Genomic DNA, 72,089 nt, shown 5'->3' with positions numbered 1-72,089 from the left:
TTTTAATAACCTGAAAATGGGGCTTGGTTCCTGTATTGATTCAGGTCTGGCATCTGATTCGCCACTGAAGTTTTGTCATTGACCTCAGTGGGAACAGATCATCTGCTGGAATGGATTTGTCTAAATCCTGAAAAACACAATGGAATTCAACCTCGATAAGCAATACTAGGTTATAACAGATGTATGAAAGGCTTTGTTTGACTTCTTGATCTGACCACAACAGAAAGAAATAGTAACACTTACTAAGGGTTTTTTTATTTCTCTCTTCTTTTCTTTCTTTTTTTTTTTTTTAACTTTTCACCCATTTTACCGGATCTACCAGCAGGAGCTACAAGGACTGCGAACAACACTTGCATTTTTAAATATTCCTTTCCCTTGTATGTATGTCAAATGAAGTAAGCGTACCTGCACTAAGTTAATCTCAGCAATATTTTCTAGGCAACTACTGTGTCTGTCCAGAATAATTCTCTTCCCGATTTTCCTTCCTGTCCCACTTCCCGGTCCTTACACTGGTTCTCTGCAAAGATACGTTTTCCCCTATGGAAGCTGCAGCTGCTTGAAAACAAGGCAAAATCAGATTTTAGAAATGCACGTGGGAGCAGTTCTGAGCTTGGGAGGTTGGCAGGGTGTTGGGCCACACATCAAGCTCCACCAAACTCCCTGTGTCAAATCCCGTCTGGGCCACTCGGCAACCCCTGTCCTGCCTCGGCCTTTGATTTGGTCAGTGGGGTTTGGGTTGAGACAAGCAGGGATTTGGTTTGTGCTTCCACTGAACAGCCTTCGAGTTCAGGGGCCAGAATTATAAGCTGAGTATCCATAGTGACACTAAGATGAAATCTATACACATGTGTTCTTAAAATTAAAAGCTAGAATAATCAGGTTTTGTTTAAATAAAAGTTCTGGGTAGACAAATGGCCTTTCTGTACATGGAGGAGTCTTTATTGTTTTTCTCTGGTGGTTTTTAATAAAAGCTGCAAAGTGAACAGTCTTGGTTTCCAAAAGCTGACACTTTTCATTAGAAAATATATAAAGTCATGGAGAATTTGTGGGTGTGTATTTTGATTGAAAAGTCTCTTTTTAATGACAACAGTTTGCTTTATTGGAAAATGCTCCCAGAAAATGCTTACCATTAACCTGAAATCTCTCTGAAAGACTGATTTGATTTTATTTAGGAGGTGTTTAGTTCTGAGGATTCAGCAATAAGTGCTTGTCCTAGCATAAACATTTTTGGGAGATTCATGCATATTCAGTGGCAGTAAAAGGGCACTAAACACAGGTTTGTGTAAGGACTGCAAGATATTAGATGTATCAGCATAAGAAGCATCCTTGCCTCTTACTTCTATTCTCTCCTACTCTTTATGTAACCCCTCCAGGAGGTCTTTTATACAGCTGTGTTCTCCCTAAGCATAGTTTAACCATCATGGGATATACTTGAATGGGTATAACTGTTAAATATAGACAGACTAATTCAGTTTTAGTCAAAGTCCCAGAAACGCATCAGAGAAATCATGTCATCTCTTGTGCTCCCTGAATGTCACTACTTCAGAGGAAGTCACCTTCAAGAAGACGTCATCTCAGTGTCTCTTATTGTCCCATGGTGTCACGGCTTGGATCTCCACGCTGTTAAAAACCAACCTGTTAATTTCCATGCACAATCTAATAAATGCAAAGGAGTCAGTGTGGAACAGTCTCATTCACAGCTGGTTATTTTGTGTTTCTGTAATTAGCGTAGCACATGCAATTAGAGCTGTCGATAGTCTTCGGCTGAACCTACCTAACAACTCGCTTGCTCTGACAGAGCAAGATCCTGCTCCATCTTCCCCCAGCTCATCTCTCCCTCTGCCTCCTGCCCTACCACAAGTTCTTCCCTTTCCTTCTAACACACACCTCATGCTCAGTAGCTCCAGTGCTGAGCCAGTTCAACTCACTAACTTGGAAAAAAGCTACCTGTTTTCTTTGCTAGGTTATTTTTCTGCCAATGATGTAGTGCATCGAATTGGCTCGACACTGTGTACTGTGAATGCCAGAAGTGGCACAAGGGGAAGGGTAGTATGTAGTCAGCATTGGGGTGAGCTGCAGCAAGGACAGAGGTTGGACTCCCTGTTTTGGGTCAGAAAGCCACTAGAGTGGGTAAAACTGTAGGTGTGATTTCCCCTCTCTTGACAAGTAACCCCACTGTCCTCAGTAGGAGCGTTCCCAGGAGCAAACAGGGCAGCATGAGCTCTGGAGCTGATGCTGTCTGCTTTGCTTGGACTGTGTCTCAGGGCTGACAGACTGCTCTCTAAGAAGGCGTGGTGTCTGACTGAAGCTTTTTCTGGTGTTGGGCATTGGCAAGGTCTTTCTGTTGATGTGGACTCTCCTGTGTGAACTCAAGCTAAAGCCTTTCTATCAGTGAGGCCCATAATTTGGGCTTCTCTATTTGCCTGTCTATTTTCATGCAAAGTGTTGAAACATAATTACTTTTGAGCCTGTTATTGATCAAACTTGGTTGAAATCAGCCAAGGGTCTTAGAAGTTATTACAGAAAGGATAAAGAAGGACCCACATGGACGCACAAGCAACATGACAGCAATGAGCTTCATTTCCTTAGGAAGCCAGGCAAAAAATTACTCTTCCGCAGGGTCTAATTTTGTATGGACAGAGATACCAGAACACTCATGCATAAAAATTATTAATAACACCGAGGCTTTGCTGATGGGCGGAAGAAATTCCAGCATGCTGTTCCAGACCGTTCCCCCTCAAAGTTATCCCTTCTCCTCAGCATGCATGAGGACAGCATTATTAGTATGTGCATGAGCTGTCAGGTCAAACCATCTGGTGTAAGGCAACCAGTTTGTCTTCCGCAGCTGCCGCAGTCTGTTTCTAAAACTGTCTTAACAACCCCATGAAGAATCAGCCCAGTGTACAGCTGATCTTCCCATGCCAGAAACATACTGTAATGCAAGCCAGGGGTCCTAGCACTGTGCAGGACTGCAGGGCTTTCCTCTCCATAGGTACCTTTGACCTATGCTTTCTGCAAAACATGGCCCTTGCGTCAAACACAGTTTGCTGTAGAAATTCTACTGAAATCAAAATACGTTGGATGTTCAAAAAATTCATGACCTTGTAGCATTTTGAGTTATTTTTTACTTAATCTGTGTAGGTGTGAATCTAGTGATGACAACACTGGCTGCTGATGGCTCCTGACCACCCCATCGCACGCTGGCAGCCGTGGATAACGCTCACACCTTTGTTCAGGCTGTACACAATAGGATGCATTGTGGCTGTTGGTGTCGGAGCCTCTTCCCAGCTACTGCAGAGTTCTCTGGCTCTCTTACAAGCAAATTTGATTTTTCAGAGCACCCAGGTCCAGGCATGTTCCCAGTTTTTCAGGGCAGGCTCTCATTTCATGGACAAGCAGTAGGACTGCACCACAGGCTTGCAGAAGCTGCCTGCAGGGCTGGTCCAGTTACATCCATGAACCCCTCCATTCGCCTGGGCCTTGCCCACGTCTAATGCTCTGTCCATCACATAAAAAGTGGGTTTTTTACATTTTTCACTTCTTGGCAGACTCAAGCCCTTCACTGTCTCCTTTTCAGTAACATACTGAGCTGTCGCTGGTGTCCTCAAGTCAGCAAATGACACATCTCCTACAGTAAACAGAAGAACAAGGGAATATCTACCTTCAGGACGATAACTAGGTGCAGGGAGAATTTGCAGTATTATTGCTGCATCAGTGCACTCCCTCTTGTCTAGGAGAATTACTCTCTGTGGCTGAGAGGTAATTTAACTCTCGGGCTCATTCACCTCTTGGCCTCTGTGTTGCTGCTCTGAATATAATGGCCATGGGCGCGGGAGGGAACGGGGTATGATAGGAGCGCATCGCATTAGGAGCAAGGATGGAGACCCCAAAGCACTTCATACTGCCAGGGTGACATCCAGAGTGACTTTTTGTCCACTACTGGCCTGCCTGAATTAGAATTGGCAGGGAAGGGGTGAAAGGACATGGATCCTGTTCCCAGTCCTCTGAGCCATCCAGTCCCTTGAAGAGTATTTTGAAATGCAAAGTGCAGTTCTTTCATCTTTGCTGTAGCAGCATTATTTAAAACACAAATGTAGCTAAATTATTCAAATACACAAGTTAAAGATATGTTTGAAGTCCTAGCCTTCCACAGCCCGACTCCCGAATTACTGAAAAACATCAGCCTAGTTAAATACTGCTGGTGTACTTAAATGGTGTACCCATGGTCTGAGTGCTGTGCTGCTCTGACCATTGCTGCCAGTTTCTCCATTATTCTAGCCAAGGAGTTGATATAAAGGGTTGCTTTAAGGCTTGTTTAAAATTCAGCTTTGAATTTTTCATAATAACCAGTGTTTGTAGCTTTATCTGAATTTTTTTTACCTGTCTTGGAGTTTTCAAGGAACAGTGGATTCAGATTCACACTGTTATTGATGTCAGTGGGTAAGAGCTGGATGTTTCCTTAGAGCATCTCATCTAGTCACACTGCACCCTTCAAAGATGGGTAAGTGAGCCCTGCAGAGAGCTCCTGCCCATGCTCCAGCCCTCCCCGCGGTCCTTCTGCTGCGGAGGAAGGTCACAAAGCTGCACATCCAAACTGTGACATGCCCGAATATACCCACAAAGAGCCCAAAGAGCAGCATGATATTTGTGGACAAGTCACAGATACGATGGAATTGGACTAGACTTGGACAGTGATCATTTAAAGTGCTAAAAAAAAAACCCCAAAACCCTCAGTTTGGGCACCCAGGTTTAGCAATTCTGACCGCAATCCCTCTGGTCCTCTGTTTCCATCTGTAAAATGGGAATAATGATATAATCTGTTTTTTTCAGATGTGGCAAAGACAAATCCATAGATATTTTTTAAAGCACTGAGGTATGGGGATGAAGGCTATATAAAAGCACCCACAAAGAAACAAATGTCTTCAGTTCAGATTTTGAACAATGTATGGTAAATAACGCTTGGGGATTAAGATGTAAAAGATAGCAAATTTGTAATAAGTATTTATTTTGCTCAATGAATAAGGCAAGAATCCTGTGGAGAAAACCCTGCAGGACTAAGTAATCAAAAAGCCCTTTATATATAGGCCTAAGTGTTCATTTACAGTTGCATAGGCAGCTTTTATCCAAAATTTAAGTGTTTGACTTTGTTACCTCAGCATTCCTGCAACTGTAGTTTTCTGAATGGAATATATATGTACCCTCCCTTTAACTGCTGCTTTCTCATAGTTTATTTAAGAAAACATTTGAATTGCTTTAGATGTCTTGTGAAGTTAATTAAATAAAATTAGGGATAATTAAGTGTCACAAAACATGATATAAACTTGTTGATGTCAAGGGGGATGTTTAAAAATGATGACAATGACAGGTAGATTTGACATATGCCAGTATTTTTTCCATAAGTTTATGTACTAGATAACCACATTTGTTTTCTTTTCCAAGCTTCCCTGTCCATATAATCCAGGTTTATCTTATTTTGTAGCTTGATTACATTAAATCCATTGTTATTTTTTAAAGTAAATATTATCTTCTAATCATGTATCTCAAAATGCCTCAGTCAAACACCCTTTTATATTAACATTTTTAACAATATAAATGATTGGGTTGGGTTAATTAAAATACATCATTAAGACTGTATTTTTCCTATATTAAAAAATTGATTGCATTTTACATCTTCCTTGTTTTTTGTTAGAGCAGCTCCAGCTCCACTACAAGTTGCTGTATACCAGCCTGTTGTCTACGTCTCCACACATTGACCTTTGTTGTAAGATCTGCTATAGACATCACAAACTCTCACATCAATTTACTACAATTGGATGTGGCATCTTCCAGCTAATTTGATTTAGGAAGAAATGCACCTGGCTCTGTTTTTCCCTATAGAATGTTGAGGGAGTTCAGAGTCCTCCCAGATGCCATCTATCTGAGTAGCCCATGTGTTTTTCAAGGTCTAAGCAGTTTGTCTTCATCTTCCAAAACGTAAGCCATTACAATAGGAGAGTAGCTAAATTACATAATGTAAAAATAAATTTGATTTTAGGTGCAAAATGTGTACATATGTGAATGTATGTATGTATGCATGTGTATATATGTATAATGTATGTATGTGTTTTATATTATATATTCAAAAATATAATATATAATATGTGTATATATACATATTCATATATACACATAATACATGCATATAAAATGAAAACATGTTCCTATGCCGCAACATTATTTAATATTCTGACTTTTTAACAAATTTACTTTTTTTTGTTTTTTTTTAATGTTACGCTGTTATGGGGACTCTTTGCAAGAAGAAAAAACATTTCAGGTCTTGTGAAACTTTCCAGGCACTGATTTAGATCACGTGGATCAAGCAGGTTATGAAGATCAATCCTGTTCCAGCAGCAGGAACATAGAGAGAATGAACCACAGACTTCTGTTTTCTGTTTCATCCCATAGGTCCAAAAGTAAAACCATGATTTAAAGCATATAAATGAGCTTTCTTTACCGTATAAGAATCTTGAGCAATCAAACAAAGTAAATCTCTGGATATAGAGTTGCAAATGGCCATGGAGATTGAAATGAGTCTGGACAGTTCAATGGAGGAGGTTGGTGTGGTCCTACCGGAGCAGGAACTGCTGAACTGAGCAGAGCTAGCAGACGATGGTCCTGCAGTATTCAGCAACATTCTAGATGTTTTCACCGGTTGGTTTTTTGGCATGGTTTTTTGGTGGGTGGGTGAGGGGAAAGTGTTGTTTATTGAAATATTATTTTCATGACTAGCTACTTGAGTTGGTAAAATATATATAATAGTGTAAACTCAACGTGTTCCACTTTATTGCAAATGGAAAGCGTAATTAAATTAATTTGAAATTATTTGAAAACTTCTCATTTTGGATCTTCAGAACTACAACGGTTGTGTTTACCTGACAACTGGCTGCCGGTATTTGGAGGAACAACCCAGCGCTGGACACCAGATTCAGTGTCCTCCAGGAATCCATAAGCTTTCCCTGATGCCAGCTGGGGCCTGATCCTTGCATGCAGATTAAAAGTCATTCTTGATGGAGTCAGTGGGTGCTGGGTTTGTGCTTCAAAGCAGGGTAGGGCAAGGGAGCAAATTATGGCTTTTGGAGGGATTTGAAGTGTGGGGGTAAAATCAGCCCCAGGTAAAATCGTGAGTAACACAAAAAGACAGCTGTTAAAAGCATGAATGTCTGCTCTTAACAACTACAGTAGATATATTCAGTGTGAAACATGGCTTCGGAAACAGAAAATGAATTATTAAAGTGATTGTGCTGGCAATAATTTGCAAATCTTAAAGCAAAAAATTAAGCAGCTGTATGCTACAATTTATTTTGGTACTTCAATTGCAAAAACTATAAATGTCTCTGTAGAAGTAAAAAGAAATGATTTGTTAAAGGTGAAGTTGGAGAACTGGACTATTGTGAAATACTTTGACTTCTCTATCTGCTCTTTCTTTTCCTGTCTACAGATTCATGAGTACAGACCACATCTCCAGATGAACTCTGTATTTCACAATGTTTCCAGTTTTGATAAAATAACTAAATTACGTGAAATGGATAAAGGAGTACTGTTTACAGACTTTGAATCCACTTTTGTTATGCCTTTACAACAAAATCCTTAAACAATTTCTGGAAGTGTTTAGAGCAGTTGCATTTTCAAATCATTCAGGCCCCCAGGAAGTAAAAAAAAAATTGGGTTTTGTTTAGAAAACCAGATTGCAATGAAGTATAGATTTAGAATACAGCCATCATTTACTTTATAAATATATTTATTTCTTTTCTCACGGAATAATCTTTGGCAATGGTTCTTCTTTTCAAACCATTTGTCTGTAATTTCCATTTACTGCAGTGACACCTAATGGTAGGAGAAGAAGAATTGATCTCCAGCTGCCTTGTTTGCTGTTGAACAAAGCAGGGGGGTTGCATTTTAAGCTGGTGGGGAATGTGTGGATTCTTTCCTCTCTCCTCAAAGAGCAAACAGACTCTGCTGTGATCTGGAAAGCATTCAGCTGCAGGAACAAAAGCACCTAAACCAAAACTATGGCCCTTAAAAAGCCAAAGATATAGCCTTGCAATTTTTTATAAGCTTGTAAGTGCTGAACTTCCATTACGAGTAAGGAGAGACAGCTAGGGCTGATTATTAAAATGACTAATAACAAAATGATACATAATAGTGCTTTGCGGCATATGGTCATGACTATACATCTGGAAGTTTCAGGCTCAAGGGGGCTAATGTTTGTGATGGATATTTTAAATTCATCTGTGCTAAAAGCTGCCAGAAAGTGAGTTATTCAGGTCAGAATAAAAGTTGGCAAGATATATGCCAAAGATGTTCAGAATTTACTTCTGTATAACAAGCTTATAAAATACCTTTTTATGCAGCTAAGACCAGCTGGACGAAAGTTAATCAGCCAAATGCAATTATAGGAGGTGTAAGTCTTATTAATATATTAGGAATTCTCAGGGTACTACTGGACCATTCCAGATGTGCTGCTGCATAATGAGTACAGCGTAACCTTGATCAAGAAGCCAATCTGCCCGGTCTCCTCATCTCTTCTAATAATCTATATAATATTTACTTGCGCTGGCTCAGAAGGGACTAATAGAAGTAATAGGTTCTCATTCAAATGTAGACTTCATTTTCTAATAAAAGCAGCTTGGTATAAGCCTGAAAGGACAAAATTTCACTTCATCCTTAGTAGAAAATGACATTTCTTCAAACATGCAGCTAACCAAAGGCAGGCCTTATTTAATATTCTGGCTAGGACAGGGGTGTTTTGATGCTGTAAAAGCCAGACGAAATGATCAGGTTTTGTGTTGGACTAGTGACAGATATTTTTTACCAAGCTACTGGGCAGCCAGCTTTGGGGAGGGGAGTCTTCCACACTGCTCCAAAGTGAGATGGCAACCAGGCAGGCTGGGAGGGAAGAGCAGATTGCAAATCCTTGGAGAAAATTTGGGACTCGTGAAGACAATGGGAGGTTTGTCTGTTGGGGTTTTGTTTTCTCATACTGCAGCAGGATTCTGCCCTGTTGGTTCTGAGGGAGCTTGAGGAAAAGCTACCAGCTGTGCCTTGCTAAGCCACTTCTTCCTCTGGACAGATAAAAGAAACAGAACAGGAGGCTTGAATCAGACCTGCCTACTCAAGCTACCCACAAAAAATGTCCCTACTCTGTTTTCACCTTCTGTTTATTAACACGACACTCATACATCAACTTTCTTACCTGCAAATGTATTAACTGGGTAGCCATGAGGACCAACCTTTACCCTCAGACATTTGCACAACTCGCTGGCCATCAGTAATTATTTCCCATTACAAGGGCTGCCAGCAGCCTCCACGCTACGCTGTTGTTCTGGTGGTATTCTGGCATCTAAAAAGACCACAACAAATCTACGTGTCTTCCCCATTTGTACTGACATTCCCCAAAGGAGGCATGGTTCGTCTTAGGGACCTATTGTTCTCTTTGTACATACAGTCAACTCCCATTAATCTCATTAATGAGACCTACATTCCCAAACTGGAAGGAAAAAATTCAGCTGGTAGGAAACAAAGATTTCCTGGGGAGGCAAGAAGGGAGCTGAGGAGACTGTAGGCCCTGTGTCCCTCTGCTCCCCTCCCCGCTGTACCCCAGAAATGCCCAGGGGAGCACCCATGGGAGCAGCTGTGCAGCAGAGCGGGGCCACCCACCCATCCCCTTCAGCTCAGCCCGTGACTGATTGCACACGTAGGAGGGAAGGGAAGGAAGGGGGAGGAACGGGAAAGAAAAACGGGTGCGGTATCTCTGTTGGCCCTTCCAGATCAATGTCTGGCAACATTCAGTAGGTGTTTCTTGTGGTCCTCGGAAAACACGCAGGGAGGAAGAAGGGATGTGGTGCATTCACTTGTGTGTGCAGCATTTTCATCTCAGGAGAGGAAACATAAGCAGCCATTTAACCTTTTATATTTTTTAACAAATTTCACTGAATCAAGTCTGGAAACACTGTTGCAGGCTTAAAATAACCCTCATTTAGCTAAACTGCTTGGGAACAAAACTTAATGAACGGTCTCTGCTGGAAGAAATAGGTTCTTGCAGGAAATGGTGCAGCCCAGACTGAGTAATTACTGTGTCTCCCTGAAGCATGCTTTTCCCACCTTCTTGGTGCCATCTGCACAAGGCACCTGCCCCCAGCTCCTGTCTGGAGGTAAGGTACCCCTTACCTCTCCCGTCCCCAACAGCAAGCAGAGCCACAAGCCCAAAAAAGTGACACATACTTCCCTGTCCTAAGGATCAGGCAACTATCTCTGGGGCATCAGGGTGCTAGAAGATAGCCCTGAGTTAGCACTCCATGCCTGCTGTTAATTTTATCTGCGTGATTAATGGTAAGAAATGCCATCGTGTATGTCTAAAACCCAGAAAGTTATCTGAGACCTGTGGTGTCAGAAGCATCCACTACTAAGCCTGCAAGGCTTACAAATGAGAGAGAAGCCAGCTGGAATCAGGATGAGATCCAGGTGTAAGCGCAGTAAGCTCTCACTCCGGGCAGGGGTCTGAGGGGTCTTGCAAAGCCCCAGCCCCAGGTGAGGAGCCTGGAGCCGTGGCTGTGGCTGACCCACACCACCCACGTGCAAGTGTAGGGCAGCCCGTGCTTCTGGGCAGAGGGGGGTCCTGCGCAAAGCAGGCTCCTCAGCCAGGTGAGGACATGAGAGATGGGGCTGGGGGATGGCCATGTTTCTTGTACCCCACGCACCGCAGTGCTCCCCCCGCCCCAGCTCTGGCTGGATGCTGATGCTCAGGGTTGGGAACAGGGTGGGTGCAAAGGCAAGCGGAGAGCAGGGATGGATGTGGGGAGAGGGGGGTGTGGGAGTACGCTCAGCCTTGGTGCTCTGAGTCACCCAAGAAGGCTGGTGCCAAGGAGCTGCTCTGCTGCAACTGAAAAATCGAATTTTGCTCACTGGGAATACTTGAGTCAGCCCTGGTTCTGCTACTGTGTGCAAAAAAAAAAAAAAAAAAAAGAGAATTGCCCAGATTATGTGGCATTATTGCCTTTACTATCTACGTCAAATGAGTCCGACGTTTTTCAGACTTTGTGGCCTGATGATAGGATATTCAAATGTCTGTGTCCTGCATTGGAGATTGAATTGAACCACCTAACAGCCATCAAGCATGTTGTGAGATGTGGCCGTAGCCCCCCGATGCATGGCAGGCCCGCCTGGGCAGAGAGGCAGAGGAACCAGAGGAAGCCCACCCGGGCAGGCGGCACTGAGGCGGTCAGCAGTACACGTCAGCTATTGGACTTAAACATGCATTGAAAGGTAAGGGTGTTCTTGAGGGATTCATTGAACAGAGGTTGCCTTAATCATATGCTTTGTTCAATCCTTCGGCAGAATATCTTCCTAGGCAGTAAAGGGCCATCTGAAACCTGTAGCTACAGGCATAACACAGTGTTCAAAGCCACAGCTACTGTACTCCTGTGCCAGGTGTTTGGCTGGCTGATGCTGGCCCGCCAGCCTTGAATGGCCGCTTACGGGTGAAATGCATGGAGCGATGCTGCTCCTGCCAAACTCCCTCAGCCTCCACCCATCAACAGGATCATTTCCCTGTTGCGCATCAATCGTGTATCCAAACTATACAATATACTTATTGCTGCCCAGAACAGTTCATCTGTGCTTTTTGCAGAAGCATTGTAAATTCAGCCAGTAGCAAATGTTTAATTTTACCAGTCCTCCAGGTTATACAGAATTCCCCCAGTATGAGGCTTTGGAGCCTTTGTGGATATTTTCTTAGGCAAGCATTTAAAAAACATGGATGCCCAAAGTCTGAAATAAAAGATCAGCATACAGTGATACAACCTAACATTAAAGAAAGTCCTTTTGGCCATTGGAAGAATGCGTTTCTCCTGACTATGCCTAGACTGAACTGCCTTTGCATGCTGTTGGGACATAACTGGAGCCTGCACCCCTGCTCCCCTGCTCCTGAATCCAGGTCTGTAGCTGTCAGCTGTACATGTATTGCCTTTCCTGTTAGCCGCTGCCCCGTGGAAATGCTTTGAAGCCTTTCTAGTCACTTTTTTCTTCAGCAGGCTTACCATGTTTCGTGAACACATGGCAATTAAACCAAAATGCATTAGAACAAAAATTGTTTGAAATTTCCTGCTAATACCCCATCTCAGTGAATGTGCAGAGCACAGAGGTTGCCAACGAGGTGACGGCTTGTGCAGACCCTGTGGGGTTCGATCGACACCCTTAGTGCTGGGGATATACCGTGTGGCTGGGGGGTAAGGCACTGAGAGGTGCTTTAGAATCCTGGGTGCTGGAAGACTTAATATTCTGTGCTGGGTGAAGGGTACAGTTACCTCACTACTATTTCAGTGTTTATGTGAAGGAAATCAAGGGGGAAGGCCACTACCTTAGCGCTGTGTTAAATGTGTTCATCCAATAGTGTGTGCTGCCATTATGGAGAAGAAGGGAGATCCAGAACTGCAAAGTTGGGCTTTATGTCTGGAAAATCAGATGCTCTTCCCTGTGCAAAATTTAACTGGAAATCTAATTAGTAAAGATTTTTGTCTTTTTTTTTTGGTGAGATGTCCTTATCTCAATTTCCAGTAAGGTAACAGATACTAAGACATAAGCCTTCCCATGATGTTAGGTCTGTTTTGCTTCCAGCCACTGAGAAAACCCAGAAGACTACATATTAAAAAAAAAAAAAAAATGCAACCAAACAATTTAAAACTTTCCATAAGAGTTTACCCTGAGTTTGATTCTAGAAATGTGCACAAGTTGGGTTTAGTTCAAGTTTCGTTGTTGCAAAATCACATCCAACCGAAATGCTTCTGAGGGACAGGCACAAATTTTGATGTTACTTTGATTTCAGTGTGATTTCGTACCCTTTTAGTTTCAGAAAGCGGGGAATCAGCTGCACAGCACAGTGAAGCACTGTAATGTTAAACATAAAGTCATTTACAAATTAGGATGACTCACAAGCTGCAAAGTGGTTAAAGCTGGGCTAATTGTTGGGCCAAGACCTGCTGGGAGGAGAAAGAGAAGGAAATTTAGGAAATCATTCATGGCTCCTTCATTTCCAAGCTGCTCTGGCACTGGGAAAGCTAAAGTGGTTCCAGAGCTGTTTTAACGACCCAGCCCCGCTGCAGGGCCCAGCTCCGGAGGAGAGGGGAGCCGAATCCCGGGCATCAGCTGGTCTCTCTCTGGTGCCCTGTGCCTCGGGCACCAGCTGGCTGAGGGTCCGTTTCTAACCTCGGAGGGAAATCAGCCTGACATGGTGAAAACCCAAGCTGCCCCGAAAGACCTGGTTTCTATCCCTTTTATATATACTCCATATTTAATCCTGGAGGAAAAGAAATGTTTGTCCATGTCTCATTCCTCAGAAATCCTTTGGTCTCCTCAAGCGATGTTGTCTGTTACGGGGGGAGCAGCTGTGTGATTGGCAATGCACAGTCTGATGTGGGAGGGTTGGTAATACTTTTTGGAAAGCAGTGCTTCCACATTGGCAAATGATCTCCAAATAGAATCCCACATCTTTTTTCTCCATATTTTGAAAAAACTCTCTCTAGGTTTAAAAAAATAACCCTAACTTTTGAAATTGCAAGCAACATTTCTTCTTTCCAGAGCTCTGACTTTATCACAGAAAATCCTCTCTCTTGCCCAAGTGTGATATGTATTATTCTTGGAGTCCTGGTTTTATTTAAACACAGGATTAAAAAAAAAAATCCCATTAATTAAATTACTTATTCATCACATATCATAAAGGACAATGCCTTCAGATGAAAAGATTTTCTTTCTTTTGACAATAACAGTAGTAAAAAGCTGCTACCTTGTATCTTTGGAAAGTGTACTTTTGGTCACACTTTTCTAACTAGACTTTTTGGAAATAGACATTATGTTGCAGATCTGTGCTGGAATGGATTTGGTTCCTTTCAGTAAAAACGCCTGCTACAATTACAACCAATTCCCCAAAAAGCTCTTAAAAAACACCTCTATTGAGCTCTTCCACTGGCTACTGCTTTTTTTTTCCCTAGGAGCCAACTCTTTCTGGGTTCCTGGCTCTTTCTTGTAGGTTTGTGTTTGGGAGCCCCCACAGAAAGCCCTGCCCTGGCACAGGCTATCTCTCTTTCTAAGGTCGCTCGGTATCGGGAACTGGCAAATTGCTTTATATCATTTCTTAGGTCACTGTTCTTCATGGCCCAATAAGTCAAAGCCAGGTTGTGATCAGCTTTACCTGTAATTTGACCACAAGCTGTTATACATCTTTTTCTTTCCTCCTTTCCTCCACTTTTTTTTTTTTTTTGGATTTACTATTAGTTAAGAAAATGAAGGAAACTTCATTCAAGAAGCTAGAAGTCTTCCCCCCCCCCCAAAAAAAAAGGCAAGAACAATGCTTCTACTTTGGAAAATGGAAAGAAGACCTTTATGGTCCTATTTCTGTTATCAAGCAAAAAATGCAAAGCAGCTGGAGAGTGACCTGAATCTGGACACTGGGAAAAAGGGCAGAGGGGGAAGGGCAGGGAGGGGCAGCAGAAAGGGGAGGCAGGAATGTCCCTTACCAGCAGCAGGGCATGGATCAAACCTGTAACGCTTGATGGTGATTGAAATTGTGCACAACTTGAAAACCATAAACAGCCTGTTAATACTTATAAATTATCTTATAATTAACTGAACACAGTCATGACTACTCTTCTTAGTTAAATATACTTACTAGAATATTCTTTTGCATTATAGAAATGGTTTCATTTGGTGCGGTTCTAAACAATAATGTATATTCCCATCAGTATTTCAAATGAAGCACAAATTATGCTGCAAATACACTATTTGTCACATATTTAAGGCTACGAAGTCAGTATTACTTCTGAATACTTGTTTCAAGGAAAACAGGGACTTTTTCATCCACTGCAAAGCAAGAAACACTGTCTACGGCATAAGGCTCACATGTACAATGTGTGTAAGAAAGACATAAATAACAATAACACACCAAAAGTTGGATGGAGAGCCTGTCACGGGGTGTCTGAAATAAGTGAGTCCTGATGGTGCCTCATGTGGTCTCTGCATCAGGTGCAGACCTCTGAGAGCTGCCTCGCACATTCTTCGCAGCCCTGAACCAGCCGTACAATGCCAGAGCCCGAGGTTGTTAAGTTCAGTAAGAGCAGGAATGAGCTATTGATGCTGCTTGAAACAAGGGAAAACAATAGGTCTTTAAGACAGCTCCCATTGCTGAATGTAAATTGTTTTTTAATAAAATGTAGACAAAACCAGATGATGTCAGAAGAATTCCTCCCCTGTGCCACCCTGGAGATTGTTCAGGAAACCGCAAGAAACACATGCATTTTGGGGAGCCTTTCTGGGTTTCTCATGCCCATTGCAGCTGTACACTGGAGTCTGTAGGCCCTTTCTTGCATACCCAAATCCTTATTTGCAGACAGCTACCACCACAAAAATGCAATGTATTAGGTCTGTGGGGTGGGACTCATAGGCAGCGAGTACGTGGCTATTTTCTTTCTACCTTTAACTGCGCCTTGCGGGACGTTCCACATTTCATTTGCTGTGTTTAATTTTTCCCTCCCTCTCATGAGCATTTGTTTTCCCCAGATCTTGTTGGTTGTGAGTCCTTTCTTAGATTAACAGAAATCACACAACAAATACAGACCCAGCTGTGCATTAATGTGTATATATGCACACAAAATAATCGCATGTGTGTGCTCATATATATTTATACATATGACTCCATATATACATGTAGAGGGTGTTGATGGCTGTATGTGTACACATATAGTCATTTTTTGGAGCGAGATGCCTTGTGTTGGTAAATTGTGTTAATGAGAAACAAATCTTCAAGCTTATAAATAATGGCCTTTTAAGACAACCTATATGTTAGCAGTTCATGTTTGATCATTTTCTTGAACATTATCCCCCAGCAGTTACAGTCATCTGATTTCATGTGTTGTACCTGTATTAAAAATAACACAGTTCCCTGTAATTCCTTCTGTATTTTCTTCAAACACAAGGGACAAAGCACATTCCCTAATATATTTTATGGGCACACTCTCTTTGTAATATTTTCTTTGCAAAGGTCCTGCTCATATTTGTATCTTATTACTTTTCTTATACTGGATTTATTGATAGTTTCTAACAAAAATATGATTTCAGTATATTTACGGAACAAAACTCAATATAACAGCCCCCAATTCAATTTTTTTCATCAAAATGGAGAACAATAAAGAATCTAAAGTCTTCAGTTCAGACACATAGCATCAAAACCCCCTATATTGTTAAAAGAAATAACTCAATAACAGGGAAGTGATAGATATTACTTAAAGAACAGCATTAGCTTTGTTTACCTTATCTGTGTTTCTAATAATCCAGAGTACAACTTGGAGAGTTACACATGTTTTGCTCCTGAAACATGTATAAATTCAGCCATATTCTGTAAATAGGGAAAAATAATGCCTATACATTAAGAAGTATTTATTGCATATTGTTACTGCTAGTAATAATGTTATATCCATTTAGATGCATTTCACATGAAAGGGGTTTTTTGTTGCTGTTCTGCCACACTTCTTTCATAAATGCGTTTCGTTTATGGGTTTGAATTTTTTTGCTAAAAGTTCATATTCTGCATTTCTAATGGATTACTTTCAGAGGAAGACTGTGGAGCTAGTTCAGGGGGGTGTGTTTTGTTTGTTTTTCTATTGACCACTAGCTAAAGATTTGATTAATAACTTTGGCTAACAATAGATTTTTAGTTAAATAGATGGATGAATTCATTATTTACCTGTTCTTATTCTCATGTGCCTTGCCCAGTGATGATTATAGCTGTTTTAGAAATGATCCTTATTTATGGTATGTTGCATCATCCAGAGATGTAGTAATGATTTTAGATTTTCCACCTAAATTACAGGGCACTTTCCACTGAAAATGGTAAACAATATTACAAACTTAAAAAAAAGGAGTAATCTGATTTCAGGGAAGAGGGAACCCAGTGAAAGATGTGTGCTTTTATAAGGATGGACAATGGAAAGCAAAATAATAACTCCTAAGTTTGATTGTTCAAATATATTCTGCAATACAGAGAGCTGCATGCAGGCTGGAGCAGGCATGGGGCAGGAAGGTTAAGTAGAAGAGAAGGCACAATACTTCAGATTGGCAGTAGACTGCAGCAAGAATAATCTAATCAAAACTAAATTCAATTATCTAGTCCCAGGGCAGGCTCCTGGGACTGCTGCACTGAATGCTAGCAGAGCTCCTCCTAGACATTTTTCCCCAGTCAAACTCACATGATGAATGCAGATGAAATTTGAAATATGAAAATCTGAAATAATTTATGGAAGTTGTCAGAAATTTGGCCTGCTTGTGGTGTAATTTCCTCTGAGACGAGGCAGGCTGGCTCATTGCTTCTAGTCTCAGAGCAGTTGCTGGTCTTCCAGTGGATGGATCAACCCCTTTAAAATGCTCTTCCAGACAAATTACAGCTCATTACAGACAGCCTTGCACCATGCCATTATGTCAGAGGAAATCTTTTTTCATTTGCACAAATTTGCTTGGAATTCTCATATTTATTTGAGCATCCATTATCGAATCTGAACATTGAATTATCCACAATTATTTTCTGGGTAGGCGGATGTTTGTGTATATGGAATAGATAGTGACTGTGTAGATGTACAAATATTACAGCATCGCTGAAAATCCTGCTTATTTCAAACAACTGCATTTATGTAGAGAGTTGATATATATATATATACACACACACACACACACAAAGGTTGTTTCCTGAAGATGGTCTTTTAGGAGATGCATCTACAGAAACCAGCTCACTTCCCAGTGACTCAGAGTCTGCTCTTTGTACCTATCACAATTAGGACTTCTGTCTGTGCACATGTAATTCGTGTATGGTCTGGCCCCATGTGAGACATCTCCAGTTGTTACGTACTTTAAATTACATTCTGTAACAAACATGCTGTCTCCATCACTGCTGTGCTCACATCTAGCACACCTCCCACCTCTCCCTTGTGCTGAGAATGGGAATAAGCACTGGCTTGTAAGAAAATGGAAGGGGCAGAGATGGGACACATCCTGAAGTCCTCACTCCTTTGCTCTCAGGCAGATTTTGCTTTAGTTAGGACTATGAGCTAGATGATGTACTCAATACTTGAATTTTCTAGTTGCTTAGCCCTGTTACTAGGCTACTGATATCACAACTTTATGGTTGTTTAACAAACATCAGAAATATTCATTGGAAGAAAGATTTTACAAGTGGTAAGTCTTGTGTGAAATTGTCCCCTTGGTTTGTCTCATCAGGGAGATCAGACTCTTAGATGCAATCATTCCTGAGGATAGGAGTTGCTATAGGGAACCAGGCCAATGCGCCATTGAGACCATTTTTGTTTTTTTGATCATCATCAATGTTAAAAATCTAAAAACCCTGGCATTGGCCCTTCTGAGAAGATCTGTCCAAAGAGGAAGAGCCTTTGAAGGATTTAATTTAAAATATGAGGAGTTTTGTCTTTGTTTTAAGAAACATTCCATTGCAAATACTCTCAGGTCTCTCTATAAAAGTTTGATCATATTCAGGTTTTTAACTGCCTTTTATATCTCTTGATATAGATATCCTTTAACTTATTTCTGATCTATTCCAGCACCGTAGCTCTCATCCTGTCATTATTTGTGTCCTGTGAACTTCTCACAGAAAGCTTGTTCCAACCTTTACAGACGAAGACCTGCAGGAGAAGAGAGGGCAGGACTGGTTTGTTCATGATGTTCACGTAAATTCTCTTTCATTATTCAGTCAGGTTATCAAGCACGGAGGAAAGGCTCATAGTGCAATTCGATCTCCCATAGTCAAACTTTTACAGACAAGTGCATTTAGGACTCTGGCATTTTTATTTTCTTGAAAGAGAATTAGGTTTGAAAACTCTTTCACAATACTGCAGCAAAGCGAGCAGAGCTCAGTTGAACAAACATGCCCACACACCCTCGCTCAGAGCCCACTCTGTTGAGCTGGCCAGTGTCTTCCTTTGAGGGTCCCTCCTTCGGTTTTGTCGGAAGCCTGCTCAGTGCTCATGGAGAAGGGGCTCCAGCATGGGCACAACTGTCTTTAGGTCCTTCCATGCCAGGTACTTGCAGCTACAGCCTTCGGGAGAGGCATGGGGGACCGCCTGACTGCTAGGGTGGACTGTGAATGGCTTCGGTGGAGCAATCCCTTTTTGCTTTTTGTTATCTATAGCATATGGAGAAGGGCATGTGTTAACCTGTTCACTCTCCTTCCCCTCAATATTGTCAATTGTTGTGGTGATGCATTATTGAAGATGTGCGTTTGTCATTTTTACCCATCCCAACCTTTGTTTTTTTCATTACTTCTCCAGAAAATAATTAGAGGAACTTTCCTTTTTATCAGGCTGAGAGGATTTTTTTCTAGTCACGGGATTTTTTTCTGGTCACAGGAGTTTTTTAAGAACTCCTCAAAGGATATCTTTCGTGACATTTGTCAAATGTGTGCTGATCAGAAAACTTTCCTATCCTGGAATATTTGATACTTTTTGTGATGTATCAAACTTCCTGCTACATACCTCTGTCTTGCTGCTTCATCAAGTCATCTGCCTGTATGAGAAGACTTCTCCCCATCTGGCTTTTCAGTCTGTATTCAGTCTCTCAGTGGAGGTCAGATATGGCTGGACTGTTTGTAGGGTGGACAGAAATACAGACTGTTCAATGATCTCAGGATAGTTACTTCTGTCTGCCTTGGGACAGAGCCCGAGGAGAAAGGGCTCCATCCCAGCTAGCAGAACCACCAGGCGCTGTAATAAACACATGAGAACAAGGCATGGTGGCATTTACAAGGATTTTATAGTCAGTGGATAGCTCTTAGTAACCTGCAGAAACTTGCAGAGATTGGGAGGGCCACCTTGGTTCCAGCAAACAGCCCCAAAAGTTCCTGGTCAGTTCAGGTAGTGGAGGAAATGCATTCATTGCAGGAGACCCTTCGAATGTCTATCTATGGCTGGGCCCAAGAGGTGTGAGTGCTTGTAAAGGGGAATTGGCAGTGTATTGGGATGATGGTGGAGCAAGAATGAACCCTGATTGATTATGAGGCTTGTGAACATTAGCCAAATGTGGTCATTTGTGCAATTAATGCAATGATGCTGAGAACAGCAATATCTAGTACTTTATTGTAATTCTGTGAACAGAATTTTGAACTAAGAAGGAGTCATTTTGCTACTATGGAAGTTATTTATGTTAAAGATACATAATGATATTAGGACTTCAAAAACTAGAGCCACAAAATCATTAAACTGAGAAAGCTTTGAGCCATTTTATATGTCTTGTATTTGCATTTTACTCATAATAAATATAAATTGCGAATATTCCCTTTAAAAAATGTCAGAAGGAAAAATAATTACCTAGGAATCACGAATCTTGTTTATTTGGATTTCTGCTTCTTTTTGTGCTACACATTTTGAAATATTAGTGAAGTCACTTCCCCGCCCCCCTCCATACCACTCGGTAGTGTTGTCAGGATGGGAAAAAAAGACCAGTCACAGAAACATGTAACTTAGTTAAGTCACCACATTCTTTCTTTCATCTGGATAACTGTTGCATGGCTGGAATAGGTTGTAGCCTCCCAGCTTCTCTTTGCTGCAGGAAACTTTGTAATAGCACTTAAATAAATAAAGAGACCGGGTAGGAGATTATTGCTTTCATTGTGCTATTGTATATGTGTATTATAGAGTCACCCCATAGATTGACACAATTAGCTGAATGCAGGACAAGACAAATGTTGTATATGACAGTGGGGTAGTATTGAAAGATGACCCCATATCTGGCGAGCTGAGAGTTATGGATCCATTGATAGCTGTTACCAGCGTTTTGAAGCGTGGCTGTTAAATTTTGCCTGCTGGCTTCTGGCTGCTGGCCTGCCTGCCTGCCTGCCTGGGCAACCGCGCAGTTGAATGGAGCTGCAGGCAGCTTCGGCACTTTGTTCTTCTGTTATAATAACTGACCACTGACAGGAGGAGCCTCTGCAAAAAAGCCAAGGGGACACAGCACCGCTAATCTTTGTTGCTCGTTTCACTGCCTGTGCTTCTGTTGTTGGAGCAATCTAAAGGGCTGAGACGCTTTCAAATGCCTGTGTATGGCAGCACCAGATGAGAAAAGAGGCTCTTTTCACAAAGAAAATATTCTAAATAAAAGCAGGAGTTCTAATCATATATTAAGCATTTCCTCCACAGAGAAAATAAGGCTAGAATAAGATACCTAACAGTGACAGCTCAGCATCTCTGAATACAAGCCATTTTCTATTTAGATGCACACATGTGCAATCAACACATGTATGCTACAGATAGCTAACTTTAAGTGTCCAGCCTGGAAGATGTTGGCAGAAGTTCCTGTCTGCCTTGTTTTGAATATCTGTAATAGATGTAAAGATTTTATATTCTTTAGTCTTTGGTGACTGCTTCACCTGTAAACAGCAAGGCCAGTATTTCCCTGTTAAAAAACAACCCCCCCAAAAACTTAAGCATTTATGTAAATGTTCCACATATTTACCAGGAGGAATATTCAGGAAACCTCTAAGGGATTTTTTGTCTGACTTCCTGAGTAAAGAAGGCTTATGAAACCTCGCTCTTTGGGTTGTATGTCACTGTGTGTACACGCGTTCGCCCAAGCGTGTCCCATAACATGGGAACCCAGAGGACAGTCTGAAACAAAACGACAGTGAAACAATGAGTGATATGTTCCTTGCAGTCTCATGAAATGGGTAAGAGTTGGATTTTTTCCCTACTAAAGAAAAAAATCATTTTTAGTTCAGCCTGTATGAAACACAGAATCCACCCAAGCAAGACCTTTCAAATACATTAATCGGAAAAAGAAATCTAGCTGCAAGCCCAAGAGAGTTGGTCACATTCTGAAAAGCTCATTGGCATAAGCCTCCACTAAAAAGAGAGAATCATCTGTTTGACTTCATATAGCAAAAGGTAGGCACATGGTTGACTTTCTCAGGGGAAGCCGTTTCTCCCGCAACTCCGAAAATGCTGGCTATTAAACATGTCTCTCACAGGATTTATCTGTGCGAGCATCGGGCCTGTTGGATTCTGACGGAGGAAATTCTACATTTGGAGGAAACTAGAAGCTTTTGTCTGACTTTTCTGAACTAACACCAGTTTACAGACGAGTGGTACTGGTTAAATAGGCGAGTATGGGCTAAATGCAGTTTGTCACTTGACCCTGCACTTCATCAGAGGAATATTCTGGCTGCACACACACAAATAACTCTGTCATATAAAGGAGTCTCTGTTGACATAAGCTGAAAAAGACCTCATATCATTGTGGAGTTTTGTTATTACTGATGAGGAAGAAAACATCTTTTGAATTAAAAGATCAAATGAGCCTACTGTTCTTCTGTTTGCATCAAATCCTTGTGGAAGGAGGAAACTTACAAACAGTTCCCACCAAATGACTGTATCAGGAAGAAGCTGGACTTTTGAATTTATATTTTCCACCTCAAAAAGAAATGGGAGCTGGCAGGCTCCAGGCCTTTCCAGTGCCTCTGACCGCTCTGCTCCCACGGATGTTGTACCTGCAGGAACGCCAGTGGCTGGTTACTGCCCCCAGCTTTCTGGGCTCTCTTAACCTCTTCTGTTCCACTTTGCACATTTGGGAGAGGAAAGAAAGCACTCAGGACAGAGACAACACGTGTGAGGCGATGTAGTTAACCAAATCATGGATTCCATGCAGGACTGGGAGTTAAAATTGTCAGGAGAGTAATCACATTACTCATAAATTCGCCTGGCTGACCCATTCCCTGGTGTTAGAGTGCCTGTGCAGGTTTTTTTTGTGGAGACCCCAGGAAAGGAGAGGTGTTACAGAGCAGGGTGGCATACTTGGATACTCCTTCTGCATGGAGCCAGCAAATGCTGGTCTTCCTGGCCAGGAAGAAGGAGGTGGTTTAGTGTTAGCAGCGATAGAGGGGAGACAGGGATTTGCTGGTAAGAAATCAGACTAGCGATCATCAGTCTGGGATTCTGATCTTTAACACAAGAGCGCCCCGGTTTCCAGGTCAAAGTACACATTGATTGTTATCTCATGGCACATCTTTTTTCCATATAAAAAGTAGATAAATTATATTTGCCTTGACATTGTTGCCAAACTGTGAAACTCTGTGTGCATTAAGATCTCTAGGAAGAAGCCAGTAACTAAATACAAAATAACAGTGTTTTTTCATGTCTTGCTCATTCATTAATACTTGTAAAATGCCTTGAGATCCTTGGATGTAGAGTAGGATAGAATATGCTGTAATGTTATTGTTAATAATAAAATCAAGATAATTCAGAGATAAAAGGAGATTGATAGATATAATAGAGTTCTTGTCTAGGAAGAGACAACCAGCAGTTTCTCTTTCCATTGTCCCAAATGTTTTTGCTTGCTTTTCACAGACAAATTACACTGTACTAATAATTTAATTTAATTCACTGATTTCTTTTGTCTTTTTTTTTCCCAAAGCACTATTGCTTTTGCAAGACAACAGTAATCATGACTCACCCTTCATACACATTTCTTAATAAAGTTGTTCTATTATTCTTTCTTAACTTCCCAGCATTCAGGAAATGTTGCATGGTATGAAGTTAGCGGAGTTATTCTATTCGAATGGGGCTTTTTTTACCTTTGCTGCTAACCACTGGTGTGAGTACTCCCACCCCAAGGCAGGGCGTGAGGAGGATGCAGTTCACATCTGTAAGGGTTGCTACTTTGGTCTCTTTAAAATCCACTCGCTCTGCGGGTGTAAATAGTTCCTTGGAAGTCAGTGGGTTTTCATAAGGTGAACAAGATTTTAGCTTTGCTGACTACAGTAAGAGTTTTATCTGATTCGGGATCGAGGTGTTGGTCCCAAAGGTGAATGATCCAAGCCAAAGTGATAAGAGATGAAGTGAAAAAATGAATAGTCATCCTTTTTCCCCCTACGACCTGTTCTCATTGCTTTATTGAATTCTACCTCTGCACAAATAAGTCAAACCACCTCTTTTCATGGTGCACTTTCAAATAGTGTAAAAGGGGAAAAAATTGTTTCTAGCATTTTGCTACACCAAAAAATCCAAGATATCGTAGAGGATTTTTTATCCAACCCAGGAACCCTAACTGCAGGGTCTCAAAATGTTCTTGTCCTTGCAATCAGACCATGTTTGATCATTAAGGGGAAAGACACAGACAAGGTTTAGAAGATCACTCCTTAAGAGGATACATTTTTTATATAGGACTCTTTCCTACCGCTGATTTTACAAAATACTTGGGCACACGGAATGGCTGTTCCCACATACATGTAATTGAGGTACCATCTTGCACATTTTAATCATTGAATTCCTTACTTCTGTGGGACTTGAATAAGTCTCTTCATTGTAGACTATTATGCTCAGTGGGCTATGTTTGCATATCAGCCTTTATAAAGTAAGAGATTTTCCATCTAACCATTATGTGGCATTAGTTTTAGTTTACCTCAAAGAAGCCATTTTAGTCCTGGGGGGGAAAAAAGGGCTTAACCTGTGGAAGGTTTACACAAATCTAACTGTGCCACCATAGCAGGACACCTGTCGCTCCTTGCAAGTCAGGATTGGGGACCCAGTTCTATGCCCTGCCTGCTGGAACGGCTTTCCACCAGCAATGCCATCCTACTGCGGCCACAATGGATGACTGCCACAACCTTCACTTTCCCTAGGGGCTGGGCTTGGCTTATATTTCTCCCAGCCAAAGAAAGAGTGGATGGCTCAGCTGAGGAGCCTTGGGGACCTCACAACCCCATGGAATATGACATCCGATTTGTAGGCCCCCTTCCAAAAAAACATTTGGGACGTTGAAGATAACGGACATTTTAACACCCTTTATTTAACTTTGCTTTTTATTACTATTGCAACATTTACAGCTGTTGGCTCACTTTTCTTCTGCCACGCGTATGCCCATGTCCCCGTGTGTGTTTTGGGGCGGGGGGTGGGTGTTGCAGGTGTTGTTGCAGGTGTTACAGGTGTAACATCAGAGAGGGATCACGTTGTGATGGGCACCATCTCCATCACCAAAGCCCCGGTCCGGAGCGCGTCGGGAAGGCTCCGCTTTTAAGGGCAGACCCGCATCCCCTCACTCGTGGGCCCATCACCATCAATCAGCGGGTGAGTGACAGCTGCCAGCCACGCCGAGCCGGGCCGTGCCCCACGCTGGGCTGGCAGGCAGCTGCATGGGCTGGGGCCGGCGGGGCTCCGCGGGGGTGTGAGGGTGCGTGCACGCGTGTGTGTATGTGTGCGTGCGTGTGAGTGTGTCAGAACTGTCCCCTTTCACCCGCCTCACTTCCCCGGCAGCGCTCTCCTGCTCCAGGCGGCTGGTGGCTCAGTGCACAGGCTGATTAGGTAACAACAGAGCACCTTCCCTCCCTGTTTGCTCTCAATGCACTTGGGCCACGGCTTTTGAAGGAGCCCAGCCCTGCCACTACCCAGCCATTATAAGGGGATGTATGGGGCTTTATCCGGAAAAAGCTCAGCCTTGCCCCAGGCTTCATCAATCATTTAGACCGGTTCAAATCCCCTTCATCGCGTTCCGCCTCATTAAACCTATCAAGGGGGACTGAAGAGAGTTTGTATAGGTCCAGAATGCCTGTACACTCCTCGCTATCTCAGATAGCGCGGATGGAAGGGAAAAAAAAAAAAAAAAAAAAAAGAAAGCCGAAGAAAAAGGCAAAGAATCAATTAAAAGGAATTTCGCTGCCCTGTCCGCTGCCTCCGCACATGAGCCTGGCCGGGCGGCCCCTCCCGACGGCGGCTTGAGGAGCCCCTTCACACCCCGCCTGGGCTGCCGGCCCCCCCGGGGGCTCTCGGCCCCGCCGGGGCACCCACCAGTCCCGCCGGACCCATTACACAGCCCCGAGGTGTAAAGGCCGGGGCGGCGCGGTCTGTCCCCGGCCCCCCCCGCCCGTCTGCAGGCAAGACAGGGGGACGGACCCGAGCGCAAGCCCCGCAGGTAGAGAGTGAACGGGCCGGTTGCCATTGGGTCCCGCGCCTGCCTTTTTGAAATAAACCTGGTATTTTATCCCCTGGGAGAGAAAGATAAATCAGCTCCAGCAAAACGCTGCTGGTTGTTATTTACCGTTACATTTTTATTCTGACGACGTCAATGGCCAAACTGTGGGTGCCTTACCGCCACACCCCCCGCCCAGGGTGGCGGGCCGCTGCCGGCCGGGGACGCGCCGCTCCGTCGGGGCTGCGCTTCAGTCCCCGCCCGGCGCCGCGCTGGGGAGCTCGGCCCTCCAAAATGCTGACATTTGCATTTAAAACAAAGAGGGGCGGCTGCATTATCGCCGATCCCTTCTGATATTAATAGTCATAAAACCCGGAGTGATTACCGAAGGGCAACGTGTTAAATGCCAGGAGCCTGGGTAGGTCTGGATCTAAAAAAAAAAAGAAGAAGAAAAGAAACAAACAAACAAACAAAAAAAATCCAAACAAAAAAAAGGCAACGCACCGAATCCAAGTCTGTATTTTAACTTTTTTAATAACGATTTTTCCTGTGCTGTAAGCTTGCACCGAATCCTGGAGGAATTGCTAAATCAGATTAAGGTTATATTTTGCAACAGACTGGATGGAGCAATAAAGGAGAAAGCGCGGAAATGGGACTTCACCCATCAATTAGATCTCTATTAGCAGCCAATGCAGGCTTCACCACAGGAAATGTCACGTCCCGGCAGAAGCAGAGCCTTTCACTTTCCCCTGAAATTAAACAATTCTTCATGCTCGCAGACCCCGGGCGAGCCGAGCCTTTGTTCGCCCGGGCGCAGAGGGTGCGCGTCCCGCCAGCACCTGCTCGCTGCCTGCGCCGGGAGCCGCGGCCCGACCACCGCCTGCACAGGTTGCCCCAACACCTGCGCTGCTCGCCCGCCTGCCCAGCGCCCAGGAAACCGCGGCCTTAAAAGGCTCTATTAATATTAAAGGGGTTATTCCAGTCATAAACCGGCCATTACCAACACAATGGCCAGTATTTTGAATAGCAGGTCGGCTCATCTGCCTCCATAGATCATATCTGCCAAAGCCGAGCCCCCTTCCCCCCGTCTCTCCCCAGCCCCGGCTCCTTGGGGTTTGGGGGGCCAAAAGCACGGGGCGGCTCTTTCGTATCGCGTCTCGACGGTGGCAGCGTCGCGGGGCTTGGGGCCGTGTTAAGCTAAGACAGGCAGAGTGGGCCGCTCTCCGGGATGGAGAAAGAGGCTGCTTTCCTCCGCGGGAGCTGAGTGCCGGGGGGGAGCTCGGCTCTGCCTGGCAGGGCGTGCCTGGTACTACCCCCCCCCCCGCCTCTCCCCCCTCCGGCACTGCAGCCAGACGAACCACCGGCTCCGGGAGCATCCTGCGGGGAGGGAGGCAGGCAGGGAAGGGCACGGGGCCTTTCCCGCACACGTCCCCCCGCCACTCCTTCCCCCCTTCCCGCTCAGGAAAAAAAAAAAAAAAGAAAAAAGAAAGGAGAAGAAGAAAAGCTCTTGAATTTGCCCATAAGCGAGAAAGGTGCAACAGGAAAGGAATGGCCAAGCAGGGGGAAGTTGCAGGGGGGGATAAAGGGAGCTCTGTTGCCCCGGTCCTTGTTGTTCTTGCTGCTGCTCCATTCAGGCACCGAATTCAAATGGATATTTTACAGCTCAGCCCAGCTGAACAGGGGCTCAATGCCTGAAAGCTGCCGAGCTGCCTCCGCGGACATGCTCTGGGCCCGATATTATAATTTTCATAATGCGCTTTTATGTAGCTCCAGCCTCCTCCGGTGAGGAGCCCGCAGAGCGGCTGAAAGGGGCTTTGAGAGACCGGGGAGCGGGGCTGCAGCGGGCTGCGAGCCCCCCGCCGGCGTGAGTGGCACCGCCTGCCCCGGCCGAGGGCATCTCCCTCCAGCCCCCCGGCCCCCGGCCCGACGCCGCTCCGCCGCGCTTCCCCGCCCGGCCGGCTGCCGCGCACAAGCCCGGCCCGGCCCCGGCGCGGTGCGGGGCGGGGCGGAGCGGTCCAGGTTTGCTCTGGCCCGATGCGGCTGGAGCGGTGCGTCCTGTCTGTCCCCGCCAGCCAGCCCAGGGGCACCGGGACAAAGCTCTGTCCCAGCCCGGGCCGCCGCCGGCCGCTAGCGACGTCGTGCCCCGAGCGAGCGTCCGGCTACACCGGCCCCACCCGGGAAAAAGGGCAAGAAAAGGGGGATTCTCCCCCCTCAGACGGGCCGCGGGGCTCGAGTGGGCCCGAAAGCCACCCTTGCACCTGGCCGGAGGGAGGAGAGCTAAACAGTAGGGAGCCATGAGACCTATTTCCGCCGCTAAAAGGCAGGTCGACTGAAAAAGCTCTAACTGTGTATTTGTCATCCTGGGTAAGTCATCCGCTGCTGAAGAGGGTGCTCGGCTGAATCGTTAGCCGGCTGGTGCCAGTGGCTGGGAATGACATTCAAAAGGTTATTGATTTCCCTTCAGGGCAAAGCGACACGGCCCCGGCAATGTCCGCAGGCCTCCGCCCCGCTCAGCAGGTGCGTGAGCCGCGCTCGTGGTGTGAAAACATCCGAGGTGTCTCCCCTTGGAGAGGTTCTGCCAGCCCCTTCCCTCTTGGGAGGCACCGAGTAGCAGCGGTTGAAGAGATAGTCGCTGACAAAGCAAAGGGCCTAAGCAGGTCTTTCTAGGCTCAGTTTTAGCTTCAAGTGTGTCCTTAAATATTTGCCTGATAGACTGAAGGAAGGGAAATTTAAAAAAAAAAAGAAAGAAAAAAAGAAGAAAAAAAAAGTATTTTAAAAAAAGAAAAATATATTTTAAAAAACCCAAACCAAACAACGGAGAAAGCAGGGCCGGCACACGGCCGCGGAGACGGCCCCGGCCCCGCATCTCCCCGCTGACGGCTCGGCGTTGCCCGCCCCTGCGCACCAGCGGCCGGGCAGCGGCACCGCCGTCCGGCAGGGCTTCGCTTGGGGACACAGCAGGCAAGGAGGCAAGGAAGAAATCCTTTTACCGGTTTATAGCGTAGGCTTTTGACGTTTAGCGCGGAGTGGAAGGCTCCCCAAGAAACAAAAGACTATTTTTATCGGGCTATTTATAACTGCAACCCGAATATGAGTGGCTTGTCCCCAAAATCTTGTGTAACTACTGCCGCGTGTCTCTAGCTAAGCTCCTGCTGCGGAGTTATAAACACACAGAGGGATTTTTTAGGCAGCCCAAATCCGGAGACGTTTTTTCTCTCTGCTGAGGTGTCCCAGAACCTCCCGCAGCCTCACTGCAGCTGCGGGGGGGCTGCCTGGGGGCTTTGCTTTCGTGCCCGCACGGTTCCCAACCAGCCCCTGGCCCCTCACACGGTTTGGCTGAGCCTCGGTGCCCGGAGCCGGGCGGCACCGCCGGCTCCGCTCCCCCTCGCCGGGCAAAGCCTCCCTCAGCTTCGCTGCAGCTGCGGCTCCGGGCACCGCTGCCGAACATCGTTCTCTCTCTCCCTCCCTCCGGCTCTGCAGAAGAGCTGGAAGGAGGGCGGACAAGAAACGTGTCCTCGCTTGAGGAAAAAAAAAAGAAAACAAAAAACAAATAAAAAAACAACGCCCCCCCAAAAAACCAAAAAACCAACACCACAAAAAAGGCGGGTTTTATCTCGTTCAGGTGGAATTTCAACAAAGATCCGCCTCAGAGAGGGGAAATGTTCGCAGCCCCGAAATTTGCACGGCGTGAATGGCTCTGCTTCACACCCACGGGGCCCGTGGGAAGCCACGAGTGGCCACGAGCTGCTTTAACCCTTTCCCTCCGCCTTTGCACGTGGTCCTTTGCAAAGAGCCAGAAATGATGCTGGGCAGCTGGGCCACCTCCTCGCCCTCGGTTGTCCTCCCCAGGGGACAACGAGGGGCCGGGGACCCCGTCTGCGCTCTGCAGAAGGGTCCGGGTGCTGCGGGAGGGCGGCTGTGCCCGCCGCAGCGTGGATGCTGCCGTTCCTGGGTTGTTTTAGTTGGGAACCTACTGCGCTCATGTTACAAATGCAATTAATAGTAAAAGCAGCCTTTATCTGAGGAGTAGGAGGCAGCTGCACACCGCAGGTCATTATCCATTAGCGGGGAGTGTTCAGCACTTAGCAGGGCTGTCGTGTTCAAGGCGAGGGGAGGAAAGGCAAAAGCTAATGCCTTATCTCCAGTCCTCCTCCCTCTGCCACCTTCCTCTGCCGGGGACTGGGACCGGTTTGCGGCCGGCTGCCCCGGGGGACAGGGCGGGCTGGGCAGCGGCAGAGCGTGGGGACCGGCGGGCTGCCCCCCGGGGCAAATCCCCGGGGAACTGGAGGGGTTCATGTCTCCCAAATATATCACCTTCTCGCCTGCCCTCTTCCCAGAAGGGTCCTTCACTTCGCTTCGTAGCGATGGGCAGGGGCCGGCGAGCACCGGGCCACCCCCGGTCCCAGCCGTGGGAAAGGGGCCCCGTGCCTCAGTTTCCCCATCCTGCAGGCGCAGGCCAGTCCTCTTAGCTTACTTTCCGACACACCTCCATACCGATGCCCTGTGCTGGTGATGCTAACGCTGTTTCCACACCTCCGCCGGCCTCCCTTAGGACGTGAGCTGCCCGTCCAAATCCCGCCCGGATGCGTGGAGGATCTAACGGGCCGGTCCGAGCACGGACTTTCTCCCGCAAGACATTCCTCCTCCCGCCGGCCGGGAGTTGTGGGACTGAGTCAGGGAGCGGCCAGAAACCTGGGAAGCAGAACCAACCCCCCACCCTCCCCGGCCCCACGACAGGGCTCTGCCAGCTGTGGCAGGTTGACAGGATCCACGGAGGTCTCCGCCCGAGACTTTTAGGGCTTCTGCCCCGTTAGATGAAAACCCATTTTCCCAAGTTCAAGAATACACTGAGCAAATCCAACAGGTCTGGCTAAAACCTCGCTCAGGCCGCTCGCTCATCGCGGCACGGAGCAAAATACCTCCTCGGCAGGGTGGTGAGCTGGGGTGAACCACCTACCATCTGCTTAAACCTCGGGATAAGAAGAAATAACCTATTGATTTAGTCGCTAAAAGAAAGAGAGGGAGGAGGGGGGGGGGGGAAACCAACCCAACCCAAAACAACCCTTTTCTGTACTCTGGAAGAAGGAAAGAAAAAAAAAAAAAAGCAAGCACCTCTTCGTAGTTCAGTGGGGAAAAAGGTCAAGTTACTATTGACAAGTATGTAAAGACATCTTCTAACCATGGGAAAACATGTATAAATTGTTTCGACTCACTGCATTCAAAACCAATGGAAGTGAATTACAAAACTGCACTTCTTGCATTGTTGGACTGAAAGGATATCTATTTATCATCTTATAAGACAGCTCGAACGATCTTTATCTGCTTTGCCCACTTTCTGACCCAAATTCAGGGTTTTTATGGAAAATTGCAGTCAGTTTGATTGATGAAATCCAAAGATGTCTAAAATGGCACCAAAGATCTCCAACTGTGCAGACTCCAACCGAGGGCTTCAATGTTGGCATTGTTCCTACGAAAAAAGTTGAGAAAACGAGCAAAAGTTAGGGAATTTCTGTTTAAAAACTTCAAATTTCAATGAGGATCCCGAACCTATTATCCCTATTCATGGGGCGAACTGTGTGAACATAAAAGTATTTCCCACACATTGCAAAACAACAACAACAAAAAACCCCTTAGTTTTAAGCTGCGCCATAAACCTTCTTTGTAAAACGCTGAATAACCCCGTGCAGAAAATAAGCCCAGCCGTTCCCGTTTAGAAATCAAGTACGTTTAAATCGTATAAACGGGAAGCTCACGAGAAGAAGCGTTTAAAGAGAGTGGGGAGAAAATGCGTGTATTTCATCTGTGCATCCGAAATGAAAGAGCGCCTTAATTTAAAATTCGGAGACGCAACGGAGGATGATTTTTTTTAACCCGATCTGTGTCTTCAGGGGCTTGAATCCAGGGTTTAGAGGAGGCAGGTCGGCGGGAGAAGCTCTTTCCCAGCCCGCCTCGTAGGACGAGGGTAAACGGGTGCCTGCCAGGCTTTAGCTGGCACCGCACTGGCCTGCGGGCGGGGGGCTTCGCAGGTAGATGAGTGCTCGCCGTCCCATGGACCAGCCCGGACCCACTCGGGACGTGGCTGCGGCGCGGAGCCCCGGCGCTGCTCAGCCCCGGATCTGTTTGTTCGCGGCTCCCCGTCTCGTTTAGGGCCACGCATAATTGTGGAATACTGTCACCTGCCTAATTGTGCTAAATGGCCACCTCCTATTATTAATAATAGCTGGAACGTGGCTCCTAGACATGTTACCAAGGCTGGGAAGCTGATGAATGAAACCCCTACTAGGGAAAATCTTGGTAGCTGTCTTCTGTCGCATTACCCAAGGGGGCCGACTATAAATCTTCCTTCATTTTAACCACGTTTACCCTCATACTCCTCCAGGCTAGGGATGCTGTGTTAAGATTGCACTGATGTGCCAATGCTTTGGACCAGCTGCTCCTAAATACAGACAAGTCCTTGTCAATTAAGCCATTGAGGAGCAGGGCCTGGGAGCTCTGGGGCATTTTAGCAGGCAGCAGTGTGCAGCCCCAACAATTAGCATCCATTTTGAAGGGACCTCCAGGGCACAACTGCACAGGCAGGGAAGAATCAAAACACCAGGCAACTTCAATTCTGAAAACCGGTCACATAATGATACTGAACAGACAGGCCTAGGAGAAGTGAGCCAATCTTTCTTGGGAAGGACGTTTTACCCACTCCCCCAGCCAAGCCGTAGGGCCGAGGCACGCCGCGAACCGCGGAGTCAGAGGAGATAAATGAACACATTCATTTGCCTGTGTGAGCCGAAGTTTCCTTTGGCGGTTCTTCTTTGTAACTCGGTGTCACCTCAAGCAGCTGGTGGCATGCAACGCTCCCATGATCCTGGCCTTTGGCCCAGGCGGAGCTGGACAAGGCAGCCCGCTCCAAGGAGAAGAGCTGCGATGTCTCAGGTCAGAGAGGCCACGCTACCACTGGGACAAGCAGAGCACTAGGAGTTCAGCTAAACAAAACCCCGAGGGGATTAGGGAGCCTGGGGGATCATTAGCGAAGGTATTTGCTTAAGTCATTAGGAAGCCGGTAGCTAGGGGAAAAAAGGCTTGTTCCACAAGGCACCTCCCCAGAATGGCAGGGCTGGACATGCGGAGGATATCACAGCACAAGACTATGTGACCCTACCAAGTTCAACAACAGAGCAAACAGCACATGCCATTAGGGACGGCAGTCAACCGGGAGGTAACAAAGAGGGGAGGGCACCGGCAAAAATGTTCCTGTATTAAATATGGAAAAGTATGGGGACAAGGGCAGGGGTCAATGAAAGTCAACAAGAGAGCAGGCTTAATGATAGAAAGAATTTAATATCAAAAATACATAAATCTGCGTGGGAGGCAGCCCCAGAATAGGCAGAAAGGAAGGCGGCCTCGGAGTCAACATTCACTTGGTAATAGAGCCGGAACGGGTAGCGCCGGGTTGTTAACATTTAACACAAAAGTTAGCGGGGAATAAAGGACGGAGGGCCGGCTCCTTTAATTGTGGGTCCGCCGGGAGATTTCCATATGTCACACTAAATGGATAACACCAGCCCCGCTCCGCAAGGCTTCTGCCGGGGAGTCCCTTCCTCCCCCCCGCTTTACTTTCGCTCCCGATTATTTATTTTTCCTCCGTCCCTCTCCGCACGCCCCCGCCGAGCTCCCGGCGGGGGCCGAGACAAAGGTCTGGCCCCGAGCACCGGCGGCGCGGGGAAGGACGGGCGAGCAGAACGGAGCGGGAGCGAAGGCTTTCGGGGAGCCCGTGCCTCCCCGGGGCTTCCCTGCCGGCCCTCCCCGCGGTATCGCCACTCGTTGCTGGCTGTCGCGACATGAAATTTAACTCCTGCCGCTTTTTGGCGTTAGGAAAGCGCCCTAAAGGAAGAACGGGGTCCGAGGAAAAAGGATCCCTCTCCCGATTCAGCAGGGCTCGGGCCAGCACTGCTCGGGCAACCGGCCGGGCCCTGCTGCCGCCCGCGTGCGGGGACCGGGCCGGGTCCGGCTCGGGGGACCGCACCGGCCGGGGGACGGAGTGAGCGGGTCTTCACGGACCGAAAAGAAAAAGAAAAAAAAAAAAAAAAAAAAGAACCCCGCGCCCCTGATCAATACGGCAGTGTTTCCGCGCTAGTTCAGGAGGTCAGGCGGGCGTAGACACAGCATGGAGAGTTATTTATGTCAAGTCGGGTTATTGTAAACGAAATCCAGCAAATTGCACATAAGCTCCTCGGGGCCGCCAGTGGGCTCGTGGGCAGAGGTCACTGTCAGTCAGTCTGTCCATCCCTCTGGAGACAGTAATTGTCCGGGGGCTGACACCGCGTCGGGGGCGATAGGCGGCTCCATCCATCTCCATCCAGTTATCCCGGCGCCGGGGCCGGGGCCGGGGCCGCCCGCTGCTCCGCGGGTGCGTGGCACCAAGCCACGGCCGGCCTCGCTCCAGGGAATGCCACGGCGGGAATGCCACGGCTCCCACGGGCCGTGCCGTGCCGGGCGGCGGAGCTCCCCTCGCGGCGCCCCGCCATCCCCGCGCACCCCACGCCTCGCCCCGCGCCTCGCCAGCCTCCAGCATCCAGCTCCATCGCTCCCCAATAATCCCTTTATTAATAGGGAAATTCTTCCTTTCTGACAATTTAATAGTCCAAAGTAATCATCTGCGTGACATTGCCCATCCGTCTTCTCAAAAGAGAAAACAAAGGGGATGTTTTTTTCTCTGGGCCTCTCCAGATCCTTTTCTATTTTGAGAGGGGCTCCCCACAATGGGGTCCTTATGAACCATAATGGTTATGTTTATGAAGCCAGCGATACCAGTGTATGAAGACAATTTTATGCCTAATTAGAAAATGATGTAAGCAAGGGGGAGACAAAGAGGGCTTGTTTGCCGTGGCTGGGTCCCCGGCCATCACTCCTGGGCGAATATATCGCCTCTTCTGTGCCTTACGTCCACTATTTTTATAACATCTCGTCCATTAGCTCCTCAAACTGTTTATGATATCGTGGACAGTTAGTAAAACAGCTCAATTTAGCGGTGGATTAAAGCAATTTTGAAACATGTTCCGAAGGGAATCGCACGGGAGGCGAAGAGCAGCCCTCCCCGCTCCTATCCAAGGGGACTTCACCTCTGGGAAGACTCCAATAACTGCAACCCCAGCCCCACTCGATTAAGGGATAATTTTTAATATATATGCAATAAATGTTCACTTTGTTAGATTGAATGACAGACAATAATATCGGCAAATCTTCATATCCATCCATTACCGGCAAATGAGCCGCACAAAGAACATATTTGCTTTTGATTAATTTATTTGCAGACTCTGTTTGATAAAGCAATAACTATTTGGTTAAACTTGACACTCGGTCTTCGGGGGGTTATCAGACCAATTCCCTCTCGTTCGTGGGTGATAATAAAGCTGTTTAAACGGGATTAATTATTAATTGGTTGCAATTAATTTCCTCTCTTCTCCGCGTCGACAAACAATAAGGATCACTCACTCCCAAACAAAAGACTGCCGTAGGAGCATCCTCGCCCCGTCCGTCTCTATCTGCCCGTTTGTCCGTCCGTCCCTCTCCATCCCTCCCTCTTCCTCTACAGGGCACCTCGGAAGCGCTACATCTATCCTGTGGCAGGCAGGTCTCCCCCTCGGGGGGTGTGCTGGGGGGGAGACGGTCGCCGGGACCCCCGTGCGTGCCCGCGCTCCCCGGCCCAGGGGCGTCAGCCCCGCCGCCGCGGTGACGGCCGTCCCTCGCCGGGAGCGGGGGAAGAGCGGGGCGGCCCCGGCCCCTCCGCGGGGCTGGTCTGGGCCGGAGCTGACCGAGCAGGGATCCCGGGACGGCGGCCAGGGGAGCGGGTCGCTGGAGGACAAAAATCCCCTGTTCAGCCGCAGTGATGAATTGCTCTGGGGGAGAGGAGCAGAGCTCCTCTCTCCCCCTCTGCCTGCCGCTGATGAATGGGCCCGGAGGATGGATAGTCCAGAGTGTGTTATATCTTCATCAAACTGTGAAACCCCTCCCTTTACTAATAATCTGTCACAACTTTACAGAACACACACTGAGACCAAAGGGAAGCCCCTGCCCTGCAGCCTGCCCCTTTCCTCCCCTGTCAGGAAGGGCTTTATGCGGGCAGGGAGCACGGGGGAGGGGGGCTCCCGCCGCCGAAAGCTCTCCTCGGCCGCTGCCCGGCCTCTTCCCCCTCGGCTGCCCCAGCAGCCCCCGCCCGAAGGGCCCCGTCCCCCGGTCGGGGACTCCCCGTGAGACAAGGGGAGTCAAAAGAATCTCAGTAGACCGGCCGCTGAGCCCGGTCCCTCCCTGCCGGCCGCGGGAGCCCAGGCGGGTTGTGCTCACGGCAGCCGGGGCAGGGCGAGCCGAAGGCACCCCAGAAAACTCGCGGCTCCCTCGGCAAGGTTTTTAGTACGGGGAGACAGGAGGCCAGGAGCGGGGGGAAGGCACCCGTTTTCCCTTGGCGAAGGGAGGAGAAGCAACCAAGGCGAGACCCGGCATCCTCCTCCGACCACAGATCTGGCTCTTTCCACCGGTGTTTCGCTCGGACACCGATAAATCTCCCTTTTCTGTCGGGTATTTACGTTTGTTGACCAGCAGATGCAGCTTCCAGCAGCGACGTCCGCTCCTCTACGCTACACAGTGAAAAACAATAATCAAAACTAGTTGCTTAGAAGTAAGGAGACCAGCGGGAGATGCCGTGGGTGACTGGCGGCAAATACCCACAAGGCAGCCCTGTGCCCGTGCCCCGCAGCCCGGAGAGCTGCCTGCCGCTCTCTCCGGCTCTTCACCTAGAGAAAGGGTCGTTCCGGCTTATTCTACTGTTAGCAATAGTCATTGCTCTGTCCGGGAATAGTTTAAGGCGTAAAACTGAGGCAGTGAAAGACATTAGTCTAATGGGGTTTGTCGTGTAGAAGCTGTTGATATTATGTTGTCATTCATCTCATTTAAAGTCCGAAGAAACGCATTCATGAGATTGTTTCTTTATTTTTTTTCCCCTTTCTCCCCCTTTCTTGCTGTTTTAAAAACATCGCTTTCTTTGGCTGTTTGCTTTAGGGGCTTTTCATCTGCGTGTTTCAGATAAGAAAAGAAATCAGATTCTTTTATTTTTCGATTGGATCCGAATTCCTTTTGATGTCCCCATTTAGTGCCTTTGACTTCTCCCGTGAATGGCAGCCTTTTGTTGCCGTCCCACATGCCCTTTAAGAAATTCTCCCTTAAACGCCTGGTACCCGCTGATGGATCCGTTTTCAAATGGACCAGAAGGAAAATGCAAGGAGCGAGAGGCCCGTTTCCTTAGTAATTGCTCGCGTTTGGGTGAAAATGCAGATATTTTTGTCTGATGTGGGAGTATTGGGAGCAAGAACATCAGCAGGGGTTTAAAACAAAGATTGTCAGCTGCGATCTCGCTGCACAAGGCGAGCAGCTCGCTTCATTGCCTTTGGTGTCAAAGTTGGGGTATCCTCCAAAGCGGGGAGCGACGTGAAAAACCTCCCGGTGGCCAGAGCCGGACCGGAGGGGCGCGGGCAGCGCCTCACCGCCGGCCGATCCGGTCCGCCCGCGCCCCGGGGGCGGCCGGCCCCGGCCCCCGCGGCCCCTGCCTCGGCTTCCCTCCTCCTCCTCCTCACCGGCTTGTGCACAGTTATTTCAGCAGCAGCGCTAGGAAAACGGGTTAATGTCTGTGGCACACACACACACACATATATACGCGTATATACTCATATAGATACGAATAGCGGGTGGATGGACGGATGATTGCCCGTGTGTATACTCGGATATTGCTGGCGCTAAAGAAGGATTCGCGCCTCCCAAATTGCACTTCGGAAGAAGCTACCGTACAATAAATTCGCCATTCGAGAGCGCAAACGCTCCTGTGCTCCCGAGGCTCGGCGAGCGACGAGGACACCGCGCCCAGCCGAAGGTGATCACAAGCTAAAACTCACAGGCGTTCCCGAAATACATTTTTTTTTTCAATCTTAAATAAGGAACTTTCCCCCCATTGTGCCTTTTGGAGCTTTAAATATCTTTGAAATAATAGGTAGGCGATTAGAAATCGTTTTCAAGAAACGACTTCGAGGTCCGTGGAGCAGGATCGGCCCCGTGTCCCGCAGAGATCCATTCGCTAAGGCGCAGCCCATTTTCTCCTCCGAGTACGGCATTTTGTCTTGTCACTCGCCAGGGCTACGTCGTCGCAAAACCATTTCCTGACCATTTTCCTTTTTTTCCCTTTCCTTGTATAAACCCTCTTCTCTTACACCATTATGTCTCGGGACACTGCAGGATAATTAAATGCCAACAGAAATAGCAAAAGGTCGGATACATGACTTAGAGCTATCCACTTCCACCCGGCAGAGCGCGGGATTTCGGGGCTGGGATGGGAAAAGGCTGGGGTGAGCCTTCGCAGGGGACCCGCTGAGCCGGCACAGGTCGAAGGGACGGAAAGGCTAGGTCTCCCGGCAGGTAGTGAAATCTCAGCCCCCCGCTTCTCCTTTTTTTTGGCAAGACGCTGCAGCGGCCGACCTGAAAGCATCCCTTTTCTCGTGGGGAGCTCTCCAGGACAGATACCTTCTCCCCCCAAGCAGCAAGAGCTAACCAGGGTCCTCCAAGTCATCTATTCTCCAAGGAAAAAAAAGCTCGCACTGCGACGGGGGGGAGAAAAAAAAAATCAAGCAAGATTTTCTTTAGAATACAAATCTGGGAGAAAAGGTTGCGTATATTTGGAAACAAATTTGTAGCCAGGCATAATATTTCCATTCTGCAAAGACAATGGGAATAAGAGCAGAGCGAAAGGTGCCTTACTTACGTTTTAGGCGAGCGCCTTCCCTTCCGCACTGACCTGCCTCCTGTGCTGTAGATTATTTTATACATTTCTCCCAGATACACTTATAAACAAGTGGAAATTTTGCATCCTACCCGCACCATTTTATACATGATGAGCCATCAGTAATAGGATTATTAAACAAAAACCGTCTGAGGCGCTGGCGTTAACCTTTTTTAAAATGGCTAATTAGGTTTTGCACAGAAAAATTAGATTTAACATTGCTTACATTGCCTACATTTTCAGTTGATGCTACAATAATTTGGGGGGTAGGACGGGTAAAACAATTCGAAGACATAATAAAAAATTAACTATTTTAACATATATTATAGGTCCCCTACACCAGGATAAGGCAAAGAATATTTTCATGATCAAATATTATATACATAAAACTAATTATCTCTCGCTGCTGCCTCCATCAATTACGCGGGAGAACAGAGCGGTGCGGAGCGCCCTCTGCTGGCTGCCTGCCGCAACGCGCTGGGCGCCGCCACACCGCCGGCTCCTTTCCCTCCTCCTCCGACCCTGCTCGGTTTTTTTGGGGGAGGCGGGCGGCGGTGGGAACGTCCTTTCAAGTGATCTACGGCTAGAGCCGCATTCGTAGCAGAAAATAGGGAGGATGCTGATTATTTGATCTGGGCTGTTCTCCATAGAGATGGTTACGATAGATGGCAAAGAGTACTCGCGAAAGTAACACATTCTAGACAAAGACATCCATCTCCTTCCCCCCTTCCTTCCCCCTCTTGCTTCCTTCCCTCCTTTCCTTCCTTCCTCCCTTCTTTTCTTCTCTTCCTCCCTCCCTCCCTCCCTTCTCTCTTTCCTTCCCCCCTTCCTCCTTTCCTTCCCCCTTCCTTCCCCCTTCATTCTTTTCTTCCTCCCTTCCCCCTTTCCCCCTTCCTTCCCCCCTTCCTTCCTTCCTCCTATTTTCCCCCCCCTCCCTTCCTCCCTCCCTCCCTTCCTTCCCCTCTCTCTGTTTCTCCTCCCCCGTCCCGGGAGAACGCCATCAACATTTCTCTCAGAACCTTCCCCACGGCGTGTGCTTTCGCGCACCCCCCAGCCGGGCACAGAGGAACGCTACGGCCCTGCAGCGCCCACGGATTTCTCCCACGCGCGGGGCTGTGCCAGGGGCTCTTGGCGACACGTCGGTGGGGGGTCGGGACCCCGGTCCCCGAGGAGAGGGGCCCGCCGGGCTCCGCGGCGCGGAGAAGCCGCGCATCTCCCGCCCGAAGGCGCTCGGGCGGCGCGGGGCGGCTGCCGGACTCCCGCCCGCTGCCGGGGTCGCCTGGTTGTACTGGTTTGGTTTGTTTTTTTTTTTCCCTACGAGAGCCGAGCGGCGGCGAGCTTTCCAAAAAGCTCAGCGGTGCAAGGGGAGGCAGGGCAGCAGCGCGTTCACCCGGCTGCGAGTCTTGGCGTCGTCCCTTCCTCCCACCGCTTGTCAGGAAGAGCGTATTCATTTACCCTTGCTTTCGAAAACACTCGCAGGCAGCCGACATCGGCAGCTTGATCCCAGAAGAATCTGCACATAATTTGGGGGAAAGCAGCCCGTCTTTAATGCCTGCTCTATTGCCTCCCCTAGCTGTTTACCAGAGACAGCTTGCTTTCCGGCGTGGTTTGATGAGCGACACGCAGACCACCGAAAAGGGCCATCTGAGGAGGAAAAAGCTTTCAGCTGAAACCGGCTGAAAAATGTAGACAGTTTATCTGACACCGCAGCGTTTGTTGCTAAACTGCGTGCCCGCTTCTCATTTATATGTGGTGGGCTGCTCGGTTTACAGGACCGTTGCAGGGGAAAGCAGTAAAATGCAGACATCTGCCCTGTGCAATAGCAGCAGGGAACAAAACACATCAGAAGGCACTTGACTGAGGTTTTCTGAAATGGGAACCATAACGGAGTATCAGTCCTTTTTTAAAAAATCTGGCTCTGTCAGAATAGATAACAAGGCCAGCCAGTAGTATGTGAAGGTGCAGTATCTACAACAAACAAAACATTATTCAGTTTAACACTTAAAATGCAACATTCAAAGCGTTCTATCATCATATTAAATACTCACTAGCTAAGCCTACTCTGGAGGCATAAGAGTGCCTGTCCATTTTTATAGGTTGCTCTTCCCCTATGAGGGCTTTACTGAGCATCATGTAACTTCCCGATGTCACCATCCAGGCTCTCCATTGTGCCTGTAGTGTTCAGTCTCTCTAGGAGCACACTTTGTGCTGCTCCGACAGCTTCATTTTTTTAGCAGGGAAGCCTCTCAGTTTTGCTGTTCTGGGGCTACAGACTGCACTCCATGAGTCCTGCACTAAAAGCAGCGTTTGGCTGAAATCTAGGTTACATAGATGAACAGTGCAATACCGTATGGAGGAGACACCCGAGCAAGCTGTAAATGAGCACATTTCACTTTAGCTAGTTTAGTCTTCTCAGAGAGCTTTACAACTTCTTCTAATTTGAATTCTCTTTTTCACACGTGTCTTTTATAGCACTGTACTGAGCAGGCATACCCTTAAGCAGGAGAGCAATCCTCAAGACCCTTCTCTGATCCATAAGCACTACAGTTTATAGGAAGGGAGAGAGAAACACTATAGCAGCTTCCAGAACTTGACCCAGAATGTATTGCCCTCCGCAAAATCTGATGAAGTACTTCAAGCATACAGATAATTGCATTTTCTCTACAGGCATATAAATCTGTTCACCAGCATTTCAGGACTTCCCCTCTGCTGGTGCGTACCTCCCAGTTAACCACCGCTGGCACTTACAAACCAGGTAACTCCCCACCTTATTTTCCCAAGAAGCAGGGTCTGGTGGTCGAGCGCAGAGCACGGCTGCTTCACACCTCCACCATATTGTATCGCAGTCTCTTACCTGCAGGTTCCTTCCCCTAATTTAATCTCGGGCTGTTTTCAGGGACGCTGTCAGGAGCAGTTAAAAGCTGATAATCTAGTCATTGGTCTTCTGCAGCACCCTTCTGTGCAGAGACAGACTGTACTTAACAGACTGTATATTCCCCAATTTGCAGACTAGTATTCACTTAACCATCCAGGAAAGAAACAAACCATGCTCAATCATTATCAATACACCAACAATAAATAGAAAAGGTGAATCATGCATACTTTTTATTAAAATACCCGCCTCTCCTACTTTTGCCACGCACAGCATTTATCTCAGCCACGTTCAGCAATATGTTACGGACATTTTGAATGGAACTATGAAAATAATTGGAATATAAGACTGAAATATCCTACCTTTCTTTCAAAATTTGCTGTATTACATTGTCTGCTGCTGCTAGAAGAGACTACAAATATAGCAAGCTTAACAACTTTCTCCAAGGACCCTAAATCTTGGTATACAATGCAGAAGGTTTTTTATTGAAAACAAACAACTGAAATGGCCCATTAGGACAGTTAGCCCAGAACCCTGCCTTGCCAGGTTCATTGCTTACAGTCAGGACCAGTGGTATAATGCAATTACATGGCTGTGTACTGTGCGGCATCTCAGGAAAATATATCTGATCGTATGTCTGTTTTTCTCTGGTAAAAAGAGCTTGTGGACAGCTTGATGGCAGACTATGGCTGGTCTTTGTGTGTGGCGATAGCCAGAATGATGGTAAGGATTAAAGACTAAACACTGTAATTGCCTGTGATTTTATTTGGTTTTGAGTAACATTTTGAATAATTTTTATATCTAAGTGGTCTCTATTTGCCTATACCTGTTCAATTGTTACAGTGCTCGTCGGCAGGGTTTTGGCCCATTCACAAGGATGGACACAATTTTGGGGGAAAATATGTACCTGGGACTGTTCCCAATCAGTAGTCCTGGCAGAGTATACAGGCAGGGCTTGTATATTTTATCCATACACCCAGAGAACAGACCCTGGCCCATTTTATTTACTTATGTTGACAGTCATTTTCTCATACAGCCTTTTATAAACACCTGAAAGGAGGAGTAAGTTCTTCTTACCCTGATTGTCTCATTTTGAGTGGATCTTCAGAAGTTATTAGGCAAAAGCCTTGGACCAAATAACTTCCTACCATACAGTCAAACATCCAGGGGAAACTAATTCCATTCTGATGGAATCAGAGTTTAGAGTATGAATAAGATTTCATCTGGTTATAGCTGTTGTAAAAAACCTCTTGCAGCAGAAACACCTTTAATTAGTACAGCAGTTACTAAGATACCAAGAGCAAATTTGCATCTTGAGCAGGAAATTTCCCTTATGCTGGGAAATTTCTTTCAAAACCAACAGGAACTGCATGGAGTTGGTAGAGTTGATTTCCCCAGTTAAAATGTCCTGTTGATAAAGCCACTCTGAGCCTAGTGCATGACATCGACATGGAGAAAACCAGCCAGAATACAGGGTTTGCATTATCTCTACAGTTTCTCAGTTTCAGTAATGGCCAAGAGCCATGTTTGCCCAGGATAAGTCAGAAGGTGCCTGTGTTTTAGTGTCTCGGTGATAACTCACAGGCCAGGTAGTCTATACTGCTAAATCAAAAAGGACTAAGCAGTATGACTGAGTCCAAATGACCAAACAACTTGTGTCCACACTGCTTTCTGGCTCCTTTACAGCTTTGCTTTGGAGAAAGTTAATGGGAGCAACCTAAAGCAGAAACAAGGAGCGAAGTAGGAGCTGGCAGTGTGGATGATTTACCACGACTGCTCAAATTCACTTTCTGAATCTTTTTTATTAAACAGTTTAAATGCCCCCAGCATCACCCTGACTACCCTGGATTTCTGGTGCAATGAGAAATGATGGTGTGGAATCACCATAGGAATCTATATCATTCATATTTATAGTTTCTGTCCAGCTCCAAGGTGCACGTAGTATCTTCAACATAACGTTAACTAGACTATGGATGACTATGTGGGATGGATTGCAGAGGGTGGCCAGGAGTCCATGACTTCCCTAAACAGGCAGGAAAAGGATCTTTGCAAATAGGTCTTTGAATTAGGATTGTCATTGCATTTTGTAAGGATGTGTTTCAGCAGCCTCATTAACAGTTATTTATGATACTAAGGCACAGGAGTGCTGTCATTTATGCTCATCTAATGATGTAAGTCAGTAGCACAAAAGGAGTGCAATGGAGCCTCCTCATCCATGGGTTCTTGCTGTAGTTCAAAATTTAACTCAAAGTCTGTATCATCTAGGATAGTATTTGTCTTTTCTAGTTGCTTTTACTTTTAGACTGATAAACACACTGAATTGTGTGGTGATTTTGTTACCTAGACAAATATCTACAAGGAACAAGTATGAAACCACTAAACTGATTTTTACTTACGATTTTAAAACAAGATTTCACAGTAGGTGTCTAGAGGCGAGATCTAACCAAAGATTAATCCCAAGTCACTTAACTGCTTGGTATTAGCCTTAGGAAGTTTATTCTTCATAAAATAAAGCTCTATTTTGATACCAGATGTTAATGCCTTTACTCAAACTGATCTCAGCTGATAGCATTACTGAAAGAGCTTTTAGCAACTGATAGAAATTGAAGCACTATCTCTATCTGTGTATAACTAATACATATGGTAGACATTGTTCAAAGTATTCCTCAAACAAGATGGCTTGATACTCGATACTCAAATAGGAAAGAAAAACTATTCACACTGATCTCCAGAGCAGAATGAAATCAGATGACTAGTGACCGAACAAGCTAGGTTCATGAAAACAATCTTTGAATATTATGGGTTGAATATAAAGAATGCACAGAACAGATCAAATCCAAAATGCAATACTGTATTTCTATTCACTGGGTATCAATGTGCCCCTTTTATCGGTCTTTCAGAATCTGAGGAAGTCGTGATTAGATGGCATGAGTGTTCCATTTTCAAAAGAATAGATAAATAGCATGAAAGTCCCCTTAAGAGTTTAAGAAGAAATCCCCCCCGCACTATTTCTGGTTCCTAGTAAACTTCGCTGTTCTTTGAGAAATACCATTCCTTCAAGATATCATGCAATTCTACATCTGCAAATGCCAGAAATACTCGGATGCCAACACCACTGAAAAAGTCCTTCAATATATTAAATACTTCTCCTAACTACCCTTCTTGTCACAAATATTATTCACTATTCATTTCTAGTGACCTTTTTTGCAGTGTTAGATTGGTTTATACTTTAAACAAGAAGAATCTTAGTGCAAGGGTCTCCAATGAAATTTTATGAGATAATTACACAATAAATGATGAACAGAACTTACCACTACTATTTTGCGATCATCATCATTCTGTGCTTTACTGCTTTTGTTATCGCCACCTCTCAAGGCCTCGAATGAGGCTATTGAGACTTTGCTGAACGCTGCACTTGCTCAGATGAAAAGAAATCTTGGGGTTTTTTTCTTCCTGGGCTTTTGCAGTCTGAGGCCATGGCTGAAGTAAGCGGGGTCATATCAACCAAGTTAAGCGCACCTGTAAGCGTTTACTGAAAAAATACAATTGTAGTGCCCCATTTAGTTTTCGAGAACAATGAGGAGCAGACACAATCCAGTTTCTGGATAATTAGAAAACTGTATTATCATGAACAAACTTACTTGAAAGGCATGCTAGGAAGTTACTATTCCAGTACACACGGAATACAAATTACCAGATCATAATGCTCTAAATCTCCATTAAATTGAACCCTGAGAAAACTGCAGAAACAGGAAATTCACCCTAGTTTCTTCACCTATTTACTATGTAAGAGGTCTTAGTAAGTCTAGAATTCCAAAATATGTTTCAGAAATAAGTTTACTAGCAATTTGCTATGTTATTGAGGTTGTGCTCCCCAGTGTGTTCATTCGCTAGGGTTTAGTGAGAGGAAGACTTGTACTGCATGTGATATGATGTCCTTATCACAGCAGAATCAATTGCGGGGTTTACCAGCACTGACAGGGACATAATGAAAACAGATATGTCTTCTGACCTTGCTATCTCTTGTAGAGCAAGGCATGGCATCTTCAGAAGAGATGAGAAAACACAGCTCATTCTTTTGGCATAACATAATATATTTGATCACTAACCATGCCTTTCCCTTTAGCTACTATTTGGTCCTCATTCTCATTTTTATCAGTTTTGCAGCATTTCGTCTCTTCTCTGGGCCATGCACTGGTATACAGGATATCATCCTGATAAAAGGATATAGAAGACATTTGTATCCTCGTGATGGGCATGTATTTGACCAAGTAGAGGACAAAAAGCTGTTTATTTTCTTATGCTAAATATTTGTTTCATGTATTGAATGCCTATTTTAAATTATATTCTAATTAGAAGTAAAGACACTTCAGGAATAGAAATGCATTAATTTGATGATTCACTCCTAAATTTAACATTAATCAGAAGTTACAGTTAGAAAACAGATCTACATATTCTTATTTATGTTATTTTTTAACTCTTCTGTGTTTGACTTTTGAATGATTATTTTTCAGTTTTATTGCTAAGTGATAAATCCTCTGATAAGCACTATGCAGAGCCAAGACAAATAGATATTTGATTGACACAAGTTTTATTTTATTGCATGAGCTCATGCTCACAGGTGAAAATAATTAAATTTTATGGTTTATGCCTGAGGCACCTCTGGTTTAAAACTGTTGTAAAATAGCCTGATCATATTTAATAGTTAGAAATGTACACTGCCACTATAGGATAGTAAGGTCATTAGACTAGCAAATGTTATCAATATTCCTATTTGTTCTGGAAAAACATTTTTATTTGTTTCTTTTAAGCGGAGGTCTTCATAAAAGCAGGTGCGCTGGAAAATATTCTTGAGGAAGCAGGTTTTCCATAGGACTGCAGTTAATTTGGGCAGTCAGACCTGTTATGGTTACCATGTTTTGAACTCTACAGTTCTGACAGCATCCTTATCTTGGCCATGGACAACTCCAGAAAGTCGGTACCATATTCACTAGGTGAATAATTGGTGTCCTGGCCAAAAGTGCCACATCTTTGTTGTGGATTTCAAGAGGGCAAGCTCCATGACCCCTGCTCTGTTCATATTTCAGGCTGTTAGCTGAGCTGTACCTTAGGTTCAAAGCATCCATATGGTACTGAGGAAAGGCTGATCTTGGGATTACAGCTAATGAACAAGGTTCTGACTCGCCTGGCTTGGATGGTGCCCAAAGTAGGTCTAAAAGGAGGTCAAAGACTTGGACTTGACCTTTGGAAAGATTCAATGAAGTTTGAGAGATTGGTGTTTGGAAATTCAGACAAAAGCCTCGATTTTACCTTGTGCTTGGAGACAGCACTGACAGACTTTTCTCCTGCCTGGTCACTTGTATTCTAGACACTTCTAAGAGGCTTTTGTTTCCAGCTCCAAAGTGGGGGGCAAGTTTTTAGGCAAATTTTAATCATTTGACTATGGGATCCACTATGGCATCTCATTTTAGTCACAGAACCTCAGAGATGCTTTTTTCCAGACATCTTGCAAAACTGTTTTCGCTCAGAAATTGCAGAGTACATTTGTGGTTTGAGATCATTAAAAAAAATCACAAAATAATTTAATTTCCATCTGTTTGAATAAAAACTCATGATGGAGAAACATTTTTGCTCTGAAAAATTAATCATTCTTTAGAATTTTAATATATCAGCACTTTTTCCAGGTAAAAATGAAAATAGCAGCAGACCTCAACGGATGGACTAACCACTGAAATTTTCTTCACTTTGTGGATATGTTCATAGTGTCCTTTAAACCAAAACAGTAAAAACAATCATGTCTGATGCTGTTTCATGCTTCCCAATGAACGGATATAATTAACTGAAACCCTTTAAGGATGATTCAAAGAGAGTTTCTCCTTAACATCCCAGGTGGAACCATCTGGGCTGTCAAGCTGTGTAAACTTACTAAACTCCATTTTAAGAGTATTTAGATGTTTTAATTCCACTGTTCTCACTGGAATGCTGTTACAGATTCTGATTGGTTAGGAGGCTGCTTCTTGTTTCTAGTCCAAATACATGAATAGCAATTTATACCCATTTATTTTTGTATCAACTTCAACTTAACTGATTGCATGCCTGTCCTGTTGTTACCTAACACAGAGCAATTGTGTTCTACTGTCCTCTCATAAAATCACCTATTCCCCTGAAGAATACAACTCTCTATACTTCTGTTTCAGTTCCTTATTCTTGAACTTATGTCACCAGAACGGTACAGTGTGTTCTAGATGAGGTTTTACCTGTGCCACACACAATGGCAGTAATATTTCTGTATTTCTTCTTATTGCCCAGAGGATCATGTTTATCCCTCACATTGCCTATCATTTTGGCAGCTCATATCCGTGCTTTGTAGTCTGGTACCTTCAGCTCCACCTAGGTTAATTCCAGATGATGCTTCTTTCTAATAGTAGTTTTCTTGAGACCATGTAGTTGTTATTTTGCATTTAGTACTACTGAATTTGATCTTGTTTCTGTTTCTCAAGCCCTTGAAGCCATCCAGATTTTTTCTGCATGATAAGCAATCTATTTGTCTTGAAGATGCCTCCTATCTCTGCAACACTGCAGATAACCCTATCTCCATACTAGTACCTATGCCATTATGCAATTATAAGCATAATGAACAAGAACAGTCTTGTGATTTATCTTTAAGGAGCTACATTAGTAAGTACCCATCAGTCTTCCCCTTTTCATCTTTGCCATCTTTGCCAGAGCCACTTCCTTACTTACCTGTGGTTCTTTTAATACCCTTCTCCATTTCCACTAGCAGTGCCATGCAACATCATGTCATTTTTTTTAACTGATGAGATAGCTGAAATCTACATTTCCTTTTTATAGAAAAACAACTCCATTTGACACCTTTCATAAACTTATATTGACTTTCAGCTGATTTACAATTTAATTCTTTTATTTTTAATTGTTTTTTACATTAAGAAAGCTCATCCATTAATGTTTACTTCCAGTATATTTTCTCTAGTATGTATTCATTCAGATCTATGTGAGGATGGTGGCAACCTCCCTGCCTTCTCCTCCAGCAGTCTACACTACCTAAAATTGAGATTTTTTCCTCCTGGCCATTTTAAGAGACTGGGGATGGAATTACAGACATCCTGCTATAGCAGATATAATTTTAATTTTCTTATTTCACCTTTACTTGAATTCCTCTGTACAGATGACCTCACTAACCATTTACTTAATTTATTGATAGATATTCTTGCAAAATATAAAAAGCTTAGATAGATAAATATCTTTTATTTATTCTTCAATTTATTTTAAACAATATCAACTTGCAATTGCTCAGTCCAGGATTATTTTCAATAGATGGTTATCTTACAATATTTGTATTCTTTCCAACACCAAGACTGATGTAGCAGCTCAGCTTATAGAAGCATAGAATCATTTAGGTTGGAAAAGACCTTTAAGATAATCGAGTCCAACTGTCAACCACACCCACTAAACCATGTCCTGAAGTACATTGTCTACATGCTTTTTGAATACCTCCAGGGATGGTGACTCCACCACATCTCTGGGCACCCTGTTCCAATGCCTGACAAACCTTTCAGTAAAGAATTTTTTTCTAATCTCCAATCTAAACCTCCCCTGGCACAACTTGAGGCCATTTCCTCTCATCCTATCACTAGTTACTCGATAGAAGAGGCCAGCACCCACCTCACTACAATCTCCTTTCAGGTAGTTGTAAAGAGCGATAAGGTCTCCCCTCAGCCTCCTCTTCTCCAGACTAAACAGCCCCAGCTCCCTCAGCCGCTCCTCATAAGACTTGTGCTCCAGGCCCCTCACCAACTTGGTTGCCCTTCTCTGGACTGCTTGTTGATGCAGTATTGATGAGGAAGTTTGTAAGCTGTAACACTTCGGAATAGCTGCACTGTATGGTTACAAATAACCTGTATTCTTTCATCTGTATCTTAGAAATCAACATTTTTCATAATGATGGCATTCCTGAGAACATTTAATCTGTTATTAACCTTCACTGTTACTCATCATTTTTGAGTCCTTAAGAGTCCTTATCCTTCAGTGCCCCTTAAGAAGCATGCCTGCTATTCCATCATGAATTTATTATCCTGACAATGGTGGATGTCATACCCATCACTAGTTGTTCCACTTTCTTCATTTTTGATGCTTAAGACCCTCACTTTTCATACAATCATACAAATATTGATTGGAAGGCATCCCAGGGGTCAGGTGGTCCAACCTCTCCCTTGAAGTAGGACCATAGCTGAGTCTTGAAAATCTCCAGGGATACAGATTCCACTACCTCTGAGCAATATACCACTGCATGTAAATTATTCTCTCGTTTCTTATTGTTCATCTCCCATTTCTCAAGCACATTCCTGTCACTAAGCCCACTATCTGCTACAGCGTTCTTCTTACACTTCAACCTTTCCCTGACTGATGTTCCTTTACCTATTTTAATACCTCTATTTCTCTGATTTTTTCTGCTTGTGCTATAATTAGTGTACAAATTACACCTTTTCCTTTTCATCTTCTTTTTCCATTTTCCTTTTTATCGACCCTGCTAGTCTTAATCCTAGAATGCTGCTTAAAATCCTTAGCCTGAATGACTCTCAGTGGCCAAACATCTTCATATCTTTCCTACCTCACTCATCCTGAATTTACCAGCTGAGGACATCTTCTCATAGCTTCTGCATCCCCAGCGGGCTGTCAGAGGAATTATACTGGCTGGGTTTCTTTTCCTTTAAGCATCTTTCCCAGGATATTAGATACCCATGAAGTCATTGAATTTTGTCATGTCATGTGAACTTCCAGAACTTTTTTCCCGCTCCTGTCAGAACTATTTTAAACTTTACATCTGCTCATTGTCTTTTGTGGCAGACAAATGACTCTGAAGGAATCACATGACAGGCTTGCCAGACTTTTTAATATTTCAAGGCTTTTAGCAAAGATCCTCTCCCTAATGTCATCCATGAAGATTAAAACAAAGGTGCCAGACAGGAACTATTCGTAGTGGCCTTGCACAAACTGTAATGTAAAGCGATCTTATCTATGACAAAGAAGATTTTTTAAAAAATCTCTGTTTTATCTTTTCATTAGGAAAATGAGATCAAGGACATTTGCTTACTTTTCAGAAGTGTGCAACTCATCAAAATTCCTGTCATCAGGAATGAATGGTATAACGCACCAAAAGTCTCATTAAACCTCAGTGAAGAAGCTAACAGTGAGTATAGACAGTTTTCTACACACATGCCCTGAATTCCATGTGCTTCTCTTCCTGTGCCACTGACTGATACACCATTGACTATTATATTTCAGAAGCTGTCATCCATGTCAATAATCTTGCTCTGTGTTTAACTCTTCACTTTACTTGTGACCCGCTCTAGATTGCTTACAAATTCCTTTCTATAATGCCAGATATCTCCCTTGAACCCTAACCCCCCTGTATTTTACCTTCCTAATAAAGTAATTACTAGTAGCTATATATAAGCAACCAAAGATTGCCAAAGAAGAAATGTAAGATAGCTCTTTTCTGTAAAAGTCATAACACGGAAGGCTGAATTCAATAAGAAGTTATGAGCCTCAAAAAATACGCCTCCATTACCAGTCACCATGGTCAATATATAAATCGGAAGCATTATGACTGAGTGAGAAACTTATCCTTGACTTATCAGTAGACTATCTGACTAATTGGTATCCTTGAGGATTTTTATATCTCAGTAAGAACATTTTCTGGGATATGGACAGCTTGATTTCATTCAATTTCACGCCACTTCAGCACATGATTAGATCAGATTTAAATGGATGGACTTTACCTATGACTGTTTGGAAGGACAAATCTAATTAACCTGATTGTCTTTCCATGTATTCTTTATCTTTTCTAAGTTCTAAGCTCTTATTGATTATCAGTGGCCACAAAAAACAGTTGGATAAAACATGCATATACTTTTTTTGGCAGTGATTATAAACCTAGATTAATCTAATTAAATTATACAGAATAAAATAAAAAAGAGGGATTAATTATATAAACTGGAACCCTTGGAGCATTTGCCTCGTATGTTTGGAATTGGATATGCTGTGAATGAATAAACACCAACGAATAAAAATACCCCCCTCAAAAAAACCCCAATAAAATGTCTACAGAAGACATGTCAGTCCACTGTGTTTAAACAATTTAATATCAAATACCAAATGTTAAAAATATTTCCACATATCCCTATCATGTACTCATCCATCCAGTTTTCTGTGACTGAATTTCTGCATGGGATCTCACAAAGAATGCAGAAAGTTACTCATTTCAGAGTTTATCTGTACCGCAAAGCGCTTTTGAAAATTCAGCACCGGGAGTATGTGATAAAGGATCAAGAAGAATTTATGTAATATAATAAATGACACCACTGGAACCTACCCTGGTTAGGAAGACATACTAGATTGTGTAAAAACTGTCCAAAATCAAAAGCTTCTCTCTGAAGCTTCGTCTAATTTTAATAAGGATTTCTATGTACACCTGTGAAACATTTACTGCCTAGGTACTTTTGTAATGATCTTGAGAGTGCAGATGATATTGACAGACATGAACAAACATCTAAAGATGCTTGTGGATGAAACCAGAGGCAGCTTTGGGGGTCCAGAGAACAAAAAACGTGCAGTCCCCACATTTGCTGTAGTTGTGAGAAAAGTTTTGTATGTGAATGGGGTGGGATTCCCCACATTCTGACTGGTACACTGAAGTCGAGGGAAGTCTTTGGCTTGTGTCACCTTCAGATAAAAGCAGAAAATTTCTTGGTGGTTCATTTTCCTTCAGCTTATACAGCTTGCAACCCTAACAGTTTACCTGCAGACCTCTGGTTATGCTGAATGAGTGGCAGAAACGTAACCCAGTTCATTAATATCTCTGCTGAAAAAGACTGGACCAGAGGTTACAGCGTTACTAGACTTTAGTTATCAGTGCAGTACTGTGTCAAGTGTTACTGTCGCCAAACTTTGTGGGTTTTTTGCTCAGCTCATACAACAGACAGTATTTCAGAAAGGGAGTATTTCTTTGCACGTTTCTGTGCACACACACAGCTAACGTTCCTTGCATCATGAACTGAACTTCTCCTTGGGAAAGCTCACAGCTTTGGGGTTTTGTCCCTTGTCCTCTTTTTATTCCCTCATTGTAGCCTGTCATTAGTAGGAGAAAAGGACCCTCTTACCAACAAGTCAGTCTGAGTTCAGCATTGATCAATACACCTTCAAATACTTCTTCAAGCTTGCAAGAGGATGCTTATCAATCTTTCCTGCTGCGGTATTTCTAATCAGGCAGTACAGGTAGTTGAAAGTTCACATCTATAATTCACCATGTTCCTCCATTTGTTGATACAGTCTCTTGCTGCAGAATTCTAAAATCTTCCTAACCTTCCTCGCATTTATTAAAAAGAACACTTGCCCATCTTTCTTTCCATTCTTAAGTTTCCAATATTTTTCATGTCCTTAGTGGGTTGGACATTGCAAATAAAATACACTGGTAAGGCTGCTCTGTCAATCACATGCCAAGCCTTGTGCCATACCTCCAATCCTTAAAAAGATATATATAAATTTATCATAGTTCTTTGTACCATCTTAAGCTTACACTTGCAGCTTCTGTGTCACATATCTTAATAACACAGGGATATACCAAAACTGTGAAAGTTATGAAAATGCTGACACAGGAAGCAACTGGAAGGAATATCGTCCTATTTTGCACATCTTCAAAAAGGTTGTGGTTTCTCTTTTTCACTGCTTTGGCAGGCACTCAGTGATTAAAAGGGTAATCCTTCCAGGAAGGGTGAGTAAATGGAAACTCCAGCTGTGAGGGAAAAGAAAGAAGACCATGTTTGATATTGCTACAGACCATCAAGCAAAAATCACAAAGCAATCTGGTAGAGAGAGACAGAAGACTTCTGTTTCTTTTTCTGAAAAATGTAACAGGCATTGACCCGATGTCCTTTATTGTTTCTTGAGATGTGGACAGCCAGCTTGAGATAACCACAAACAAGAACCAAATTGTTCATGACAACTTTGCATAAAAACTTATTTTAGCTTTGCGTTATACACTACTGATACAAATAATGGAGCTAGTTTGACTATGAGGAACGGCAATCCTATCGACCTTGGAGGAATGTTCTCTCTTTTATTCGAAATAAATGAAAACTGTATACAGATGTTAGTAACAGTACCTTCTTTCAAATCAAGAAGGACAAAATAGATAAATCATTATCTGAACCTCAAGTGCTCTATGCTGTGAGGTGGTGAACACCAGCTAAACAATGCTACATCAGCTTCTGTTAAAATGATTGAGAATTGAGGCCACTGGAGACCACAAAAGATTGCATGCTTCTGATGGTGATGCTATTAAAAAGACAATAAAAAGTTTAAATTTAAAACAACTTGTAATGCAAAATACTGGTTCTATAAAATATTTATTATGGCTGTCAAAAGTTATTTAATAATAATTGTTGTTTATAAAATATTTCCATAGTGTCTGTGATGAGGTTCTCCGTAATTAATTTGAAACACACAAAAGCCTCCTTCTTTTTCAGATATTCAAACTGGCTTCAAATTACATATGGAGTTTTGCATATTATTTAATCTGAAAACACAGTGATTAAGAAGGAAAGCGGCAATGGGGACTCGGGAGTTGTGGATTCCGTCTCCAGCCCAGCTATGCTACTGCTCGTGTGCCTACAAGCAAATTACTAACCTTTTTGACCCAATGTCTTCATTGAACATCTAATAGTGATGTTTGAGAGCATCTGTAAACTCACACTGTGTCTGGAAAGTCTCAGCCAGAGCTAAAAAAATGCAAAGCATTGCATATTTTCTTTCATGTATTTCTAAAATATGTGAATTATTTTACAGACATACTAGGTGTTTTATTTTTTTTTCCCCTGAGACTTCAAAGTGGGTGCATGGAAGTAGGTGTACACGTTTGGGCCCAAAAGGTCAAAATACATCCCTTTGCATCTATAATTTTTTAAATTAAGAGAGAGCTGATCCCAGGTATCGTTACTGCCAATAATTCTCTGATAGGCTTATAAATTTACTGGGGGGAAACAGAGAGATGTGTTAGTTATAATTTCAGATATGCCAGTGTTGATTGCGTTGGACTGCCACAGAGGAGAAATGGGACTATATTGCTAATGAGGTAGATAAGTCCTCAGCAGTTACAATGATACTCTTCTAAATATCTGAACCATCAATCGTCAATGAAAGCAAACTGGTGCCTTGATGGTCTGGAAGAATCCCCTTACAACTGTCAGAAACCAAATCATTAATAACACAGGAATCAATTTCTGTTCCTCGTCTCTGTTCAATCAGCAATATTATAGCAGAGGAGAATTGGGAAAGGGAGAAACCAATAGCTGACCCTTGATCCCTTAAGATATAATTTAATGTCTTCTCTCAAGTTAAAGTGAACAGTAGCATGGTCCGAATTGCTGAACAGGAGAGACTATATCGAACAAGAAGTGAGAACAGACGCAGAACAAAAGTGAAGGGGAAAGCTGGGAAAGGAAAAATTGATATAAACTAACTGGGACTTCTTGGCTGTAAAGGGCCAAGTGTGATATTCTTTATTAAGTTTCCCAAAGCGTGGCACTTTTTAAGCCATTAACTTCTGGGAATAAACAATGGTTTAACATTCTATTGAAATGAAATTAAGGCCAATCTATGAAAGACAACTTTTCCTAAAAGAAAACACAAACTTTAGCATTATAACTGATAGACAGTAAACCAGACTCTAGAAACGCTTTGCATGTGTGTGTATTTGGTCCTTCCTAAACTACAAATGCTAACAAATATATAAGCATTCCTGATAAAGATGTGGGTTTGTCATCCTAGGTCCGTTTAATACATAGTCTTGAAGATTGATCAGTTTTTTGTCCTTGCGACATTTCAGTTAAACATCAGCAGCATTAAATGTCTGGTGGTCTTCGATGTGTATTTCCACATTTCAGTTGCATCTAATTAAATCCGGATATATTAATATTTTCTCTTGTAATAAAACAATGTGGTAATGGTTAAACAATTTACTGGGATTATATTCCAAGCCTTAATTTTTGTTTAGCATAAATGTTTGTCAGTCTGTTTATTACACCTTTGAGAACACCCAGCAGACGTACTGAGAGACCTAATTCTCTAGCACTGTATACTGGAGTCTCCTCTGCCTGTAGAAAAATGGTCCCAAAATAGCAGGTAGCTCTGGTCCCTACTTCGCAGCCGCTTTAGGGACAGATGAGTGCTTCAGAAAAGGAAGTGGAAAATCAGGTTCTGCATCTTCAATTTAAAAAGTGTTAATTACCCTAAAGCCTTAGTTTACTTGTAATTGTTATGGTATTAGAATCCCTATCAGCTGACTCTTCTTTTGCTCCTTCCCTGTCAACATACTTCATTACACATTCTTCTGATGTCTTCCTGAGTCTCTTCCAATCAATCTTCAAGTTTAATCATCATAAGCCGGAAATGAGGCTGATTGCAGATCTTGATTCCAACAACCTTGGTCACAAAAATACGTCTTTTTTGCTGCTAAGGAGTAATTGAAAGCATCTGGGAATGATTAGAAACTGGAGCAGTTGGCTTGCTATCCTGGAACCCACGCTGCCAGAAGGGGGAACCGGCTCCACACCCTTGAGAGAGACCCAGGAGTACAAACCAGGTCAGGTTACCCGAGCTAAAAGTCACAGTTGTCTGTCTGGAGGCCCGCACTTCGTTTTCTTTTACTTTGACACCACTTCAGCCGAGTTATGCTAGATTTAAAGACTTTCAGCTAAGAACAGAAACATAGCTATCTGGCACAGATCATTAAAAAAAAAGATCAATATTAAGACAAGGGTCGGATTAATGAAGGGAAGATTAACCCTTTCCAAGACCTTGCAAATGGAATACAATACCTGTTGGGAGAGTGAGCAGGAGGCTTCTGGTTTGTGCTGTCCAGCTTGGTCCTTCTGTCAACGTTGCTGATATACCTGCCCTTGATTAAAGCTCCTTAGCTTTAAGGTTTAATGATTATTGACCAAAGATTTCAGAAACTTATTTCAAAGCTGCTGCATTTTAATGTAATACCACTTACAGTATCAACGTTTGGGCACATGCTGCTTTGAGGAGGCTTTTTTTTTTTTTTTTTTGCCTTTTTACATTATAGGCAACCACTAACACTAAAACACACGGACACAGCCCGAGAAGGCGCGACGTTTAATTTGCGCATTGCCTCATTTCTGTGTGACACCACCGTGCTACCACAGCCCCGGCTAAGCGGTGAGCACCCTGTCTGCGACCTGCGACCTTACGACTCCTGCTTCGGCTGCTGCCGCACAGCACTAAGCCTGCGTCTCGCGAAATGGCTCCCTAAAGCCCGTTTGTTTGGCCCTCAGAGACCAAACGCTCCCCGGACCGGCGCCGACGCGAGCATTAATGTTGTTGCCGTTACTGCCAGAGCGCGGAGGCGGCCCTACACAGGCCCCACAGGGCGACCTGAGAAGCAGAGGTGGGGTCTGCTGCGGGCGGGCCCCGCGCACCGGAAGAACGGCCTCGCCGCGGCAGACACACTCCCGGCGAGGGCCGAGGCAGCGCGCCACCGCCTCCCAACAAGGCCTTCTGACGTCACTAGGCGCGGTCGGAGGCGTGACGTCGCCGGGCCTACATTACCCGGCAAGCCCTGCGGCCCGCTGGAAGTGACGTCCGGCCGTATCCGGGGAGGGCGCGGAGGCGGCGGTGCGTGGTCCCTTGCCGTTTTGCGGTGGGTCGCGGGCGGCCGGGCCGGGAGCTCCGGAGGTGGTGGCGGTCTCCCCTCCCCCAGCTGAGGCGCTTCTCTCCCCGCAGGTGCGGCCATGGCGGACTCCACACAGAACGGGCCCATGCAAGGCGGGGCCGGTGGCGGAGCCGTGGTAAGGAGCCCCCGGCCGTGGCGGGGCGGAGCAGGCCGCGGCGCCGGCCCCGCTCTTGGCGGGGCGGGCGTGAGGGTCCTGGGTCGGCCACGGCGCTTCTCCGTGGGCGCGGGTGCCCTTTGTGCTGCGGGGAGGGTCCTGCTGGAACCGCAGTATGGCCGACTGCTCGCCCGGGTACGGGCAGGGGGAAGCGGCTCTTTCGCTTTCCGATGGAAAACGTTCTGTCGCTGCGCCGCCGCTCTCGAAAATGCCCCAGTCAGAAGTAATTCCGAGTGGCAGCAACTACGTGTCTGTAGTTGTACTGCGCAAGCGAGACAGTAGGTGATGATACGAAGACGCTTGCAGGTTGGTTGGGTTAATTTCTGGTTGCTTTCATAAAAAGGGTCTGGGGACATAGAGGAAAAGAGTGGTCTTCAAAAGCTGGTTCAAACTCGGAAGAAAAGTGTTGAGCTCTTTCAGGTGAAAGGAAACTGATGTTTTAACTGTTAGCCACCTAGTAGCCAAAAGTATGCTGTGGTTCATTAGAGCGTTTCTGGTATGGGGACTGTATCAGGAGTGGAGGGCTGTGGTTAAGGAGAGCTCAACCGCAGGAGAAGTGCTAGATTACCATTAAAAGCTTTTTTGAGGCCAAGAATGTGTAGGCCAAAACGATGCCGCTTTCCTTATGATGTAGTTACACTAACTTTACCTGAGCCTTACTTTTTCTCCCCTTGGTAAGAATTGTGGAGATTTAGCCCCAGGTGCGTGGAGTGTATTCTGAAAGGAACCTTGAAGCAATAGATGCAAAAGTCAGTCAGGTCTAAAGACCTTGCATGATAACGTTTTTGAAGCTGGCTGTTTAGTGAGGTGGTTCTGTGTAGAAGTACCACCTCCACAGAAGATCTTACCACTATATTTGGTTGTAGTGAGCCTTTTGGTTCTGAGGAAGCCTAGCTATTTTTGATCTGGTTAGTAATGTCATACGAGTCAAGTGTCACAGAACAAAAAGGTGCTCTTCACTTCGAGCTGTAATTTGCTTCTATTCAAGGTTGGGGAAGGACTTGCAATTTAATATAGAAGGGAGGAATGTTCATTGTATGCAAATATTAAGATACCAACTTCTGTGGGGGTTGGGTTTTTTCTTTTCTTCTTCTAATGTAGCAATTTCTGATGGCTAACAAGTTGGATACAGCAATGTGGATTTCCCGCTTGTTCACAGTTTACTGCTCAGCTTTATTTGTCCTGCCTCTTCTGGGGTATGTATTGTAATATTGTAAAATAGCATTAAAAAGTTGCAAAATAACTGCGCTCCCTTTTCATAGTGTTGTTTTTCATGTAAGGGTAAAATTCTATTATTCAGCTTACTTGGATGCTTTTTATCAGAACAGTTTACAGATTTTAGGTTGGTTTAAAACACTTTTAGATGTGTTTGGAAAATGTGTTGAGCGACTGTAAAGTAGTGGCAAAAGCATGTTTTTATGTGTAGCTATGGAGTAATATATTGAATTGTTTTACCTTTGGCACCTGTGGTAAGTCAGTGTTACCAGTTTTCGAGTTGTATTTTAGTAGTAGTGCTTATGTATGATAATAGAAATACTTTGGGTATTGTGCAATTGTGATGCAATTCTCAAGGGTGGAAGACTTCTGAGCAGGGGCTTGGTTCATATGGTAACATCTCATCTGATGATTTGCAGGTTGCATGAAGCAGCAAGCTTTTATCAGCGTGCCTTGCTGGCAAATGCTCTTACTAGTGCCCTCCGACTACACCAAAGGCTACCGCACTTTCAGCTTAGCAGGGCGTTCCTGGCCCAGGCTTTGCTGGAGGACAGCTGCCACTACCTGTTGTACTCTCTTATCTTTGTGAATTCCTACCCTGTTACAAGTATCCTTTACTTGTGTCATCCTGGTAATGTTGTTAAATATCTTAAAAACTTGATTCTTTTCATCACCTGATGAATGATTTGAAAAACTAGTTTAAACTAGAATATGTTTGCTATTCATAAAACATACTTTATGTAAAATAGGAGAGGCTTATGTCGATTGATCCATATTCAGGTTAATCACCTCTGTAAGTAGTACACTGCAGTCTCTGGTGACTTAGATTTTCTTTTCCTGAGACTTAAGTTCGGTGGATTTTATGACCAGCCTCAAGTGATACTTTGAGAAGTTGGTAACTTTCGTTTATTACCAGTACAGGGTTTATATACGACTCCTCACTGTAAGCAATATTCAGTAGTAGCTTTTTCAGAGAAGTTATTAAACAGATAAAGTCTGCAAAAAAGGCTTACTCCTGTGGCTTGTCAAAGGTGACTGAAGAACTGACTTGACTTTGTGCATATGCTTAATGTCCTACTCTTAAAATGTCTCTGGCAGAGGAATGTCTACATTCTTGCTCTCTAAAATCTGAATAGCTGGCATGTTCCTTGATAAAGAAATGCATTTTGTAGCATCTCTTAATAAAAAATATTATGACTACATGTGTTTGATAGATTTTAAGGAGTAACCTTGTGTGTCTTTCATGCAGAAAGAATGCATTTCAGTAGAAACATACTGGTGTGTAATAGTGTATGTTGTACTTTGCATACCTGCATACACACACATTTTGAAGTCAATAAAAATGCATAGTGAAGAGGTGTAAGAAGCAAAGGGAAGAGCTATAAATATGGATGTTAGACATATATGTGTCTTAACCCAGTATAGGTCATTCCAGCCAACTTCTTGCAAAAAGCCATTTAGCTGTGACTTGTGTGTTAGCATAACATCATGGGGAAATGAAGCACTTGTGCAGGCTATAATTTTCCTTATCGCTTGCTTCAGTGAGTATTTTTCCTGTTCTGCTGTTCTCTTTGCTTCATGCTGCCACATATACAAAGAAGGTTCTTGATGTAAGTATGATATGATGTATGATACCATTAATACTGTTGGTATTCTTGGGGGTTATAAACATGTTTGAGTTGCAGCTATGGTTTCCTTTAGCTAGACTAGAGGAGTTAGAGTGAAATTGTAGTATGGAATCTCAGCACAGAGAATCTGAGAAGTCTTTTTTTGGGTTGCTCCCTGCCATGTGCCGCGCCCCGCCCCCCCCCCCCCCCCCCTTCTGTTATGACTCAATGATATGTTGCAGTTGACACTAATTACTTTTCTTGAAATGCTATTCTTTGAAGGAAGCAAGAGCTGTGTAGCAGTTAAGTTGAAACTTAAGACATGTCTTTTCAAGCTAAACTGTAGCCTATGAAATTTAATGTTCTACCTCAGTAGTAAAATAACAAACTGCAGGGTGAGGCTAGCAAGCAAAATACTTGCCAGTTGGACCTGCTGGTCAATGAACTGCCTTGTGCAGCTTAATGTAACTCCAAACTTTGGTGTTCCTAACTGGGCTATGTTGCAACCATAGGCCCTTCCATCCTAGTGGACAGAATAAGGCTCATGGCCATCTTGTTGCAGTTGAACCTAAAATGGGTGGGTAAGGGAATTGTAACACCTCATGTTTTTAATTGAATGCTATGTAATTACGGAGTTCCAAGCTTCCGGTAGTTTTCTTTGGGATACTAATCTCCATACCTTCAAAGGATCTAATCTTAAAATGCTGAAATGAGTTGTAAATGATAATTGTTAGTATTTTGATTTCTTTGTGCTAGAGAAGATAGGTGTAACTTGTATGTTTTCTGGCAATCTTTTTTCCTTTAAAGGCACGAAGTTCAAACAGTCTGCCCTTTCTGAGAAATCTTTTGGAGAAACTGAATGCTAATCAACAGAATATTCTAAAATTCATTGCTTGCAATGAAATTTTCCTGATGCCAGCTACAGTTTTTATGCTCTTCAGGTAAGAATTACCACAACTATTTTCAGAATTAGAAACTTTCTACGTAGGATTACTTTTTTGCAGGTAGAGTTCTCTGCTGGTCACAGATCTCCATTTGTATGGTTCTGGCTGACCAAGGCTTGAACTTAGAGTTAAATTTATTTGATTCCTAGACTTCTCAAGTTGGTGCATCATGAAATCAAAAAGCATTCACTCTGATATAACTAAGCACCAAAAACCCCTTCCCTTTCATAGCATAGGTCACATTGTTGGGTCAAATTAAAGTTTTTCAGGCCTGTAAATTGTGTTCTCCTACACTGTTCAGTAAGTTGAATTTTGGTCAGTGTAATAGAATATTAAGATGTTCAGCTTCACTGAAAGTGAACTCTTATTTTTTACTATTAGATTCCAGAAATTTAAGTGGCATGAAATTTCATTGTGCTAAAACTGTGCAAGCAGGGAGTAGGTTATGTCCTCTACTGTGTTACTTCTGACCAGTGATCCTTGTTTCGTTTCTCTTTTTTTTTTTTTTTTTTTATTCCATTTGGCTTTGCCTGCTGTGCAGGCTGTTGAATTCATTTTGGGGATCTTGAGCATATGCATGTTAGAATCCTACTGAAGTCATATAGGCATAATGACCTGCCAGTCACTGAAGTTTGGGTCATTTCCTTTTAATATTTGGAGGAGGAATAACACCCTTTGTTCTATATAAGTTGTAGCACAGTGAGAGCATTTGTATTGAGTGGTCTCACAGGCAGCAGAAGGGAGGCTTTATCTTCTTGGAAGTTGGTAGAATGCTTAATTTGTCTTTATCTTTTGATATGTCAGCTGAACACTTCAGTGCTTCAGCCCTGAAGGATTCCATTTTGTTTAAGGCCACTTACCAACTGACAGATACACTCTGTGTCCAGTATCTGAAACTTTCAAGTGCTTTAAACTTCTCTTTAGGAGAACTTTTTTTTCTTTCTCTATGGAGAATTTAGTGTGTGAAGTGTTGCTACTTGGTATGTCATCTGGTAGATACTGAAGCTTATAAAAGATCATATACCAAATTTTAAAATCATATAATGGTTAAATGCAGAGTTAATGGTTAAATTCTATTGTGAGAATTTGTTCTTTAAACTGTTTTAGAATATTAAATTGCTTGTAAATACTGTACAGGAGCAAGATTTCCTCTTTTTCCCTTTCTGTCGCTTACTTTCCTTTTCACCTTATTTTTTTCTTCTGGGTAAAGATACTGCTCATACTTGAAGGAGCTCTAGTTACTGGAACTGTCATGTTCAACTTCAAACAGAGCTTTTTAATATTATGTTATATAAAGAAGCTCCAGTCATTAAAATTAAACTCATGGTATTTCTGTGCTTTGCTATGTATGGTTTGTATGCTACCCTTTCCCTGTTTTACAGCACTGTGATGTGAAACAGCAGCTTTGTAAAGTATCAAAACCTAATTTCAGTGTAACTGAAATAGTTGGATATCAGCTTGGCATTAATATCTCAATACAGCTATAATAGTCTCCAGTGTGTTCTGAGAAGTTTTGCAAAAGATATTAGAAATATGGTCCAGATAGTCAAAGTGCTACAATTGGAGCTGAAGAAGCTTGCTGTAACTGGACTACTTATGTCAGCCAATTTCTGTGCTTGACCAGCAAGCTTTTTCTTAATCCTGAACCGGTGTCCACCATCACTTCTGTGATTCTTTGCCCACCACCAGAAATGAGGCATATAAAAAACTTCATAAATATAGAATCAATACAAGAACAACACTTTAACTGCTTCATTGAGCAGTTTTGTTTTATAATGTAAGTTTCTGCTCTTGTAAGTGTATGGTTATGTACTCTTGTCAGATCTAGATTATCTGAACCAATGTGACCCCAATCTAGGTTTTTTGGAGCCTAAGTAGTTTGCTTGCTTTTATTGAGAAAAGTCTTTTTTTTTTTTTTTTTTGTCAGTATTAAGCTCTACTTCTCTATTTTCTTGCAGTGGGCAAGGGAGTCTGCTCCAGCCATTCATTTACTATAGATTTCTTACATTACGCTACTCGTCTCGGCGAAATCCATACTGTCGGTAAGCACTAAATTGATTTTCAAAGTTCATGTCTAACTGCATAGTGTTTAGGCATTCATAAATTTTTCATTCTAAAATGAATGCATAACTCATAATACTGAATCTGCAAATGGTAATTACAGAATGTGGAATACACCTGGATGCTAAAAAAAACCCCCAAACCAGCTGGTTTAAGATTACATTTATTTCATGTAACTGAACTTTTCTGAAATGTACCATCATCCTTGAATGGGAGCTTTCAGAACATGCTTGTGTAATTAGAATTGGGAAAAGAAAGTCTTTTAATTGTTCTGTAACCATTTACCAGAAAGATATCCTTATTTTTAGATTCCAGGCCTATCTGAGGCTAAGTCTATACATGAACAGGCACTTACGAACTTGTGTAATGTTGACAGAAATAAAATCTGTGGATCTTAAACATGTTCATTACCTCCTTCAGTTAAATTTGTAAGTCAGGTTAATTATAATTGAAGTAGAGCCTTATTGATTTTTGTTGGAAAGTTGGTCAAGCCAATGCCATTGCTTTAAACTTTGAAAACATAAATATTTCCCTGAGGACTTGCTCAGGTCAGTGTTTTCTCAGAACTTTTCTTATGACAAGCGTTGTATAGCGTAAGATTTTGTGAACATACTTTCCAGTCTGATCACTACTCAATTAGAAAATGGTTTGCTAAATTACTGAGGATGTGGCTTTGGCTGCCATGGCATGCAAAGATAGGTCTGAGAATCGTAAACTTAATCATGTCCTATTCCCTACTATTTTGTAAGAAATCAATTGTTCCATCTTAGTACATGGTTTAGTTTCTTTGTTTTTAACAACAACAACAATCTATGAAGGTGCTTTACCTACTTTCATATCTAAAAATAATTTAAGTCGTGCAATACTAAAACTAAGTTTCAGTAGAACTAGTTTATCCAAGATGTTCTGCTGGCCTTTATGTAGTTTTAAGGGGTGGTGTGGGTTTTATTTCTCATGTCTGTCTTCTCATAGTTGCTTCTAGAGTGCAGGGTTCTTGCATTCTGACATGAAACAGTGCAAACACACAATTACCTCCCAAGTCCTTACACTATTTCTGATAAAGCATTACTCTTCCTTTTTTTTATAGTGTGTGTTTTTTTTTCTCGGAAGTGGAATTTTTCTGCTGTCTTTATATCTGTCCTCAGCTGAAAGCTGCTGAACTAAAGTTAATTAAAATGTTGATGTTTAAAGGACGAGAGTTCTGAAGCTCTTGCAAGATACTGCAACACTGAGTTGATCTAAAGAACTTGTTAAGTAGAGTGTGTGTGGGGTGTTGAGAAAAGAAGTGAATGAAAAAGATAGATTTAGATGATATTTACTTCTGATAAGTGCTGTAAGATTTTAAAACTCTCTTTAAATCTGATTTTTCAGGACTCTCTTCACTGAGCTGAGGATTGTTGTTGAACACTTAATAATGAAGCCCTCATGCCCTGTTTTTGTAAGAAGACTATGCCTCAGCAGCATTTCCTTTATAAGCAGATTGGCACCAACTGTTGCATAGCCAAATTTCAGGCACTTGTGTTTTGTGAACATTATGAGCAGCTGGCACTTCTGCTGATGACTATAAATTCCTGGTTTTACACTGATCTCACTCCAGGCTGTATAAAAATGTGTATATGCTTTTCTTGGAGATAATATGAAATTTAGCATATCAAAAGCAAGTCATGGAAACTTAAAATTACTGTGCTGTATTGCTAATTGGTGGAAAAAAAAGTAGCTGCATCCTATCCAAAACATGCCCAGTCATACAGAATTGGTTTTTTAGGAATCGAGGACTGTTTGAGGTTGATTAAAACTTTAAGAAGTCTGTGCTCAGTAGGTTTATGTTAGTTGGAACTATAGCTCCTGTAGGATGTCTCTAGTGGATAGCAATTGGTACACATACCTATGCAGTACACTTTGGACAGTATTCTCCTGCTCACTAAATGTATCTGTAGAACCATTTTGTCTAAATTACTATATTCAATGTAAAAATATGGCCCACTTAGATTTTAATCCCTTTTGTTAAATTCAATCAAGCTGACATAGTTAACACCTTTTCTCAAGGAGAGGCTATTTTTATTAATACGATTTAAAAAGAACTCTTCCAAGTTTCTACCTTGTGACATAGTCTTATGTTATGTTGTTGGAAGAAATCTCAAGACTCTGATCATGGAAAACTCTGTGCAGTTGTCTTGTCATAACAAGATGTTTTACCAAGCCAAATTGCTGACCTGTAGGCTTTTCAGACAAAGATGCAATGCTTAAACTTTTAACCACCTCTTAAGTGAACTAATCAATGTAAACGAAGTAACTTTTGTAGAATCATTGCAGATTTGTTCTTGTGTCCACATAAATGTGAGACTGCAGTAATTCAAGCATGTCAGCTTTTTAGAAAATTAATCTGTAGCTAGCTCTATATAAATTGTTATTCCAGTTTCTGAGACTCTCATTGTGATGGGAAATTTGCGTAAAGGATTGCACCTGTTTAGGCAGCTTCTGAAACAAATGGGTGTAGGATTTTTTGGCATAAATCCATCTGACTGATCTGAAGCTAGTGTCATGACTACAGAAGTGAATATTAAATTGAGTGCTGATTATGCATTCACCCAGCAGCTGAAAGGTAGGTCGTGGAAAAAGAATATTATCTGTCTGAACACAACTTCTTTCCGTAAATTCAGGGCAAACTATTTGCGTAATCTTCTGTGGTTAATGTTAGTATTCTAATTGCATAAAATTAAATGGGTTTCATTGGCCTTTTGTAAACTTCTGTAAGCATAGTACTTAACTATTCTTCCTTGGTCAGAGAAATCTTATGTGAAACACTTTCGAAAACAGTCTTGAAGCAAAGTATTTTCCTGTAACTATTGAGTTATCTTGTCTGTGATGCGGATATCATTCAGACTTGCCAGTTGTATTAGTTTGTTAGATCAGAGCCATGTATTTATAAACTTAATTCATTTTTTGCTCAACCTCTTGGTACTTATGACCAATTGGTAATTCAATATGATATTCTTTGACTACTAGTCTTGCTCTCTGAACATGATTAGCTATTTATAGAACACTTCCACACTGCAGAAGCAACTGCATGCAGTAATGCTGTACAGCTGCTAAAGACTTGCAATGAGATTCACTATATGTATATCCTGTAATTTGAGGATTTTATAAAAACTAAAATTTCTACTGCAATAAAAGGAGTGTTAAATGTAATTTGCTAGGCTCTTCAAGCTTATTTTCTCTCTAACAGAACATACTGATGCTTGAACCTGGAAGTTGAGCAGAATGCTGTCCTGTGTGTATGTGTGCATGTTCTTATATCCCACTGCTGCTTCTGAATTGGGACATAATGTCTTGTGCATTTCTAAATTGTTTTTTAGGTAATCTTTGCTTTCTAAGGTGCAAAAATTTATGACCCTTTCCTTCAAAATTTAACCCAAGAATAAGCACTGCAACAACAGTTATCTAATCAGAGGAGAAATCTAGACCTACTTACAACCTGTTCAATTCTTCAGCACTATTCTAGACCCTCTTTCATGTTATGTGGTGTATTTTTCGAGCGGTGATATCAGATTCTGTTCAGCTCTTTGCACCACTGTGATTTAATATTTAATTTGGCCATCTAAATTCCTCTTGCATACTGGGAGTAGAAGGCAAATAAATACTTATGTAATTACTGTAAGCAAAAATAACATATTACTTCTGAGAATTTTTGTGGCCTAAGACTGCTGTTATGGGTGCAGTCTACTGTTCCTTTAATTGTATGCTGTTGCTAAATTAGAGATGAGTCTAAATTGGATCTGATGTATTGCAACTAACTGAAGGATGCTGTCTTGAGATCCAACTCTGTGAATGGATGAGGAAGATCAAAAGGAGTGAGTGAGATGTCAGTAAGTAGGGAGTTGGAAGATAGTGCCATGAAGTAGAGCTTTTATGTTGGTACTGAATTTCTTGTTAACTCCTTCTATTAAGTCTTAAAAATAGATCAAGAGGAGGAAGATGTTTCATAAACGGGATTTGATTTGGCTAGTAGTATATTCTTGGCTTTGCAAGGAGTTGCTTGACAGATGAGGCCTGGATTTTACTTGTGGCCTGGTAAAACTTACCTCTCTGATGTGCCAAGAAAACATGGAACAATGGGGTAAGGATAACTTCGAAGCCAAATAAATAAGGCAACTGACCTGCACTCTGCATCAACTTTTTTTTTTTTTTTTACTGCAGCCTTTAGGTTGCCTAAGTGATAACACCGAGTCTCCTCAATGCTGGCAAAATCATTTTGTCCTTGTGCCTGCTTCCTTACCACAGTTTGTGACTGTTTCTATACTAACAAACACATGAAATGCTGGTTGTGTCCTGATACCCTGAGATTTTTCTGGTGAAAAGAACTGTATGTTCATGCTGCTGTGCTGTCAACAGCTAGTGGTGATGCAGAGGCTGTAACAGAAGTCTGTCGTAGTAGAGAAGTTTTGCAGCTGACCATAAAACACCTGCCAACCCCCAATGTGAAGCAGAAGAGTCTTTGTCCTACTGAAAGGTTGTCTACCTAATGTGGTAGTTGTTTCCACTGGTATACATCACAGTGGTGATTGTTTTCATCATCTTAGCTTTCATAAGTTAAAGTGCTGTTGCACAGATTCTGTGGGTAGACCTACCCCTTGCTGTCCACAAGCTTGCTGTAGAAGTGATGCTCCAGTGTAAGACTGGTCTGTTCTCACCTGTAGATAAATAAAGTGTCAGGACCCACTGGGTCTGTTGGAGTAGCTAATGCCAGTTGAGGTTTCTTACACAGTAATTCACTAAAGCATCCATCCTTTCCTTTATTGTCTTTAACTTTATACTTTTATTGTCATTTTTGTCCTGTCAGTTTTATGTTTTGCTCTCTTCTTTGATGGATGTTCAAGGGGAGCAATATCTGTCAATATTTTAAGTTACATGTTTTAAGGATTTTTTTAATATATTATAATTATGAGCCACTATTCCAACAGTTTTTGAGCTGCTAACTATATATGTGATAGTACTGTTCCAAACAAATAACGTAGCTGGTGATTTTGTACAGTCTGTGTTGGACCTTTTTATCATTAGGCACTGGTATTGCAACATTTGCTGTGCAGATCCCTTATTAATTAAGGAAGTACAGTTCCTGCCCATTTTACAGACAGGAACTGAGGCATGGAGGGAAAGACCACTTGCCTGAGGTGATGTAAGAGCTCTGGCAGAGCAGGAAATAGAAAAGAGTTGGACAAACATCCAGGGGAACTGTGATTTGTTTCTACACCACATATGACTTCTTCGTCCTGTTTCCAAAATGATACTAACTGCTGCTTACACAGTTTCAAAAAGTACTGTACCTTATGGTGCTCAGAGTAAGGGTAGCGAAGACCATTGAGCTAGAACAGCATGTTCTTTTAAACAGTGTCAAAAATTGATTCTCATGTGCAAGAGCTAGCTATAGCTCCTGGTATTGTCATCTTTCTGGTGAGGAAAAATAATGCAATAGAGTAAGATTGCAAGCACTTACCCTACTAACATCTAGCATGTATGCTGATCTGTTGTAATTGTCTATAATTTTTAATGGCTGCGGTGCAAGTATTTGTGGTTAAACTATATATACTGAAAGTGGTTAGTTTATCTTTGTACTGTAACTTTTATTGTGTTACAATTATCTTAAAATCATAGGAAGAGTCAGACCTTGCTGTTTTAAATTGCCTTTTAAGGATAGACCCTTAAGCAATCCTTTATATCAAAGATGCATTATCAGTATGGATAATGTAATTGAATTTAATCTTAAATGTGGATTCAAAAATATCTTTTTCATAAAATGTCAGCATTACTTACTAATTTTTCTGCAGAAGCTAGCTCTGTGCTAATAGCAGATATTGTGCAGGTAAGGGAGTTTCATTGCTTAGTTCTGTGCCATCCAGATGGTACAAACTTCTAAAATGAATTGAAAAATTCATCTTTTGCTTGTATTCAAGGACTGAGGCACAAAATGCTAATGTAAGGGCTCAGAGGGGAAATACAGTTCTCCTGCATATTTGAGAAAATGTGAAGCCCTTTCAAGAAAATCTAATAAACATAATAATCACAGGCTGCTGACACTAAGGAAAAAGCACCTCATTCGCTCTTTCTTTTATGCAGCGATTTACTGGTCCCTACTGATTTTCAAATTGGATCACTGCAGTAAATTATCCATGCCAGTACCTGTGAAAGAAAGCACTGGGATCCATATTTGTTTAGTGCTGTGCTTAAATCAGCAAGAATGATAAATTTGATGGTATGGAATTGGAAATACCAAGGGTTTTTCTCAGTGAACGAGCAAGTATCTCCATTTGTAATTTATTGTGACCCTTTTTCACTGTATGTGCTTTGTATGTCAAATATTTATTTCAAAACAAATTAAATTGTTTTCTGTATTGATACAGCTATGGTTTTGTTGATGTTCTTGAAATCAAATTGTGTAGTTTTTTTTCTGAATTTAAAATATTACCAATATTGCGTTGCAAAACAGCACTTGTTCAAATCTCCGAGTTTGAGTTACTGACCAACAGCTTTGCATGTTAAGTGTTCTAGCTGTGTGTAGCATGTTATGTTTTTTTGTCTTGGTTTTTTGTGTGTTTAGAATAGTGCAAGACGCAGTGAGCTACTTTGGTTTCTCATTTGCTTTTTCTAGAGAAAAAGGAAGATTAAGCTGTATATCAAAACCAAGAAAAGCTCATCCCTGTCTTAAGTCATTGGAGCTATTCTGCTTTACACCTGGCATAGGTAACACTAAGTCCTGTGAAAAAATTTACCTATGTGCTCAGTTTACTACCATATTTTCAGTGCAGGTATTAATGAAGTCGACTGTACACCTGTGTTTTGGCAGGAGTCCTGTCCCTTTAATCTTAAAACAGGTTAGTTTGTGACTATGATTATGTCCCACTGCCTTAGTAAATGCCACTGCTGAACTGAAAAGGAGTCATAGCTAGCACTTGATTATTTGGAATTTATATCAGTATAATAATAATTTGTTCTGCAGCTAGTAAGCAAAATTGTAAACCAGTGTTAATAATGTGTCCCTATGTTACCCTCTTCTTGTGGGCTAGGCCTAGCTCATTTGTGATGGCATGTTAAATAGCTGACTTCTCTTTAACCCTAGTTCCAACCAGATAGGCTTTATTCTACCACAGCTGGCTACCACCATACAGCTGCAGTTTTGTTGAAGCAGTAGTGTGGATTGCTTTCTGAGGAGCCATGAAAGACTTGGTTCTTAAAGCAATGGTTAATTTGAGTTCATCTTCCTTTATCCCGGTTTCCATGTGCCTGACCAGGATACCTTGCTTGCGAGGCGAGTGAAGTGTTGCAGCAGTCCAGACTCCTGCCTGGGGTGAGGAAACTGGTTTCCTTAAGAACAAGTGCAGATCATGGTATTTTCATTTGCTCTGTGTATTCCTATGAATGTTCATTCATGCACCTTTGCCAATGTGAAGAGCTAGAGTGCGTTGGATGAAGACGGTGCATCAGTTGGTTGAGGTATTTCACAGGAAAATTAAGCTGAAAATGAGAAATGGTAAAAGTGCAGGGCTAGATTATCTGCAAAGGTTAAAGCAATGTCAACTATAGTTTTCACAAAGGTAGAAATGTAATAGAAGGAAGAAGAATGGGGAGAAAAATAATGAGAATGCAGAATAGTTTAGCTCCGTGACAAAAAAGTATGGAAATCCTACTGGGTGCTCTGTTGCTTTCACAAACCCCAATTCACCATTCATGGTTTCGTGCCATCAGTATCCTCTGGACAGTACTTAAGTTTTCTAGCTGTAAATTATTTCTAACTTAGTCTCTATTAAAATACTGTTGGAATAGCATGTTTGGATGCTGCCACATTACACAAGAGCTGACGGGCTGATCTTGGTTTACTTAAAATGGAAAACAGCTGCAGTGGAATTGTGTTCTTGTCCGTTATGTTTGAAGCTCCTGTAGTGGAAAAGTAGAGAGAAAAATACTTACGATGGTCTATATTGCTCTTGGCTTTTTTTTTTTTAAGCTTTTCTCTTTCCATGTTGCTTTGCTACATTTTTACATTGGCAGTCTAGGGGAAGATATAAGTGCAACTGCATGGGGTTTTGTCCTGATGTATGTTTGCTTCTGTGTGCAAAGACACATATAGAACATATTTGTACCTTAGCACTTTAAATTTTTTGTATTTATTTTTTTAATCTAGAAAATCTGACCAAACAGTATTTTGAGATGACAGATGTTTGCCTATTACAATCCCTTTCAACATATTCTGCTATAGCAACTTCTGTTAGGTTCTGACTAAAGCGCAACAGAAACCATTGTGATTCCTTTTAGTGATAAAGTTTAAATCATAGCTGTTATTAGCAAGTTTTTTTTGTAATGGTAGATGGAAATCTGAAGTTGACTTTCTGAATTCTCATGTGTCCACTGGCATTTTATCAATTGTATAACTGTAATACAGAGAAATACTGAAACCTTAGAAACTACAGTTAGACCATGAAGCATTGGTTCAGCGTGTGTTTGAGCATCCAGTGGTTCTATTCACATTTTTAATTCTCTCAAATTTTTTAACATCACTCTGGGGCAGAGGTAAGCAAGACATTTGGTTGCATCAATGTTTGTACTGTGGTTGATGGTCTTTATGCATACTTCAAGTGGCAGATAAATGACTAAATAAAACGTAATATTTTGAGGTTTTTTTGC

General features: G+C 43.3%; 1 protein-coding gene across 4 annotated transcripts; it reads left to right on the top strand.

Moving 5' to 3' along the window:
* Positions 1–57,328: 57,328 nt before the first annotated feature.
* On the top strand, positions 57,329–71,384 carry TMEM33 (transmembrane protein 33). 4 transcript variants are annotated; one of them, XM_052780166.1, is made up of 8 exons: positions 57,329–57,399; positions 57,483–57,547; positions 58,688–58,782; positions 59,221–59,408; positions 60,344–60,411; positions 61,216–61,349; positions 63,311–63,394; positions 64,785–71,384. In XM_052780166.1, exons 2-8 carry the CDS (start codon positions 57,491–57,493, stop codon positions 64,912–64,914), a joined length of 756 nt encoding a protein of 251 aa, XP_052636126.1. In that variant the 5' UTR covers positions 57,329–57,399; positions 57,483–57,490; the 3' UTR covers positions 64,915–71,384. The 4 variants fall into 4 exon arrangements, with proteins under 4 accessions (XP_052636126.1, XP_052636128.1, XP_052636129.1 ...); XM_052780168.1 differs by having other exon boundaries at positions 57,330–57,374; XM_052780169.1 differs by having other exon boundaries at positions 57,356–57,391.
* Positions 71,385–72,089: the final 705 nt, after the last annotated feature.

This window comes from Harpia harpyja, chromosome 2, assembly GCF_026419915.1.
Source record: "Harpia harpyja isolate bHarHar1 chromosome 2, bHarHar1 primary haplotype, whole genome shotgun sequence".
Classification (NCBI taxonomy): domain Eukaryota; kingdom Metazoa; phylum Chordata; class Aves; order Accipitriformes; family Accipitridae; genus Harpia; species Harpia harpyja.
Note: the sequence above shows the minus strand (reverse complement) of the source record. Positions and strands in the feature narration are given on the sequence as shown.

Excerpts from the sequence above, each read along its gene's own strand:
- TMEM33 (XM_052780166.1), top strand. The coding sequence starts at position 57,491 with ATGGCGGACTCCACACAGAACGGGCCCATGCAAGGCGGGGCCGGTGGC. Across the intron at positions 58,783-59,220 it reads TTTGTCCTGCCTCTTCTGGG|GTTGCATGAAGCAGCAAGCT; the intron begins GTATGTATTGTA and ends GATGATTTGCAG. Across the intron at positions 60,412-61,215 it reads ATACAAAGAAGGTTCTTGAT|GCACGAAGTTCAAACAGTCT; the intron begins GTAAGTATGATA and ends TTTCCTTTAAAG.